Source organism: Emys orbicularis, chromosome 10 (genome assembly GCF_028017835.1).
Source record: "Emys orbicularis isolate rEmyOrb1 chromosome 10, rEmyOrb1.hap1, whole genome shotgun sequence".
NCBI lineage: Eukaryota > Metazoa > Chordata > Testudines > Emydidae > Emys > Emys orbicularis.
The window spans coordinates 87,680,444-87,752,532 of record NC_088692.1 but is presented as its reverse complement, the minus strand read 5'-3'; the positions used below and the strand labels follow the sequence as shown (position 1 = coordinate 87,752,532).

Below are 72,089 nucleotides of genomic sequence, written 5' to 3'. Positions count from 1 at the left end.
CTGAAAAGGGAAAAGTCCCCAGCATTCCTTGCCGCTTTCACATTGCCTGTAACAACCCTGTTGATCATACCCTTCTTCAGGAGACTTTCGGTTCCACCGCCGACAGATATCAAAAAGCAATAGGTGCCCCAGCTTCAGCTAACTCTCAATCTATGCAAAACCTCCTTGTACCAGCAGATCTGCACATCTGTCACACAGTCCATGCATTATCCTGCTGTAACATTGCTGAGGTCACCGTTGTGTGAGTTTGATGAAGGTGGTTGTGACAATCAGGGTCCAGATGCCCCAAGGGGAGAACAGAAAGTTTAAACCCCCCAAAAGCAAGATGTTAAACCAACTGATTGCATACTATGTTATTTTACTGTAAGAACATAGAGTAAGATCTTTTATAAAAGCTTTTAATGCACAGAACTTAAAAATCATTATGAGATCCATATACAGGTGATAGCTATGAAGGGCCGGGGGTGTATACATAGAAAATTGTAACTGTGAGACAACTTCAGCATCACCTCACAAAAGGACACTGAAGCAATCAGGCAGGGAGGGGCTACATCCCCATCCCCAGGAGACTGGCTTCAAACACCATTGTCCAGCCAGAGGAACCAAGAAAGGAGGGAGTTTTCCCCACTTTGAATATCTGTAGTGAATGAAGGGCAGGGGGAGAACAACTGCAAACCCTTTTAAATGGAAGGGGTTTGAACTGAGGACTAGTCAGAACTTGGGGGCCAGTCCTGGGGCAGGAGGCTGTCCGTGAACACTGGATCTCTCCTATCGCTAGGGGTTACCCTGGGAAGCTATTTGAAGGCAACAGGTAACTGATTAGAAAAGGGATTTTATCCAATATGGAAGCGTAAAGCCTGAGGTTGTCTCTTTATGTTCATTTTCTGTGTGACTTGTATTTTGTTTGCTCTCCCCCAGACTATTCAGTCTTTGAATCTGTGGTTTTAACATCTGTTTATTTTTATTGCCAGCAGGTCCCTGGTGTGCAAACGGTGTGGCCTGTGTGTGCCAGGGACAGCTGGTTAACTGTGGCGGGGGGGGGGGGGGGGGGGGAGGGGCTGGTTTCACACCTTCAGGAGTGCTAACCACAGGGGATTGGTCTGAGTGTCTGGTAATTAAGAACTTGGGGAGGACGGATTAGGGAAGACCCGGGCCCGGAAGGGATGTTGGTGTCAGCCTGTTTAAGCTGGTGAGAGCTGTGGTCTGGCTGCTGGTGTCGAGGATCTGAACCATAGCCGCACAGCACACAGGCCCCCTTACTCTCTGGGTGGATCTCAAAATGTCACAGTGGTAAGAACCCTGCTTGGATCCGGTCTAGACAACATGGCGGTGCAAATACCACAGGCTGCTGGCACTTTGTCCACCAGGAAGCTTCCACTGACTTCAGTGGAAGATGGATCAGGCCAATTATTGTTTCATGTAACAGAGCGCAGGGCCCCATTGAGTGAGTCACAATACCAACACGTAATACGAAACAGATCCTGCCCTGCGGGCTTTCAGTATAAATAGACAAGGCAGACAAAGGGATTATGATCATTCTCCATTTTATAGCTGGATAACAGGGCACAGTAAAATTAAGTGAGATTTAGAAGTATTTTATGTTTGTTTTAATTGAATCACCACACTCCCTAAACCCTCCGTTGCATACACTGCATGAGTACACTAGATTTCTCCTGTGCTATTAATAGTAATTCAGTGTTGCTGTGCATTTCTCTAATTAAACTAGTTTTTTTAAATATTGCAAATGGATTTTAATGCATTTGACTTGGCCTGTATCTAACTTCTGTCAATTTCTCCATATTACCACTTACTTCCCTTACCAGCTACTTAAAAAAAATTGTTTGCCAGGGAGTATCCATTCAAGTTAACCAGTTTGTTAATTTCATCCAGTAAATAACATCTGACTGGAGCTTCCAATAGAATTCAATTTGGTATAACTTCAGTGCACATCAGTTTTTGATCACTTTGTCTCAATGCAAAATCAAATTCGATTAAAGAGAAGTGAAATAAAAACACAACGACTAACTTGTTTCCTTGTTTACCAGTTGATCCCTCCTCGTTGACAAAGCCCAAGAGCCTTGTGCGACTACACCACGCATTAGCTGTTCTCACGGCTGGTGCTTTGACTCGAAGGGATTTCTGGTCGTAGACCTCCCAGCACTTTACAAGGTGAGGAGTGTTAGCTCCAGCGTCCAGAGGGGGACAGGGCAGTGCAGAGGGGAAGAACCTTGCCTGCGGTCGCGCAGTGACTCAGTGACTTAGGGAACGACTGCAGCCCAGGCTGGAGGTGTCATTTCCAGCTCAGGCACACGTCCCCAGGTTAGCCTGGCTCGAGCTAGCCTGGGGACAGCTAACATTAGCAATGCAGCCATGGCTGCACAGGCAGCAGGACAGGCTAGCTGCCCCGAGTGCAAGCCCACCCGACACTCGAGCTGTGCACTCCGGTCAGCCAGCCCATCCTGCTGCCCATGCCGCCACAGCAACTCTTCATCTTCAGCAGGCTAGCTCGAAGCTGGAAGGGACACCTCCAATGTAGACATGGCCAGAGCCAGCAATAGAACCTCTGCCTCCTGACTCCCCACCCCAGGCACGCTAACCCCCTTGAGGTCACATGGCCACGTTAAGTGGAGGCCGTCCGCCATTTGACATGCTGAGCGACAGAGAACAACTCTCCTCTGGGAAGGGCCCGATTCCACCAGTCCTCCCCCTGCCTGCTGCACGCAGGACTTCAGCAAAGCCCCTGGGAGTACAGGGCACACAGGGCTTGCAGGAGCAGCCTCAAAGTGAGGAGAAGTTATTGTCATGCCACCAGCACAGCTTCCTCCATCAGAGTTGTCTCTGATCCAGGCTTTGGATCAGAACCTCTGCCAGCTACATTGTAATCCTCACCTAAACAAACACAACGACTGTATTGTTTCCCCATCCTTCGCTCTTCCTTCCTGTCTGTAAGCACAAATTGCCGTGAGCCCTCACATGCCTGGCATGCTGGGTTCTGATCCCCCACCCCCAATTCTGGCTTAGGGTTTATGCAGAGATGGGGCAACTTTCAATGGGAGTGACCATGTCTTCTTCCCCATTTTAGTCCAGGAGATTCTGGGCATAAGGAATTAATGCAGGGAGTGGAATAAGCAACCAACATCTATGCAAACACTTGCATATGTAAGTAAATTTATGTACATCTATATTGGGTTTTTTATTTGCAAGTGTGGATGGGTATGGATCCTGCCCTCAACCAAGCACGGGCATGCACCATCATGGTCTTCTTGATGAACGTAGAAAATATAAACTCTTTGGAGCCGGGATTGTATTAATAGATTTTAGTACATCAACTAGCACAATGGGGCCCTGCCTCAGGATTGGAATCATTTGACTGCTACCATAATACAAATCCATTCATAAATACTGATAACATCATAACCTCCGTGCTTCTTTCTCCTCCCATTAATGCTGCTCCGCCCCCAGGCTGAGTTCAGCTGTTTTGGAGAGTTCACTAGCTGGATCATTCAGCTGATATAACTATCGATTATCATGTTCACAGACCAGTAATAAGTGTTGCACAGCCTTGGTCCCTGTTTGATTTCACCACAAGTGCCTGTTTTGTATCAAGTATCAGAGGGGTAGCCGTGTTAGTCTGGATCTGTAAAAAGCAACAGAGAGTCCTGTGGCACCTTTAAGACTAACAGATGTATTGGAGCATAAGCTTTCGTGGGTGAATGCCCACTTCGTCGGATGCTTAGGGTTTACGCAGAGATGGGGCAACTTTCAATGGAAGTGACCATGTTGGACTCTCTGTTGTTTTGTATCAGACGAATATCACCACAGCCTGGGCAATTTTTTGCCAACTATCCAGTTATTTAAAAACCATCCTCAACCCCACCCAGAATAAGACAAAACAAGAAGGGCAGGAAGAACATGCAATTGCATGTGGACATGGGCTACTTTAAAGGGAAACGTCATCAAGAAAATGTAGGTTTAGATTTTACTCCTCCCATTCGCTCCTCTGAGGACTCATTGTTGGTGGCAACTCAAACGTCCTACTAGCCACAAATCAGACAGCTCCTGAGTTATAAATTGTGTATGAAAATATTCTAGTGTCATAGGGGAGTCGCTAAAGGAGAAGTGAAAGGATGACTAGGTTAATATTTAATTTAGCCCTAAGCCAGTATCTTTAATAATGCACATTTAATTCTTTGCCTTATTATTCAGAGTCTAACCTGACCTATTGGGCTTCATAGAATCATAGAAATGTCAGGCTGGAAGGGACCTGGAAGAGTCATCAAGTCCAGCTGCCTGAGCTGAGGCAGGACCAAGTTAACCTAGACCATCCGTTTGTCCTGCCTGTTCTTAAAAACCTCAAATAATGGGGATTCCACAACCTCCCTTGTAAGCCTATTTCAGAGCTCAGCTATCCTTACAGTTGGAAAGTTTTTCCTAATATCTAACATAAATCTTTCTTGTTGCATATTAAGCCCATTACTTCTTGTCCTACCTTCGGTGCACATGGAAAACAATTTGTCATTGTCCTCTTTATAACAGCCCTTAACGTACATGCCGGCTGTTATTAGGTCCGCCTCAATCTTCTTTTCTCAAGACTAAACATGCCAAGGTTTTTTTTTAGCCTTTCTTCATACATCAGGTTTTCTAAACCTTTATTGTTTTGGTTGCTCTCCTCTGGACTCTCTCCAGTTTACCCACATCCTTCCCAAAGCGTGACACCCAGAACCAGAGACAGTGCTCCAGCTGAGGCCTCACCCGTGCTGAGTAGAGAAGGACACTCACCTCCCCGTCTAACGTACCGCACAGCGGTTGATACCTCCCCAGAGTAATATTAGCCTTTTTTGCAGCTGCATCAGAGTGTTGACTAATATTCAACTTGTAATTTACCATAACCCCCCAATCCTTTCCAGCAGTACCCACCGCCTCGCTAGTTATTCCCCATTCTGTAGCTGTGCAACCTAAGCACAACTTAGCGTTTGATCCAGCACCCATTAAGGTCAATGGAAAGACTCCTATTGACTTCAGTGGTGCAAGATCAATCCCTTTGGCCCCAGTCCTGAAAAGACTCATGAATGGGCTTAACTTTAATGGGAACATTTACAGGGCTTAAACTTAATGGGGGCTACTCTCAATGCATTGCAAACTCTACGGAGACTATAAGCTCTTTTGGATAGGGACTGACTTTTCGTTATGTGCATGTGCAGCACCTTGGCCCATGGAGACTTGACCCCTGAGTGAGGCTTGTAGGTGCCACCACAATACAAGTATCCAATAGGAACAATGTAGAGGATTGTGACTGTGGAATATAAAAGCAACATTTTATTCTAAGAAATTGTTCCCGCCCTATAAAAGGGAGTCAGCTACCTAACCAGTTAGTTGTCGTGACCCAGAACTGTTGTAAACAAAGGTAGTCACTTGTACCATAACCTGTTTTCATTTAGAAGAACCACACAAAACATTAGCAAGTTTTCTAGTTCACTATGAATCGAATGTGCAAAACTGGAAAATGTCACTAGGTAACAAAAGGCCGAGCGTTCCGTTGCTTTAGGTACTGAAATGCTGATCAGACCCCAATAGAGCAAAACACGTAGGCAGGTGCTTTACTTCAGTGGGACTTACACATATACTTAACCGCTTTCCGGCCCCTAGACCCATGTTCTGTTTATTCTGGACATGATGCCACTCTTGGGTTGGCATAGTCCAGGGAGCACGGAGCGCTCCCGTGAAATCAGTGGCACACACTCACCGCTGTAGAATGCTTGACGAAAGTCGCTGCGTAAGGAGGCAGAATGGGCAAGTCAACATGGCACACAACAGAGCCAGGAGATTGGAGCTCTATTATTGGCTCTTCCAATGTCCTGCTGCGTGACACTGAGCAAGTCATTTACAAACTTTCTGTGCTGCAGCTCCTCCCGAGCATAGAGGAGAATGCTACTTAGCCACCTTTGCAAAGTGCTTAGAGATCTAGGAATGAGAAGCACTAAACAGTACGCACTAATACTGACAGAGTTAGAATAGTATTATAAGATAGAGGAAGTTGCACCAGGAATAAATCTGGCTCAGTGTGTTTAAAAATGTGGACTCCAAACCTTCTAGGCATGTTTGCCACATGCAGATGCAGGCACAAAGCTGGCAGATAATTCCACTCACCTGGGTCTTGAAATGGTGTGGGATAAGGGTGTATTAGCTAAAGGCCTCACTTTCTTTCATATACATAGTATCCTAAAGGCATCAGAAGCTGCAGCATGCAGGTTCTCTGCAATGACTTACCAGTGGCTGGTAGGAGAGCACAGTCCGATAGTGACTGTCCTTTAGAGTTCACCAGACTGGTGCGGTCCATCTTCTAGTAACAAGAAAAACCAGGCAGCTAACTGAGCCAAAAAACAATTAATATAATGCACTTATGGCTGGATGTATTAAAACAACAGATCAATCATTTATGCTACAAAATACACACAGCTCCTGGAGTGTGTGGGAATCGTCGTCCGACCCTGCCCTGCCCTCTACAGGGAAATGAGAGGCCACTTGTCCTCACCGAGCTGAGTTTGACAGGACCACTTGCCTGTCGGTTTGGGCCCGAAGAGTCCTGCTCGATGTGAACGCTCTGTGTAATGTCCTCAGAGAATGGTGCACAGATGGGTAAGTGTGGCAGCTGGCTTGCTGAGCTGTTGTACATGCGAGTGCGATCACGAGGAGTATCTGTAGTAGTCTGTGGACCTAAGACAGTGGTTCTAGTCTGGGATGATGGACTTGGCTGGACAAGTGAAGAAGAATACAGACAGGTGTGATATGCTAGGATGCTTCCCTCACATTTTACAAGCAGCAGCAAAGGTTGATCGTTTCACATGCGTCTCTATGGATAGCTGCTCCCAAAGCGTAAGGTAGAACCCACCGAGTGAACTGCCTGTGCACATCTCTCTTCAACCCATCAGCTGGAGATTCAAACACCGTGGAGCTAGCACCAGACCTGGCTGGAACCTCAGAAGACTTTCTACACAAATGTACTTGAATAAAGAAACAATTTCACTTTTATCGTGTTTGTGCCCCTGCTGGGTTTCCTTTCTGAGAGTAACTAGCAAACGTTCTTACTGGCGGGAATCTTTGCAGAAACAGCAGATTTTAAGTGAATCCATGAGAATATTCACAGAAAGCTAATTGTGAATTCAAATGCAAATATTCACATATGACCCTGAGTCTGAGTTACAGTCATCCAGTCAGGGAACAGAAACAAAACCATGTGACCTGTTTATCCAATCAAAACTAACCAATGCTGCCCAAATTTTGTATTTTATATATCTAGAAACGTAACTAGAGCTGAACAATTTACACACTGAATTAACAACACAAATATAATTTAACAAATAATTTTGGTAAAAATAAATGTGAGAAAATCAAACTCCTACTGTACAATTCACAAATAGAAAGAGGCAAAATGCACGAACACGCTCTTTGCTTGAACAACTGGCTCAGCTGTAGTTAGGACATGGGTGGGGCTCTGGAGTTCTCACATACCTCATGAAATCGGTAACATGGTGCCAGTACAGTGAAGCAAGCTAAAGGCAGCCATGTTGGTGTCTGCGTTAGAAAAACATCCATTTTAAATGTTTGCCAAATGAAGACAGATGTTGGTAAGTAATCGCATTTTATTTTCAAAGTTTACGAGGCATCAAACACAGTGGAGATAGAAACTTGAAGACATTTTGACTTTTTATTCCTAAAAAAATTTCTGAAGACATGACCATTTTCATTTGATTTTGACAAAAATTGAAAATTTTCAGTTTCCCCCTTTCTTTCTCCCTTTCCACTTGTCCCCAGAAAAGGAGAGAAGAAGAAGTGGGGGAAAGGAAATATTTTTGTAGGGAATTTTTTTTTTTAAATGAAAGCTTTGCAAAATTTCCTGTTAAAAACTGGCATTTTTCAACCAGCTCTATTAATAATTGTTTTTGTAAACGAAGCATGATCTAGTGGATAAAGCCAGGATTCCTGGGTTTTGCTCTCAACCCTGCTAGGATGACTTGCTGTGTGACTTTGGGAAAGTCATTATCTGTTGGTGCCTTATTGCCCCATCTGTAAAATGGGCATTAAAAATACCTAGCTCCTGCACTGACTTGTAGTGAGGCTTAAATAACAACTGCCTGGAAAGTGATTCAAGATCCTCAGAGGAAAGGTGCTATCGAAGTGCCAAGTATTGCTATAAATCATTGTTATTAACTACCTTTAAATCAAGACTGGAGGTGTCTCTGAAAGCTCTGCTCTAGTTCAAACAGGAATTAATTCAGGGAAGTCCTATGGCCGGTGTTATACGGGAGGTCAAATGAGATGATCCCCAGTGGTCTTGGACTCTAGGAAATCAAAACGTATATTTAAATGTGTTCATTTAAACAAATTCTCCACTGCAATGAAAGGGTTCAAACACACAGAGAAGCAGCGTGGCCTAGTGCACATGACTGGAACTCGGGAGACAAAGGATCTATCTGCCACTGACCTGCTTTGGGGTCATGGTCAAGTCACACCTCTCCGCTGTCCTTCCCGCACCTCACTGTTTGCCTGTCTTGTAAGCTCTCCAGGGCAAGGGGACGGGCTCTGACTTTGTGTGTGGGGCTGCCATCTTGGTTTGGATCTCCAGGTGCTCCATAATCTGAATAATCGCTAAGAGCCGCTGTAAAGTGCTGCCCAGAGAAAGCCATTTGCAGCACACGGCAACCGTTTATTGAGTCTACAAACCCCAGGGATGCAGCTGTAGTTGGGCGCCATCTACTGGCACTTTATGAACTATTTCCTTATATATATTCCTTATATATACAGACCTAGAGCTTGGTGGTAACAGCAATAAGTGGCCCACGCTCAAGCCTGTTGACGCCAAAGAGTTTTAACCTGGATTTTAATGGGAGTAGGAACAGACCTTTTATCCACGTTGTTTTGTCTTTTCTTGGCTGTCAACGAAAGGCAGCTGAGCTCTTCTTGTTTACCAGTGTCTAAGCACCTTCTGATCCATCTGGTATGTTTCTAGCCCTGCTGTGTTGATACACGGATGCTGCTAAATCAAGTCAGGTGCAAAGTAATTACTGTGTAGATGCTAGGTGAGTAACAAAATGTTGCTGCTACTGGTATTGTCAGGAATGTAGCAATCCTGGCTCAAATTTTGTGTAATGAGCTACTGACACCCCACAAGTGTAGCTAGGCCTACGGACTAGATAAAACCAGCACAGCCAGAACGAATGAAGTGCATATGGGGCCACATTTTCCTGAGTCATCTTACACATTGCAAACTGTGCTTGCTCCCTTTGCAGAACGTACGAAAAAGGTGCTTCCCAGATAAACTGCCAGGGACTTGCAGATGGCAGCGTTTTTGCTCAGTTAAAGGGAGGGACTCAGTGGAAAAAAATTTCCCAGACAAAAAACACTTTCAGACAGTTAGTCGGACACACAGATCACAGAACGATGGGAAAGTTGGGTCAGCCAGCCCGACTCCACATCAATACAGCACTGTCCTTGCAGGACATGGGCCAATATTGGGTTCAGTCTATTTTAAAAGTCCCAAGTGATAGAGTCACAGTGCTGTCTTCCTCCCATCTGGGTCAACCACAGTCTCTAGGTTTGGTGTTGCTGGAGTCTCCTGTCGAAACACCCTCTTACACCTGTCTTTCCTGTGGTGTGCCCCCGACATGGTCTTCTTCCCAGAACTCTGGCTCAGGATTCTCCTGCTGTAGAACCTTAAGCGGGGTGTGTTGTCCATAATGTCCTTGGAGGTTTCTTTAACTTTCCTGAGCTCCTACGATTTCATCTCACTATCTGTCTATTGTTCATTTGCACTGGAGATGACCTTAATTGGTTTCCTGGTTGCACTAGTGTAGCTTTGTGCCAGAACTTACCCTGTTTGTTAATGGTTGTATCTGCCCTTTGTCACCCGGCTCCAGATCTGGCAGATCTCTCACAGATCCGTTAGAGTAAAATGCTTGTCATTTTGGTCGGTTTCTCCGTAGTTCGCCAAGTGAAGCACCTTATTACTCAGGCTCTGACAATTTTCCGCTTGTCATCAAGAGCGTCAATATTCTCTGGCTCAGCAATCTTTGGGCTGGACTAGAATTTAGGCCTTATGAGGGAATATTCCTGTGATCTAATAGTGCTAAGTATGGGTCAGCTTCTGCAGTTTTTCCTTTTTTCAACAGTTTCTTAGCAGTTTTTGCTTCTGATTCCACTTTGTCGTTTCTCTGAGGATACCCTAACAAAGATGTTCTGTGAGCAACATCCCAGTCCTTACTGAACTTCCAGAACTCTCCTGAAAATAAACGGCAGTCTGTTATCGGAACACACACTATCTGGTATCCTGTAGTGTGCAAAGTGTGCTTTATCTTCCGTACGACCGTTCTCAATGCTGTGTCTGGTCAATAGTCTATCTCCCAGAAATTGGAAAAATAGTCTACAATGATCATGTATCTTTTGTCTCCAAAGGTAAATAAATCCACTCCCACCTTTGCCCCGGGCTTTCTGGAACTTCATGTTGTCACAGGGTCTCTTTCGGTTGATGGTCTTCCCAGGATCCACATACATCACACACTTCCATAAAAGTCCATAATTGCGCATTCATTCCTGGCCAGTATATAGTCTCTCTGGCTTGCCTTAAGCAACTTTCAATTCCCAGATATGACAAATGAACTTTGTGTATATTCTCATTCCTAAGAACTGCAGGAATAACTGTTCTTTCTCTCCAAAATAGAATACCATTCTACGCACACAACTCATCTCTTATCTGAAAGAATGTTGTTCTCTTTTTAGGTCTTTTGTCACTGGCCATCCTTGTAGGATCATTAGTTTTGTCATTCTCTGTACCTTTCAGCATCTCTCTCAGCCTTTCTTTGGAGATAGAGATGTACCATATTTATTGTCTCCACCTCAGCCTCTAAGGATCCCTCCTTGCTGGATTCTGTCAGGTATGCACAGCCCAAGGTGTGCCTCAACACCAACTCTCTGCCTGGGTAATCCTTGATCCGTACGTTGTACCTCTGCAGTCCTATCTGCTGTACGCCCTTTGGTGCACTGAGCAATGGCTTCCGCCAGATGCTTTTGAGAGGTTTGTGGTCAGATGGTCTGTCCATGGTGCAACTCTAAAGTGTATTGGTGAATTTTTTCCATTCCAAAGAGTATTGCTAGCAACTCTTTTTCAATTTGAGCATAGTCCTTCTCGGTCATGGACAATGCTCTGCTTGCAAACACAACAGGTTGTCCCACTTGCAGCATAGTAGCTGTCAAGCTGTCTGGACTGGCTCACAACCATGAGTGCCAACCTCAGGGCAGACCATTAGGAAGCATGACACAAACCCCAAATTGGTTCTGAGCTCTACACTTAGATTTCACCAACCAAGTATCAAGTCTGAACTCCTCAGGCACTACAACAGCCTTAACATGGAGTCACAGACAATCTCCTTGAGTACTCCTGTCCATCTTACCACCCAGGCAAGCCTGCCTTTGTGATAGATGGTCCCTTACACCAAAAATAACAGCAATATTCAGGTTATTCCCAGTCCCAAAGCACCAGTCACTTACCCCAGGTCAGTTGTACCTCAGATCTCGCACCAAAGACAAACGCTTGTAGCCAATCCTGAAATAAACGAACTAAAGATTTATTAATTAAGGAAAAGAAATTAGAGCTCTTTACAAGGTTAAAGCAGGTAAACATACACACACAAATGAGTTACAGTCTTAAGTTCCAAAAGACGATAGAAACTGTTGTGAGACCCAAGCTCTATGTGTCCTTTAGGGCTAACCCAAGCTAAACAGCCAGGGATCCCTTGCTTATGCCTAGAAATCTTGCTTTCTCCCTGAAGTCCCAGCAGCACAGGGATAACAATTGCTCCTAGACAGGGTTATTACTCCCTTCCCCTAGAGCTCAAACTGATGGGACGCGTGTTCTTCATGGGTGTGTAGGGGAAGCGATCAACAAGGTCTTTTGTCCACTGATGTTCCACAAAGGGCTATGGGCCTTCTTTTGTTGGGCAAGAGATGACAGCTCTTGCTGTAAACTAGCATTTCACACTTGGTAAAGGTTCTCACTGGCCAGCGGGGGGGGGGGGGGGAGGGGGGAGAGGAGAGGGGGAGTGGTGGTTACAGTTTCAGAGCAAACATTTTTATGGTTATGGACCAAACACTTAAATATTACCTTATAACATGGGATACAGATATTATAAGTGTGATTGCTGCATGTAGAAACTCTCAAGTATTTCATAAAGTCTAAACACAGGTTTTATAAATCTAATGCCTATTTTAAACAATGCTAACACACAGGTGAGCCAGACTGGTTTCTATCTATGCTTTTGTCAGTGTTCAACAGAGTCCTAGAGGCCTTGGCATGAGCTAGCACCTAGTCTGCTAGAGAGCCTCCCCAATCATCTCTTTTGCTTTTTAGAAAAGGCTCGCTCGTGTTGGTCCATCCACTCCCATAAGGTGTCTTGATGTGTCAGCTGTTTCAGGATTTCACAGCTCTCAGACACATAGGTGCCAACTCCATGGGTGCTCCGGGGCTGAAGCACCCACGGGGAAAAATTAGTGGGTGCTCTGCACCCACCGGGAGCCAAACTCGCCTCACCCCCCCACTCCACCTCCTCCTCCTCCTCCCCTGAGCACCCCGCATTCCCGCTCCTCCACCTACCTCCCAGCATTTCCCACCCAGCCACCACCAAACAGCTGTTTGGCAGCGTTAGCACACTCCGGGAGAGAGGGGGAGGAGCGGGAACATGGCGTGCTCAGGGGAGGAGGTGGGGAAGAGGCAGGGCCAGGGCAGAGATTTAGGGAAGGAGTTGGGATATTGGCAGGGAGGGGGAGGAGTTGGGGCGGGGACTTTGGGGAAGGGGTTGGAATAGGGGCATGGAAGGGGTGGGAAGAGGTGGGGCAGGGGCGAGGCCTCATGGAAGGGGTGGAGTGGGGGCAGGGGTCGAACACCCACGGGAAAGAGGGGAAGTCGGCGCCTATGCTCAGACAGAAGGGTATAAAACTTTGCTAAATATTTGATAGATTCCCGGGAATCTATAGACTCCTTCAACATCATGGGGGTCTTGGCATTTTTCTAATTGCCCTCACTATCTCTGGGTCTACTTTCAGGCCTTTGGAGGTCAACAAATGTCCAAAGTATGGCACCTCTGTTACTTGTCTACGTTCAATTTAATATTCTCTCTATGCATTTCTGTAAAACCTGTAGTAATTTGTAGTCATGATCTCTCTGTGCTTGTTCTAAAGCACTGTTCTTTCCCACTAGTAGCACATTGTCCAGATTCCTGTCAAGCCCTCCAATGCTTGGGACAATCTGCTCTGGAATACCTCTGGTGTTGTACTGATTCCCATTGGCATCCTTAACCATTGGCTCCCAAATGAAGTTGCTAAGGTTGTCAAGTAACTGAATTTTTCATCCAGTTCGATGAGCCAGAATCTATTTTTTACACTGCATACTGGAAATAGTCTGGGTTTAGCCAGATCTGGTAATTTGTCCTCAACTGTAGGCAGAGGGAAATGGTTCCATTTCAAAATGTTGTTTAAAGGCTTTGGGTCTGTGCATATTCTCAGTTTTCTGGATGGCTTTCTTCCCACCGCTTATCCAGTCTGTGCTCTTCTCTACAGGCTGTATAAATCAACAATTCCATGGGCTCTGTGGTTTGTCTTGCAGGGGCTGGAATAATGCAATGGGTACTTTTCTTTTTGGGTATTTAAATGGCTTCACAGTCTCTAAAGAGTGTCAATCTCTATTTTATAAACACCGTCTAGTTGTCTGTCTCCTTGAAATATCATCTCCTGGTCCCAGGTAAACCATCCAAGGTATCTTCAGTCACCCCGCCGTTCCCTTTCATTATGTTCTGGAACTGTACTTTTCTCAGGATCATTGCTTGGACAGCCTGGCTGCTGTCTCATCTATGACCACAAAGTCCAGACTCGATTTTTTTTTGTTCCTTTGATTTCTTAATTTAATTTTATATTTCCCAATGAGCTTTAATGTGGTACGGTTGAACATTGTTAACAGCCAGTTAACCTCTTCCAGCTGTATGTCTGGGTTCACCAGACTGGTCGGCATAATGTTACAACTTGTGCCACAATCTAATTGAAATCATATCACTTTCTTCCCAAGTAACACGGCTACATACAACTGTTTCTGGTGCTTACTAGGGTCTTCTTGCACTGTGTTTACCAGCTGTTTGGTCACTCACATTATGGTCTCATACTCACTGCTGCTCTCTTCAGTTACTGTGGGTACCTTGGATTGGTTTTTCTTCTCTCTGGATAAACACTTGGCTGCAAAATGATTAAAGTTGCCACAGATATAGCACTTTCCCCCCAAAAGCTGGACACTTTTCTTTCTGACTTATACGTATATGTATGTATGTATTTGCATTTGTCTGTACTGTTGTCTATTGATTATGTATCTGGTTTCCATTTCTCTTTCTTACGTATTGCACGGACAGGTTCTAAACCTCTCTTTGGACAGCCCTGGATAATGCCAAGCTTTCCCTACAGTTAAGTCAGGTTCTCTCAGCAACCGCTCTTGGCTTTGCAAATCTCACGTCCCATACACTACCCGGTCTCTTATCAATGAATCTTTAACCGCTCCAAAATTGCAACTTTCTGCCAGCACTTTACTCAGCCATAGCCTCTCCAGCTGCTTGATCCCAAGTAAAGGAATTCTCTCTTTCCACGCTTTTCCTTCTTCCTGGAGTTACAGCGAGCATCAGAACAGCCCGTTATTGCTTCCGAGGTGCACTGAGCTTGGGAATTTCTGCACACAGAGTCTGACTTAGCTCTCTCCCCTTTTCTCCAGTCAGATACAAACCAGGCTTATTTTCATAGCATCCTCTTTATCAGCCATAGCAATGTCTACATAGAGGTTAAATTCCTCTTTCCAGCTCTTCCATACCGGAGCTAAAGTCTTACTTTGCAGGTTTAATGTCCCCAGAGACTTCAGCCCCTCCATATCCTCTTATCAGCATCAGGGCCGGCTCTAGGATTTTTGCAGCCCAAAGCAAAAAAAATTTTGGCCGCCCCCCCCCTTCTTTAATTACCCCACCCCCAGCCCCGCCTCAACTCCGCCCCTTTTCCAAATCCCCAGCCCTGCCTCCTCCCCCCAGGCTCTCAAGCCTAGGAGGGAGGGAGGGGGAGAAGCGGCGCCCGCGCCGCGGCCACTCGGAGTCTCCCCCTCCCTCCCAGGTTTGAGAACCTGGGAGGGAGGGGGAGACCCCGAGCCGCCGTGGCGCGCGAAACAGCTGATTCGCGCGCCGCTGCTCCCCCTCCCTCCCAGGCTTGAGAACCTGGGAGGGAGGGCGAGTAGCGGTGCGCGAGCGGCAGCAGCAGCGGAGGTGAGCTAGGGCGGCCGGGGCACATTTTTAGGGGCGGCATTCTGGCGCCGGTCATGCCGCCCCTAAAAATGTGCCGCCCCAAGCACCAGCTTGTTTTGCTGGTGCCTAGAGCCGGCCCTGATCAGCATGGTCTTGTCAAACAAACTGTGCACTCAGATGTATTCTGCTCTCTGCAGTGCAGCTCTGAACGGTGTCTCCTGCGGTCTAGGGCTCGATTATCACTGCCACCATGTTATAGGCTTCATTGTCTCTGGATCATCTGCCTTATAAGAGCTCACTCTGGCACACGGTTAATTAACCAACTCCAGCTTCACTGTGGCTGCTTGCAACTGTGGCTTCTTCAGCCGCATGGCTTCGCACAGACTTCCAAACAGTTCCCTCCAAGGAACTGTCTGCTGCCTGAACGCGTCTGCTAGTGCTTCCATATTGTTACATGCAGGAAGGCTCCTGCCCTCGCTCTTATCACTGGGATGGAGCAGGTTGATGAAGCTGGCTTAGGGTGTTCCCCCCACCCCCACACCAGGCGTGATTCCCCTAGACCGAGAGTGTTTTGGGAGTGGAGTGGGGGGGTTGTCCATCCATCCTGCAATGAGGCATCAGTGCTAAAGGAGCCCTGTGCCAAAACTGGACTTGTTTGAATGCACCCACCCAGCATTTGAAGCTGGAGTGTGGTGCTGGGTGTTCGTGCCTACTCATGCCAGCAGGTCACTGCTCAGAGGAGTGTGGGAGCAGCCCCCCTTTGTCCTCGCTCTTCCGTTGGGGCAAATTTTTATTCTATTGTTTGTTCTGTATTTCCCGTTTAGGGGTTAGCTTTACATTGGTTTCCTTTGGTGCCCAGCTCCAGATGGCGCTGTTGTTCAGATCATGCCATTCCACAGGCTTCACGGGGCTAACACTCAATCAAGCTGTTTTGTTCGCTGGCCATTGCACCTGTTTCGACCACACACTGCTACTCCTGCAGGCTGGAAGGATAAGCAAGAGAATATCATTTTATTGTCCCCGGGCAACCTTCCTTATGGTGACAGGCAGGGACTTGGCTTCCCCATCAAACCTTCTATTCAAAAGGGCCAGCCGAGGGGCTTTCAAACCCCTGTTCGTATGGTCTCGCTGCTCCCTCCGTGGGTGGTGGGATGAGTGGGGCTGGAGACAGAGTCAGGTTTCAGGAGGGAGCGAGTTTTGTGGGACTGGAGAGGCGCTGGAGCCAGGCTGTTGCCAAACCGAGAGACAACTCACAGAGCTAGTGTCTGCGGCGGCTCAGGAACGCGCTCTTTCCTACAACTCACCCCCTGATAGAGACACGCCTCCCGGTTGTGACCGCATAACATCCCCACGCCGACTGCCTCCCCGCAAGCTGGGTCAGGGAAGCGTTCACTCTATTGGCCATTTAATGCAGCTTAGCAGATAGAAATGAGGAGGGGCCAGCAGCACGGGACCACTCGCTCTTCCCGGGCCAGAGGCGGAGAATTCTCCAGCCTCGCCCCATCCTGGAACTTTACTTCACTTTGCTCTTTGCAGAGGAAGTGGAGCCAACTGCCGGCTCCAGCCTACAATCCTGATTTGTCTTAATTAGTATTTTTAATTACACAACTAGTGTGCTGACAAGATCTGCGTAGGGGGCCTGTCAGACTGCCGCTATTAATTCAAGGCCTGCGTGTACTACAAACAAGAACCACCTCCTAATGATGGGTGGTGGGTTACCCTCACCACGGCTTGTTCCTGGCTTTCCTTTGTAGCTATTCGCTTGGGTAGAGGAGGCTGTTGAGACAGATGGACAGTGGTTGGGAGGGCAGGGCAGGAGCAAAACCAAACAGGGGTAGGAGTGAGGAATCCGCATTGTGTGACTGTCGGATGCAGCGGTGCCGACTGATAGTAGGGTCCCCCCGTGCTCAGTGCATCAGAACAGTCCTGACCCCAGCTAGCTTAGACAAGACCAGGCAAAGCATGAAAGGGGACCCAGAGGCTCCTGCTGCGGCCCAGGGGAAAGGGGGGGGGGGAGAAAGAGGGTGACAACACTGGGACAATGTAAAGGAATGGCAATGGGGTTGGGGGCTCACTGAGCACCTGAAGGGGCAGGGGTGGGACAGGGGCTGTGGCAGAGGAAGACGAAGGGAGAAGAATAACCAGGCTGTGAGGAGCAGGAACGCAGGACCAGCCCGCTTCTGAGTCAGCGTTTAAGGATGAAGGGTCATCGCGTCTGACCTCCTGCACCTTACAGACCACTAAACTTCCCCCTGCCAAAGCCACCCCAAGCCCAGCCACAGCTCGTGGTCAGGCACAGCTTGAGAGCAGGGATTTGAAATGCAGAGCAAGCGCCCAAGTGGGTTTGCTCAGTGGCCAGCAGAAAGCTGGCGTCATTCTGGCAGCGTGGAGGGAGGAGATGAGGCCCAAATAGGCCAGAGGCTGAGTGACTCGCTGCCGCCAGAGATGGTCCCTCCAGAACTGGGTTTGGGCTGCTGCTGGGCAGTAAACGAGAGACTTCCCTCGAGGGCTTTCAGGAGCAAAGGTCTCTTCAACCAGAGCATGTCTCAGCCACGGGGAGCGGTGGGCAAATAACTGATTGCTGGTGACTGGAAATTAAAAAAAAAAAAAAAAATTAAAATAATTCGCTGTAGGTCAAACTGAAAACAAATTTCTAAATGGAAAAGAAAAAAGGTTCAGGTGGAACAAAAAATTTTCATTTCATAGATTCATAGATTCTAGGACTGGAAGGGACCTCGAGAGGTCATCGAGTCCAGTCCCCTGCCCGCATGGCAGGATCAAATACTGTCTAGACCATCCCTGATAGACATTTATCTAACCTACTCTTAAATATCTCCAGAGATGGAGATTCCACAACCTCCCTAGGCAATTTATTCCAGTGTTTAACCACCCTGAGAGTTAGGAACTTTTTCCTAATGTCCAACCTAAACCTCCCTTGCTGCAGTTTAAGCCCATTGCTTCTTGTTCTATCCTTAGAGGCTAAGGTGAACAAGTTTTCTCCCTCCTCCTTATGACACCCTTTTAGATACCTGAAAACTGCTATCACGTCCGCTCTCAGTCTTCTCTTTTCCAAACTAAACAAACCCAATTCTTTCAGCCTTCCTTCATAGGTCATGTTCTCAAGACCTTTAATCATTCTTGTTGCTCTTCTCTGGACCCTTTCCAATTTCTCCACATCTTTCTTGAAATGCGGTGCCCAGAACTGGACACAATACTCCAGCTGAGGCCTAACCAGAGCAGAGTAGAGCGGAAGAATGACTTCTCGTGTCTTGCTCACAACACACCTGTTAATACATCCCAGAATCATGTTTGCTTTTTTTGCAACAGCATCACACTGTTGACTCATATTTAGCTTGTGGTCCACTATAACCCCTAGATCCCTTTCTGCCGTACTCCTTCCTAGACAGTCTCTTCCCATTCTGTATGTGTGAAACTGATTTTTTCTTCCTAAGTGGAGCACTTTGCATTTGTCTTTGTTAAACTTCATCCTGTTTAACTCAGACCATTTCTCCAATTTGTCCAGATCATTTTGAATTATGACCCTGTCCTCCAAAGCAGTTGCAATCCCTCCCAGTTTGGTATCATCCGCAAACTTAATAAGCGTACTTTCTATGCCAATATCTAAGTCATTAATGAAGATATTGAACAGAGCCGGTCCCAAAACAGACCCCTACGGAACCCCACTCGTTATGCCTTTCCAGCAGGATTGGGAACCATTAATAACAACTCTCTGAGTACGGTTATCCAGCCAGTTATGCACCCACCTTATAGTAGCCCCATCTAAATTGTATTTGCCTAGTTTGTCGATAAGAATATCATGCGAGACCGTATCAAATGCCTTACTAAAGTCTAGGTATACCACATCCACAGCTTCTCCCTTATCCACAAGACGCGTTATCCTATCAAAGAAAGCTATCAGATTGGTTTGACATGATTTGTTCTTTACAAATCCATGCTGGCTGTTCCCTATCACCTTACCACCTTCCAAGTGTTTGCAGATGATTTCCTTAATTACTTGCTCCATTATCTTCCCTGGCACAGAAGTTAAACTAACTGGTCTGTAGTTTCCTGGGTTGTTTTTATTTCCCTTTTTATAGATGGGCACTATATTTGCCCTTTTCCAGTCTTCTGGAATCTCTCCCGTCTCCCATGATTTTCCAAAGATAATAGCTAGAGGCTCAGATACCTCCTCTATTAGCTCCTTGAGTATTCTAGGATGCATTTCATCAGGCCCTGGTGACTTGCAGGCATCTAACTTTTCTAAGTGATTTTTAACTTGTTCTTTTTTTATTTTATCTGCTAAACCTACCCCCTTCCCATTAGCATTCACTATGTTAGGCATTCCTTCAGACTTCTCGGTGAAGACCGAAACAAAGAAGTCATTAAGCATCTCTGCCATTTCCAAGTTTCCTGTTACTGTTTCTCCCTCTTCACTAAGCAGTGGGCCTACCCTGTCTTTGGTCTTCCTCTTGCTTCTAATGTATTGATAAAAAGTCTTCTTGTTTCCCTTTATTCCCGTAGCTAGTTTGAGCTCATTTTGTGCCTTTGCCTTTCTAATCTTGCCCCTGCATTCCTGTGTTGTTTGCCTATATTCATCCTTTGTAATCTGTCCTAGTTTCCATTTTTTATATGACTCCTTTTTATTTTTTAGATCATGCAAGATCTCGTGATTAAGCCAAGGTGGTCTTTTGCCACATTTTCTATCTTTCCTAACCAGCGGAATAGCTTGCTTTTGGGCCCTTAATAGTGTCCCTTTGAAAAACTGCCAACTCTCCTCAGTTGTTTTTCCCCTCAGTCTTGATTCCCATGGGACCTTACCTATCAGCTCTCTGAGCTTACCAAAATCCGCCTTCCTGAAATCCATTGTCTCTATTTTGCTGTTCTCCCTTCTACCCTTCCTTAGAATTGCAAACTCTATGATTTCATGATCACTTTCACCCAAGCTGCCTTCTACTTTCAAATTCTCAACGAGTTCCTCCCTATTTGTTAAAATCAAGTCTAGAACAGCTTCCCCCCTAGTAGCTTTTTCAACCTTCTGAAATAAAAAGTTGTCTGCAATGCAGTCCAAGAATTTGTTGGATAGTCTGTGCCCCGCTGTGTTATTTTCCCAACATATATCCGGATAGTTGAAGTCCCCCATCACCACCAAATCTTGGGCTTTGGATGATTTTGTTAGTTGTTTAAAAAAAGCCTCATCCACCTCTTCCACCTGGTTAGGTGGCCTGTAGTAGACTCCTAGCATGACATCACCCTTGTTTTTTACCCCTTTTAGCCTAACCCAGAGACTCTCAACACTTCCATCTCCTATGTCCATCTCTACCTCAGTCCAAGTGTGTACATTTTTAATATATAAGGCAACACCTCCTCCCTTTTCCCCGTCTATCCTTCCTGAGCAAGCTGTACCCATCCACACCAACATTCCAATCATGTGTATTATCCCACCAAGTTTCAGTGATGCCAACAATGTCATAGTTGTATTTATTTATTAGCACTTCCAGTTCTTCCTGCTTATTACCCATACTTCTCGCATTTGTATATAGGCATCTAAGATACTGGTTTGATCTTTCCTCCCAGTTTTGTCCTGACCCTCCTTTCTCTCTGCCAATATAGCCCACACTCCCTCTCGTTTCCGACCCATCTCCCAGGTCTCCATGTTCCCCACTTACCTTCATTTGACTCCAAATGAAACGTGTGTTTGATTTCGAGCATTGAACAATTTTTGATTTTTTTAAAATGAAAGGAAGTTGTGAAACCAAAAGTCAAAACGTTTCATGTCAGAACAAAAACTTTCAAGGTGTTTGGATTTTTTTTATTTTTAACCAAAAGAATCCAGCAAACCCAACACAAATTAGCAAAAAAAAAAACCCTTTCAGTGTCATGGGATCTGCATTTTTGCCAAACATTGGAGGAAGCCAGGCTGGAGTTTCCTAAAGTCCCATTACATCGGTTGTATTTAAACTGGCCCTACAAGTGTTACATCCTCCAACGTAGTACAGGGCAACTGACCCCTTTTGAGGTGGTATTTTTTTTTTTTTTTTTTGGAAAAGCCCTTTGTATTTGGGATTCAAAAGCCCATGCAAAGCGTTTTGCAGATGTAGAAGAGAGCTACAATTCTGCTGCAGCTCCTGCCACGGAAGAAGGCAGCTGAATTGACACTGAACGTCTCCATTTCCTTCCCTGGGATTCGCATCTTCCTTTCAGCTTCCCTTTCCCCACTGATTTTCTTCTAGTCCCTCGGTCGCTTGCTCATGGCTGCTACGCAGCTCCCTGCCCCCAGCCAGGAGGGCAGCCTGCTCCAGCCACTAAGACAGAGGTGTCCCCGAGCTGATTGAATCTCAGCCACTCAAAAATCTGAGCCCCGACTTGCACTCCCAGCCCTAGGGTCCAGGCCTTCCTCCATTTTCCGTAGGCTCCCAGGCCTGCCATACAATCAGTGCTTTCCTGTGCCAATAATCCCGTGCATAACCAGACCCTTTCATAAACCTCCCTGGTGCTTTTCGTTCGAGCTCCCGCCAGCGCCCAGGCTGGCTGCAGGCAAGTGAGGAGGAAACTCACCCTGCTGAAGCTGCATCCCAGGCCCGCTATGGACAGAGTCCAGAAGACGGCATCAGTGCCAAGGTGCTACAACAAAACTTGGCCAGCTGAGAGGCCTCGAACAAGGGACACAAACTAGCAGAGCGGAGAACCAGGCCCCAGTAGATTCCTAGGATCTTGCTGCCGGAGGGGGAGTCTGTGTCATGAGATGGTTTTCCTCCCTGCGGGGCACAGCTGTTGGGGCGGAGGCGGCAGGAGACGAGGGAGGCCCAGGCAGGACGGGGTCAGAGAGGCTGGCTCTTGCCAAGGGAAATGGCAGCCGAGTAGACGGCGTGGCTCACGGCTACGCCCAGGAAATGCTGCTGCATCAGCCATGGCCCCTGTACTATTCCACTTGTGCTTTTAGGGCTCGTCTACACTAGACACGCTACAGCCGCCCAGCGACGGCACTGCCGCCGGGCCGCAGCATCACAATTTGCTACCAGACACGAGGGGTTTCCCCGTCCGCCCCTGGAGAGGCAGCAGTGGGGTCTACAACAGGGCTTCGGGCGGCGTAACTCCGTCTCTCAGGGCTGGCAGACGTAGCTCGGGCAGCCCAGGCTTTGGGTGTAGACCTCTCAGGCAGCCAGGGATTGGCAGCAGCACATGGCCCTTGCCCCCATTCATTCCTGTATTATTGTCTGTGTCGCTTCCCCCCCGGCGCGTTCGACAGAGGGGAACCGGGCCCCCGAGGAGCTCCCCCCCCCCCGGGGCGTTCGACAGATGGGAACAGGTCCCCCCCCAGCGCTTCCCCTCCTGGGGCGTTCGACAGCCGGGAACCGGGCCCCCGGGCACTCCTCCCCTCCCCCCCCCCGGCGCGTTCGACAGAGGGGAACCGGGCCCCCGAGGAGCTCCCCCCCCGGGGCGTTCGACAGATGGGAACAGGTCCCCCCCCAGCGCTTCCCCCCCCGGGGCGTTCGACAGCCGGGAACCGGGCCCCCGGGCACTTCCCCCCCCCCGGGGCGTTCGACAGCCGGGAACCAGGCCCCCGGGCACTCCCCCCCCTCCCCCCCGGGGCGTTCGACAGACGGAAGGACTGGAAGAAAGGCAGAGCTACTGGGGCCCAAGGCACAGGGAGAAGGGAAACCAGACTGCTACGCTGTAAGGACCACCACAGGGCAGGCTGCCAAGAGCAGGATTGAGGTTTCCTATCAGGTGCCGAGGGCCAGAAGCTGGGATTGAAATGGCCACAGTCTTGGCAAAGTTAGACACCAAACCCGGGGGAGCAGATGTCATCCCGGTGTTCAGAATCACGGCAACGGGGCACTGGGTGGGAACCTGAGTGGAACAGCAGCTGGCCTGCTCAGGGTGGGGTGGGTTTCCTCTGTGGAACAGGGGCCGTTCTCTGGCAGGGAGAGGAGAGAAGTCCTAGGAAAAGGACAATTCCCCTTTGGCTCAGGAAGGCGGCTCTTTCCCTGCAGCCCATACAATGGGGTCAGTTACATAGGCAGATGGCTCAGGCCCAGGGAGGCCGACGATCGCTTCTGGCAGCTAGGCACAGGCCCAGGGCAGATCTGTGTTTTTAAACTTGCCTCCTCCCCCCTTAAACAATCCCCAAACTACGGCCCCACTGAGATTCAGTGTCGCCTTCCCCGGAGAGCCAGGAGTCACACAGAGGAGCCTGCTTCTGGGCAGTAGCTTTAGCCTGAGCCTCCAAGCAGGGGCACGTTCAGCAGCCAGGGGGCTGGCACAGTTTGAGCTGATTCCTGATCCTCTCTGGCCCTCGGTGGTTTGGAAATCCAGCTGCCCATGCAGCGAGGTAGTGCAGGCAGACATGCTGGTTTCAGAAACCGGACTCCCTGCAAGGTGGCTACGCTCGTTTGAAGAAGCTGGCTCAACGATGGCCACCGCCGGGCTGGGTCCTGGAGCCGGGAAGCACACGCCAAGCTCAAAGTCCAGACGTACCTTTGGGCGGAGCCGAGGGCTTTGAGACGTGACTTGGCTGGTCGAAGGAAGCGGTTTCCAGGGGTTAGACGGTTGAGCTGGCAAACGCTAGCACTTGAAGCGATAGTCATAAGGAAGCACTGGACACATCGTTCAGTTACTATGCGATCGTGCGGGGCCTTTGGGCTCATTGGAACAGCTCGCTAGGGTGCCAGCCAGCACCCAATGGGAGACTTTCCTCCTCGTGGGACTCTGCCTGGTACTAACGCACTTCTCTCCGAGAGCGCTGAGCAGCAAAGGAAGCCTTTGGCCCAGTGGCTGGCTGGCACTCCTGGGCTGTATGGGAACACATGCCAGTGACGAGTAGTGCCGTTGGGGTGCACTCACAGTCGTGAGTGGACGCCGGCCTGTTGCACAGGCTGGCCCAGCTGCCTGAGCGTGAATGCCATGCCCATGAATTACAACCTTTGCTCTTTTAGGGAACTTCCATTTTAAACGCTGACATCAACGCCGCCGGCAGATTCACCACGGCATGCGACAGCTGCCCGCATTAACTGGGGGCACCTTGGCTGACTCCAGCTAATCCAGCACTAAGAGGGGCAGCCACCGCCAGCAAATAGGGTGAAAACCCACCGTGCCAGGAGGCCACGTTGCTTTTCCAAGGTTGCCCAACCGCCTCCGTCCAGAGCTCTCGCCCACAAGGCCAGCAGTGCGAGGCAAGGGTCTCACACCGTACCATGCACCACGGGGGGCTCTGCAGAGACGCTCCGCAGTGCACAGAGTGAGCCACAGAGGAAGGGGGTGGAGACCGGCTGCCTAGTGGGTTTTTTCTTTTACGACGTCATCTGCAGACAGAAAAAGCTGGAGCAACAGGGCCACAGCCAATAACAGCACAGAGCATCACCTAATTCCTGCACCTCGCACATCTTCAAACCCCTGAGGATCTCGGTGGCTTTTCTCCTCCCACCCCCCGACATCACAGCCAATGCCCCGGCCCTGCCTTGAGGAACTGACATTTGGAAAGTCCTGGTTACACTGTTGCACTCTTCATAGCAAAGCCCTATGAAAGTCATCAGTTCCCCCCCCACACACACACACACAGCTCTAGCTTCAGTGTGTGCGAGGCGTCTAAAGGCTGGGAATACACGAATCCCAGAAAGGAACAGAGTCGCAGCTGGTTAGTGTTTTGAACGACACAAATAAGGTTTAGTGCATTAAAAGACCAGTACACAGTATTAATATTTAATTCACTCTAAGCAGCTCATCTCCCGATTAAGCACACAGCAGCCGAAGCTGTACTCCCTAAACACGGACGAAAAAGGCAGTTTACCACCAGCTGCTTCTGCTGACATTTGATTGTTCAAACAAGCCACAGTAAAAACAAAAGCGAAACAGTGGAATATGAGTATTTAATAAGATCCGACCTACCCAGGCTAGCACTTGGGATAAAGAAGGGATTTTAATAAGGCCTCTTTATGATCCAATTAATGGATTCATATTCCCCACCTAAGCGAGGCCATTTGAATGTTGGCAGTAATGGCTTTGCGGAAGCAAATCCTTTTAAGATGCTTCATGTGCATTGGGCACAAACTGCTGAAAATGCCTCCCTTAATGCCCCGAAGGTCCTGACTAATTTCGTACATTACAGGGCACCACGTAAATGTCATTTTGATTTCCGAGGCAGGAGGCAGCGAAAGGCATTTCAGCCGTCAGAGATGCTGCTGCTGAGCGTGAACATCTCGCTGCGCCTGACAGCACAATGGGGAACTGCAGGGGCACTGTCGGACATACCACAAACTATTCATCACGGATCCTTAGTAGGCAAGAGGGGGCACCATTGACCTATCCCCGCCGGTGGTATGTTCCTGCAGAGGGCTCCGTGCTTGGCCTTTGCACTAGCCCGAGGGACTCGGAAGCAGCGTTGGTGAAGGTTTGTACAAGCGTGGGCCGGATCCACAGCGAATGGCTATCAGCCCAGTCCTACTGACATCAATGGAGATACTCCAGGGGACAGCAGCTGAGGATCTGGTCTGCACAAGTCCAAGTTCGGGGGAGTGGATGGCTCAAGGAGCCAGTCATGGGATGAGGAGACAACCCCCTCTAGTTCCCTGGTTCCATCCCAGAGCTCTCCAGTCCCTGCCCAAGGCCTTCAGCGCCATCCTGCCTCCTTTTACAGTGGGCGATAGGATCATTTTGGCGGGGAAGTGACCAGCCTGCCACGGGTTCAGGTCGAGCTTCCAGCTCAGGCCTGGACTATGTGACGTAGAGGGGGAGCACGCACGGTCACCACCCATTCGGGGTTTAGCGCATCACCCCAGGGCAGTCCGCAACCTCTCCGACTGACTAGGTTAGAGCACGGCCCGTTCCCACAAGGCCTGCAAAGTGGTGTCTGGAGAAACAGAGTAGCAGTTCTGTTTTAATTTACTGGAAACAAAAGCACTTATTGCTCTGGCTGGTTTCCAGCCACGCTAATCCTCTACAGTTGGGTGGTTCTGTCACTTGGAAACAATGGCCCCAGGCTTCCTGTGGTGCCAACTCCTGACGTTCCGGCTGCTTCTCTAGGCCAGCCTGGCGCGCACTCTCGGGCCCCCTACGGTGCACAAAAAGTTGGTTTTTTAAATTATTTTTTTAAGTGCCTGTAATTGCCTTTGATGTTTAGAACCATGATTCAGGACTAAATGGAAGAACAAAGTAGGGAGGAGTCACCCCTGGACAGAACACGGTCCTGGGCTATCCCACACACTAGCCCTCTCCTGTCCACTCTGCTGTGCTTCCCTTTAGAGCAGAGAAATTCTTACCGCAGCATGGGAAATTCTTCCACCTCGTCATTTAATTTTGTAAGATTACAGAAGTTGCCTCAATAGGAGCAAAGCCCAGATACCAGCCAAAGGTGGGTTTTCTCCCCTCCATGTGCTGATTAGTGTACTGTGTAGGCAAGGTTAACAGAGTCAGGGGACTCCACCACGGCAGCTATCCATCTCCAGGAGGTTCCTACCACCCCCTGGTACGTGGCTGTTCTCAGAGTCTGGTGGGTAACTCCAGCACTACAGCAGGAGTTTACGAACATCAGTGACCGATATTCTCACAACTGCACATGTAAACTAGGAAAACTGAGGCCAGAGTCTCTGCTAGACCATCAATATGTCATAACATTTGGGATCAGTAGATGACTCTGAACTCTATCTACAGAGCGACAAATCTATTGCTATTAATAATCAAGTGATCCTGGTAAAGGAGCACATTGCTGAACTCTGACGTAAGCGCTCTCTAGGATTTCTGGTTTATTAGAAAGTGTGCTGGGCCACACCGTAGACAAAAGGCAGCTCAATGAAACTTGCTCCAGGTTTACAGTCTAGTGGAGAGACCGTAGAGACGTTTCTCCAGAAACAAGACAATTAGGGTCCCAAAAACGCAAAGAAAGGATGGGAATAATGAAGTTCTGCCAACACAGGCTGCCAAGATGTGCTTTATAACAGCAAGGTTGAGATGCCTAGTCCCAAAAGTGAGCATGTGTAACATTCTACTAGCCAGAGCAGGCAAACACAACGAATGTTTAGTTACCACAGTCCAAACTCGACAGTAGAATTCACAAGGCCACACAGCAGGTAGATAGCCGCCTTTTAAGTCAGGCTTCAACAGGGCCTCTCTTTTTATGCCCAAAAATACTTTCACCCACACAGAACGACAGGCACAAATAGACAGACATCAAACTGTCTATGCTCACAATTCATGTATACGTCTAACTGCTACCATTTGAGCCCAGCAGTCATTGTTGGTGCAAGACTGGAGTGACCATCTTTGTGGGTGCGCAACTGTCTCTGTAAAAACAGGGATCATTACTGGAAATCAGGCCCATTTTGAGCCCAGAAATACGAGAATCCATGGAAATGCAGGAACCAAGGCAGGAGGTTCTTCCCAGGCATGATTCGGTCATTCACTGACCTACTCACTGATCTCATGAGTGCATATAAAAATAGCCCAATGCTACTATATATTTTCCTAGCCCTGTAAGCACCAAACCTGCACAAGCCGCTACTTAGCACAGTCACACAGAGAAGCAAAGATGTTCAAATGACCAGGAAGTTACACTTCACAGACTGAATGTGGATGAAACCTTTTCTTTATTGCCTATCAATAAAATATTAATGAGTCTTTCTTCGGGGATGTACAAAACAAAGTGATGGTGGTAGACACTGGCTCATGCGCAGTTTTATAAGCAGGAAGCCACACACAAAAAACGGAGTGTGCTGCATTAGTAGCTAAGCAAAGCACATTGAGAACGAAAGCAACTGCAGTCTACAGCACGCTCGTGGCCTCTCAGTGGCTTTCCCGAGTCCTTAGTGGAGGAGATGAAAGTGATGTTAATGAGTATCTTTGGGCTGTTCTTACTGCAAAACAATACGGGCTGGTGAGCATCATGAGTACATCGCTCATTGCAATGGAATCAACTCCCATAACCTCTGACGGCTAGAAGCTGGGACTGGGAGACGACGCATCACTCAGTAAATTGCCCTGTACTGTTCACTCCCCCTGAACTGTCTGGTACTGGTCCCTATCAGAAGACAGGATACTAGGCATGGGATGGACCCTGTATGCTCATTGTTATGTTCTTGTTAACTGACCAAACACTGCTCCTGCGACCCCAGTGAGTGAAGCAAGCATGAAAACATCCTGTTGGCATTCGGTTTTGTCCAGTAATTAGTTGGCCTATAACCTATTCCAAAACACTTTTTACAGGCCTGCTTTGCCAGGAAAACCCAAGCGCCTGCTGATCCCATCGTGGTTTTATAATGTCACCTAACACGCTGCTCTCCAAATACAGCCCCTTTTTCAGGAACTGCAGGGAGAGTCATGGGAGTTTAAGGCCAGAAAGAGCCATTAGATAATGTAGTCTGACCTCCTGTATAGCCCAGGCTATTACATTTTACTCACTTACCCCTGTACTGAACCCAGTACCTTCCCTTATCAATCTGCTACACTTCTTAACTTGTAATTTATACTGATTTCTCTCTCGCGCGCGCGCGAGCTTTTTTAATTTCACTTTGCAACTGCATCAGAATGGGCTTTTAGAGGAAGTTGTTCTTTGATTGTGGAATCGTGGCTTTTTGACCATCTAATAAACTCTTCTTCGGGAACTCCCAATTTTCATTTTTTTTTTTTAAATGTTTCCTTCCAGTCAATTTCACTCTGTTTTTCCTGGCTTTGACAAATTGGCTCTTTTGAAGATAAGAATGAGTGTGAAGATAGGAACTTCAACCCTAGAGGCCCTGTCTTCTCCCAGGGATCAGGAATCCCCCACCACTCTCGATTGAGCAGGTCCTTTGTCCCATTTAGCTGGGAGTTGGCTCTGTAGCTCCTGTGTCTGGTGGGAAGCCCTGGCTGCAGACATCTGGGCTGTCTACCCTACAAAGCCTATGTCAGCATAGGTCCCTAGCATAGAGTTTTTCTGCCGGTGTAGGAACAACACCTCCCTGAACAACATTAGTTATGCCAACAAAAGCTCTCTTGTGTTGGCACAGCTGCATCTCCACAGCATAGCTGTGTCGGTCAAGAGTGGGGGTTTTCCACACCCCTGACTGACACAGCTATGCCAGTATATGTTTTAAGTGTAGATCAAGCCTGTATCTTATATGGTCTAAGTTTCCCAGCCAGCCTCTTGTCTATAACTAGTTGTTTGGTTGGGGGTGATGGTTGTTGGTTTGAGAGGCTGCCTGGTTTGCTTTGCTTTGTTTTGTCAGGCTGTGGATCTGAGCTGTCATTTTATACTTCCTTCTTTTTTATACTTACATGACTCATGAGAAGCACCTTATAACTGGGTTAGCTACAGCTCTTTCCTCCAGAATCATAGAATCATAGACTTTAAGGTCAGAAGGGACCATTATGATCATCTAGTCTGACCTCCTGCACAATGCAGGCCACAGAATCTCACCCACCCACTCCTGTATCAAACCTGTGTCTGAGCCATTGAAGTCCTCAAAGCATGGTTTAAAGACTTCAAGGTGCAGAGAACCTTCCAGCAAGTGACCCATGCCCCACGCTGCAGAGGAAGGCAAAAACCCCCCAGGGCTTCTGCCAATCTGCCCTGGAGGAAAATTCCTTCCCGACCCCAAATATGGCAATCAGCTAAACCCTGAGAAGCTGCCCAGACTTGTCCGATTTGTCGGGCATACCTAGGCCCGAGAATTTCTTGGGTTTCCGTAGAAGGGGAGAGAGAAAATCATCTTATCAAGCTCAAAGTGAGTCTTTTCTAGGATTCCTCAGATTTCTGTTTTGCCAGCTGCCCCAGGGAAGGGGCCAGATGGTATAGAACAAGATGCAGGCACTTGGGGAACAAAAGGCTTTGAGGCTGGTTTGAGCACCAGTGCCAAGTGTGAATCAATTCAGGTCCCCAGGCATTGCTTTCCAGTAGGAAATGGCGCTTGGCCACAAGCCTGATTGGACCCATCTCCACCAGGGCTTGGGGGGAGGGATAGCTCAGTGGTTTGAGCATTGGCCTGCTAAACCCAGGGTTGCGAGTTCAATCCTTGAGGGGGCCACCTAGGGATCTGGGGCAAAATCAGTACTTGGTCCTGCTAGTGAAGGCAGGGGGCTGGACTCAATGACCTTTCAGGGTCCCTTCCAGTTCTAGGAGATAGGTATATCTCCATATATTAATGTAATTTCAGGCTCCTACCTTTTTCTTCAGATTTCCTGAATTACTTGGAGGGTATAAATAAAGAAACCACTTAGAAGACAGACAGACGACTGAGCAGATACCAGCTTCCATGGTGGTCTTGCTCAGAGGAATAGAAATAGATAGTCCATGTTGATGGGAGGTTTCTCTCTAGCTTTCTGAAGAGATGTGGTTTACTCGTTAAATGTCACTTGAGGTCATTGGGTTATGTACATGTCCCTTGATAGAACAGAAACCCCAACTTCATGTCAGATTGAGCGGCACGGGCTGCCATTTATAGATACTAGAGAAGGCACATCCATGATAATTTTCGTTAAAGGATCGTTCCTATCAAAGGCCCAGTGGTGAGGAGCAGAAGACCTGGGTTCTATTGCCAACTCCAACAGTGATTTGCCGTAAGAGTGTAGGCAAGTCACAGCTATGTGCCTGGGTTTAACCATCTAATGGGAGAGTGTTTATGCACAAGCATGAAGCACTGAAAAATCCTTGGGCAAGAGGTGCTATAGACATGCAAAATACTAGTTATAAGAGAAGCAGTTTCATCACATGATTTAACAAACACAAAGCTTATTGTGACAATCAGAAAGGCAAAGCATGGAAAAGGAATTATCTCAACAGTAACAAAGCACTCTCTAGATCAGGGGTGGGCAAACTACGGCCCGCAGGCCGCATCCGGCCCATCAGATCTTTTAATCCAGCCCTCGAGCTCCAGCCGGGGAGCAGGGTCGGGAGCTTGCCTGGCTCCACACAGCTCCCGGAAGCAGCGGCGTGTCCCCCTCTCTGGCTCCTACATGTAGGGGCAGCCAGGGGGCTCCACACGCTGCCCTCGCCCCAAGCACCGGCTCTGCAGCTCCCACTGGCCGAGAACCACGGCCAATGGGAGCTGCAGGGGCAGCATGCGGAGCTGCCTGGCCGGCGCCGTGCCTCCACATAGGAGCCAGAGGGGGCACATGCTGATGCTTCCGGGAGTTGCTTGAGGTGCCTGGAGCCTGAACCCCTGCCCTCCTCCCACACCCCAACCCCCTGCCCCAGCCCTGATCCCCCTCCTGCCCGCCGAACCCTTTGGTCCCAACCAGGAGCACCCTCCTGCACCCCAAACCCCTCATCCCCAGCCCCACCCTACAGCCCCCTCCCAGACTCTGAACCCTTCACAGCCCCAGCCCGGAGCCCCTTCCCCCACACCGCAACCCCCTGCCCCAGCCAGGAGCCTCCTCCCATATTCCAAACGCCTCTGCTCCCCCCTAGCCCGCAGCCCCATCCTGCACCCCAAACCCCCCATCCCTGGCCCCACCCCAGAGCTCACACCTCCAGCTGAAACCCTCATCCCGTCCTGCATCCCAACCCCCTGGCCGGAGCCCCCCCTGCACCCTGAAATCCTCATTTCTGGCCCCACCCCAGAGCCCGCACCCCCTCCCCCAATTTCATGAGCATTCATGACCTGCCATACAATTTTCATACTCAGATGTGGCCGTGAGGCCAGTTTGCCCACCTCTGCTCTAGGTCAACCCGTATCACCACCTCCCTGTCTTCCTGCTAGTACACGTGTCTAAAGCAAGATTGTAGCGTGACAAAAGAAAGGCTGTGGTCTTCACATTGCTAAACCTCTGGTGACTATTATAATGTGAGTTACTTACTGATAACTCCTCTCTAGGGTTACAGAATCCTAGAAAACGCAGGGCTGGAAGGGACCTTAAGAAGTCATCAAGTCCAGCCCCCCGAGCTGAGGCAGGACCAAGTTAACCTAGACCAGCCCTGAAAGATGTTTGTTCAACCTGTTCTTAAACTCCAATGATGGGAATTCCACAACCTCCCTTGATAGCGTATTCCAGAGCTTAACTATCCTTATAGATAGAAAGGGTTTCTGAATATCAACCCTAAATCTCCCTGGCTGCAGATTCAATATTAAAGAATGCTATATTTAAAAAGCATTGTATTGTCCTAAAGACTCATTATTTGTAGCACCGTTCGCACTTCACCATAGCAAAAACCGACCTTGTTTAACACACTAAAATGCTGAGCAGTTGTGTCATTTAAATAGCTGCTTCCATTTTTGGAAGAGGATTAGTAAGTGATAGAAGAGAACTATTTAACATTCAGGAAATGTAATGCACACGTGCAAGTTATCAATCATTGTAGGCAGATGGTAAATGTATCTCCTTTCACCACAAATTGAGCAGCAAACATTCAAATTCATCACCAAGACAACATATTTAAATTCACTTCTATTTTCAGTTCAGACATTCTCAACAAATTGCTAGGTAATGAAAATCAATACTTTTGTCCAAATAGTTGAGGGAAGATGCTGGAAAGTCTGCATCATTCTAGCAGAGGCATGTTCTAGCTATTTGAATTGTATAACGTTGTTAAAAAGACATTAACTCATGGTTACATACGTATGTAGGTCAGAATGTTCTTTGCAGCTAAAAATCATCTGACTTTTCACCTCCAAGCTACTAGGGACTGAGGCCACAGGAGTGACTAGCAAGGTATTTCCAAATTTGCTGTCCCTGTGTGTTAAGCAGGAAGTTTCACTTCAGTCTTGGAATCATAGAATATCAGGGTTGGAAGGGACTTTAGGAGGTCATCTAGTCCAACCCGCTGCTCAAAGCAGGACCAATCCCCAGACAGATTTTTACCCCAGATCCCTAAATGGCCCCCTCAAGGATTGAACTCACAACCCTGGGTTTAGCAGGCCAATGCTCAAACCACTGAGCTATCCCTCCCCCCAACAGAAAAAGCCTTGCAGAATAAAATTCAAGGGGCCCCCAATTCCTTTTTTGTTGCAATTTCAATTGCAGTAAGTTAAACTTTAGTAGCCTTAACAAAAAGCCACGTTTAACTTTTCTACTTACAGGTAAGGCAGACGTATTTACACAAGACGTATTTAGCTAAAGCTATAGCTAAAAATGAGACTAGTAACACTCTTGTATAGATTACTGCAAATGCAGACCATCCATTTGCTTTGTTAGTTTATTGTCCAATGATTATCAGTTCAAATTTAGAATGATCATACAGTCTGAGAATTAAATATATTTAGGTTCTGGGGCCCTTTAGTGGAAATAACTGACAGTATCAAGCTTATTTGGGAGGTTGGGGATCAGAGGTCTGAGTGGAAGTCACCTCAAAGATTAAGAGAAGCCCCAACAAGCAAGCTAGGAAGAGGCAGAAAGAGCTTGCTCCACCTTCACCATAGAGGGTCACTGCTTCGAGGATACTGTATCCTGAAAGGGGACATTTATCAAACCATTAGGAAGATTGCTAACCAGATAATGGGTTTGTTTTTACTTACGTGCAATTACTTTTTCTCATGTAGGTGATTCATATGCCAATTAAAAGGTAACACCCAAAACCATGTCTTAAGATAAAAAATTTTATTTTACAATTTTATAAAGCAGCTTTACATTAAGCACAAATGTTGATCCATTTAATTTGTATATAAACATAATAGTACCTCTTTCCCGCTGCAAAAAATCATGTCTTGCTGTATATAAAACTAACATGTGCACATTGTGCTTAAACTGCAAAGTCTATACAGCTTTACAAAGGACTACCCTTTAGAAGGGCATCCTGTAAACAATTTATTGCATATTTAACACATGGTGTGTACCCCCCATGTAAAATGTAGAAAAGAATAAAGTACAATTACAAAGTGAGTGAAAATAGCAGCTTTCAGTGAATGTCTCACACAATGGCCAAGAAAAACAGCACTGTCACACTTCTATAGTTGTGCTTGTGTCACTGGTTTGCATATACCCACGTGCACTGTGTTTCTGATGAAATATATATGTACAATAATCCTAGCGAATGGGTTAAATAGACCTTAGCATCGAAGATCTTTTGTCAGTTTAAAAACAGAGGTACAAAAGGGATTATTATACAGTGAAAACAAATAAATGAAATTACCGGCACTGGTGTCAATTAATGCTCTCCCAGAGCCCACTTCTTTTTTAAAACGAAGAGGAATCCATGCTTTAGGTTCCATAAGCACTCCTGGCTGATTGCTTAATTTACATGCATATGCACTCCAACAACAAAAATGCAATGGTGATTGCTTTAAAAATAGAATGGTACAACATCAGTTTCTCAGTTGAAATGACTAACCTATGTTTCTTAACAAATCTACTTGTCTGCTGCCGGATGGGCTCCAATATGAGGTATGAAACATGGAAAGATCAATGCCACTATTTGTTTTTAACACTCTTTTCCTAATCACTAGGAAAAGGCGTTCACAGTTAAGGCACTGATATTTGTCACAGAAGCAGTACCCAAACCTTCTCATTTGATTCTCCAAATCTAAAATGGGTATAATATTGAGGAAACACACCAGAAAGCTGTCTCTGTCACTCTCAGATAGTGATCAGCTATCGGAGAAGTAGGTTTTTTTTCTTTTTTGTAGTTTGAGGAAAATCTCCTCTCTGAACACTTTGGTATTGATAAAGATTTTAGGGTTCAAAATAGTTCTGCTGTGACATCTACTTTTTGTTGGAATCAATACGATCATGTTATGTGTTTGCAAAGATCAAAAGAACTACAAACCTGTTTCGTACATTGGTGAGCAAAATAGAAAAGGCTTTTAAAGTCTTACTGTGATCTGCCACATCTCTCCTTTCACTGGTTTGAATTTATTTTGTCCCCAATACAAACATCTCTCCCCACTCAAACTCTCCTTGGTATTTTTTTTAAAACCACACATAAAAATTAGGAACGTACAACAGGACCAACAGAAAAAAAAATCTGTTAACTAGCGGGTGTACTTTACCATGCTGGAATGTGTCTACAACTTAAAGGTTTGGGATCCATCATCTGTACTGACCAAAATATTAGCAGATATTAGTGATGCAGACTACCATAAAAAACACTATTGGTCCAATGACATGAGTTGGTTCGTTTACTCTCTCCGAACTACAAGGAGACAAAACACATGTTTAGAGCCTACCAAATTCACGGATCATTTTAGTCAATTTGACGGTCATAGGATTTGAAAAATAGTCAATTTCACACTGTCATATGATTACATCTGAAATGTTACAGTGTTCTAAGTGTGGGGGTCCTGACCCAAAAGAGGGCAGCGGGATTGCCACCCTCACTTCTGCGCTGCTGCTGGCTGGATGCCAAGCTCTAAAGCCAGCATCACTGCCACCAGCAGTGCAGAAGCAAAGGTTGCAAGGTCTGGGGAGGTGGGTTAACATATGTCCGGGTTTTCCACACAGCCTCTCCACCAGGATTGGGGGCTGACAGCTGGGGCCGCAGCCTCTCTGCCTGGGTCGGGGGGCTGTCACAGCCAGCAGCTACAGCACTACCTGCAGGTGGGGGAAGTTCCTGGAGGTGGGTCTGACCCAGGATTGAGAGCGGCCCCTGCAGGGGAAGAGGAAGTCCTGTCCCTCCTCACCCTGGTCTGGGACTAACAGCTGGAGCCCGGCCCATGGTAGGAGGCCCCAGCTGGGGCGCCCCCAGCCCGGCCCTTCCCCTACAATAGCCAGATTTCATGGGGGAGATCAGATTTCACGGTCCACGATGCGTTTTTCACGGCCGTGAATCTGATAGGGCCCTACACATGTTGAAATGAAAGACTGTAATGGCTACTGAAAAGACTTTATAAATATCAAAAGGAAATGTCAGGTTAATTCTGAACAATAATGTATGTCACTGAATGCATGGGTTCGACACATTCAGTTATTGCACAAGTATTCTTCCTCACTTGTCAGAGCAACTGAGAATACAAAAAATTAAGCCAATATTGTGGGTATAACTAAGTGTAGAGACCTAGATTGTAATTTTAACATTTAAAATGCTTGATCCACTTTTTAAAAAACAAACAGTTTAAAAATTAAATCACTAGAAAAAAATCATATTGATACAGAAACCTCTCAAGTGTGGGTGAAAATACAGTACAAAACATCAGATTCCACAACAAGAGATTCCAACTACAGGGGGGGAATGTTGATTAGCAAGCCTCAAATATGATTGTAAATTCAAATTTAAATGGTATGCTTGCAGTTTTTGTGCAGTCAACTAATCCCACTTTAAGTTGTGCTTACATAACTTAAGAAGCCTGAATGCTGGCTGTGTGTGTTTTCCATTTACACATCTTTAAAGAAACCATATGTTCAACATATTTCTTGATATATAGAATTTAAAACAAATTTTGTGTATTTTTCCCCCCAAGAAAAAAAAAACTATTAGAGAAACACTTTTAAAAAGATACACTGTCGACTACCCAGGTTACAAGTAAATACACATTTACTGCATTACATCACATGATCTGTAATTCTGTTTCCAACATATATACAGATAATTCCATTTTAAAAGAGGCCACATACTAACTTTTCAGGCAAGTGCTGGACTTTAGAGACCTGTATGGCTTCTGTAAATTATCTTTTTCCTACAAAAAGGAAAAATACCCCCCCCCCCAACTCAGGAGTACAATTTTGTTCAGTGCGAATAATTTCGCTATGGAACACTATGGGCAGGTAAACAAGATAAAGTACCAGCTTTTATTCAGTCCTTTGACTGGACCCCTGCTTCAAATTCCACCTCCCAGACAGAAGTATTCTCACGCTGGAATGCAATTACTTTCTGAAGATCAGTTTTGAGGACCACTTTGAAATAGTCCACAAAAAACTTAGTATGCAACCTTTTAAAATGTACCTTTGTTTAGCTTTAAGGAGTCCAATAATTCCTGTCAACAGCAGATAGCTGAAACGGGGTTTTGGTTGTGAGCTCTAGTTGTGCTTTGCCCTGCCACCTTTAAGGTAGCTCTTCCATCTCTTGACGAATTCTTTGAAAATGGGGGACTCGTCAATCGTGCTTAATAGCTGGAGTTGGTTTATGTGGGTGGTGTGATAGTCCCACCGGGCCAGGTTGGGAGCAGAGCCTAGCATGAAATGACGGAGGTCGTAGATCGTTCCTGAGCCAGTATCATAGAGCGGAAGCATGGCTTTGAGGGACTCCATTCCTCGATCATAGAGAGACTTTGCCTCTTTCCCTAGCTTCTCACCTGCAGTTTCTTTTAAATCATACAGTCCAATCAGAGAGTACATGAAACCGTTTAAAACAAATGAGCTAGGGGAGGTTGGGTACTCTTCATACCAGTCATGTTTGTTCATAAAGACAGCTTTCACTCCATGCTGCTCTGACGGGAGCTTGTAAGGTGCTGTTGCCTGTAAAGCTGAGCTGAGGAATGTGTGGTCTTTTGTTAACAGATAAGCCCTGACTAACGTTGAAATGGCCTGCCCTTGTGCCATGGCAGAGTACCAGCCAGGCTCTAAAGATTTAAACCCTTCCCCTAACTTCCGTGTCACCATAATGGGCCAGCCACCTTTTTCATCCTGGTTCCTCACTAGCCAATCACTCGCGGCAAAAAAAGCCGCCATGTGGGCAGTTGTCGATATAGTGATGTTATCAATGAAGCCTTTTCCCTTCGTGATCAACCGAATCACTTTCTTAGGCATTATTTTGGTCTGCTTCACGGCTTTTGTGTTGGAGAGACCAACTCCTTTCCTTAAGTCAGTTACCAGATCTCTAGTGACTGTGCTCCAACTGGTCCTAGGTCCAAGGCCATAGTAAATATCTCGGTCTTTAAAAGCGATCAGCTGAGTGTTCGAGACATAGTGTATGGTGAAGAGCTGGTTCTTCTCAGTTGTTTCTAGAACCACAGATAGGCTCCCATTTGTGATGAATTTGAGGTCAAAAGAAATAATAAAATCTCTGGAGTTCCCAAGCTGCAGAGATGCCCCTTCAGTATTTTCTGGGAAAAAACACAACACACAAACAAAAGAAAGCGGTTAGGGGTAACCAGGATGTATATTAATAAAACATTTAAAAGGAAGTTACGCCATGCAATTAGGTTTGCCAGATAAAATCTGAAATAATTCAATGGCACTTAACCTAAAAATCTGTATTTCCATTGTGTGTGTCAGTTCTTTATTGCTTATTACTAAATTAAAAACACAGCATCAATTAATGGGTCAAGAATGACTCCCTGTACCATAAGGGAAAATTTCCCTCCTCTAGCCTACGTTAACGCATTACTGCATTCTGTCTAGGAGAAGTGCCATGGTATTGGCCAAATTGCTTCTTCAGGATCTATGCTAGCTGATCAACACCCCGGATGTAATGCAGATGCCAAAATGGACTCTTCAGGCGAAGGACAACTGGCATAAGAGGAGACAAAGAGAGGGAGAGTTGAAAAGAGGTAGATGGGCTGCATCACTGAGAACCTGAAATATGTTTGGTAGTATTAAGCTATCCATAGTAGACAGCAATATGAGCTAACCATGCAACACAATTCAAAAAATATAAACCTCTCTAGCTACAATAAATCTTATCCTAATCCGGTCTGGCATTCTAGTAACACAGTATGGGCAATTTGTTCCAGCTGGTTATGATTCGAAGAAAGAAAAGCAGAACAAAAAGTCACTTTACATTGCATGTCATCTTTCAATAAAAATCCGATTGTGTGTGCGCAAATTATGTGTCTGACACTAATTTGGCATTACGTATTCTGGAACTTGTCACAAAGCAGTTGACATGATTTGTGCCAACAGATTAACAACTGCCCACTTCTCTTCAATTCCCCAGTCAGAAAATTGTATACATAGGTGCTGGAACTTGCTGTGCTGCTGCACCCCTGGCTTGAAGTGGTTTCCATCGTATACAGGGTTTACAGTTTGGTTCAATGGCTCTCAGCCCCCCACTGTACAAACTGTTCCAGCGCCCCTGCCTGTGTAGCTAAAATAAAAGGCAAAACACCCCACAGCAGATTCTACTGTCATCAGCTTAGATGTTCACCAAGTTCCACCACAGGACCCACCAGCTAACTGTGCAACTCTACTGAAGGCAATGGGTGTTGTGCAAGCATAACTGAGGCCCTAATTGGGCCTGCGGGACATCTATTACTGGTGATGCACCAGAAGGAAAGAACCCAACTTGATTTAGAGAGATTCCACTGAGCTTATTAGAAAAGAACTCTTTCTAGTTGCAAACTGAAAATATTTGAAACGGAAACTGAAAGGAAAAAAGAGCCCCAGCTATGCCATTTTTAGTCACACTTCAGACTACAGCCACATTAAGCAAAACTGCTTGGAGAACTGAGAAAGCAACAGGTAGTTAGAGATCCATTGGGACTAAAATTAAAATCTATTAGCTGAGGTTTTGCCTGCTTGACAGTTGCAAGAGCAGGGAACTGATCAATTTAGTGGAAAAATGAACACAAAGAAACTTTACATTTTAATTTATTAACCTCTACAAGGGCAAAACTCAGTGCTGTCTGGTTTTATTTTATTTTTAACATATGTCAACAATTAAATAAGGTTCCAAAGCAATACACCATAAGGAAACCCTGTTTCTTCACACGTTAGCTTTTAAGTATAAGACCAAATCTCCCCAAAACTGTAGTAGATGATCATAAGAACATAAGAACATAAGAAAGGCCGTACTGGGTCAGACCAAAGGTCCATCTAGCCCAGTATCTGTCTACCGACAGTGGCCAATGCCAGGTGCCCCAGAGGGAGTGAACCTAACAGGCAATGATCAAGTGATCTCTCTCCTGCCATCCATCTCCATCCTCTGACGAACAGAGGCTAGGGACACCATTCTTACCCATCCTGGCTAATAGCCATTTATGGACTTAGCCACCATGAATTTATCCAGTCCCCTTTTAAACATTGTTATAGTCCTAGCCTTCACAACCTCCTCAGGTAAGGAGTTCCACAAGTTGACTGTGCGCTGCGTGAAGAAGAACTTCCTTTTATTTGTTTTAAACCTGCTGCCTATTAATTTCATTTGGTGACCCCTAGTTCTTGTATTATGGGAATAAGTAAATAACTTTTCCTTATCCACTTTCTCAACATCACTCATGATTTTATATACCTCTATCATGTCCCCCCTTAGTCTTCTCTTTTCCAAACTGAAGAGTCCTAGCCTCTTTAATCTTTCCTCATATGGGACCCTCTCTAAACCCTTAATCATTTTAGTTGCTCTTTTCTGAACCTTTTCTAGTGCTAGAATATCTTTTTTGAGGTGAGGAGACCACATCTGTACACAGTATTCGAGATGTGGGCGAACCATGGATTTATATAAGGGCAATAATATATTCTCAGTCTTATTCTCTATCCCCTTTTTAATGATTCCTAACATCCTGTTTGCTTTTTTGACCGCCTCTGCACACTGCGTGGACATCTTTAGAGAACTATCCACGATGACGCCAAGATCTTTTTCCTGACTCGTTGTAGCTAAATTAGCCCCCATCATGTTGTATGTATAGTTGGGGTTATTTTTTCCAATGTGCATTACTTTACATTTATCCACATTAAATTTCATTTGCCATTTTGTTGCCCAATCACTTAGTTTTGTGAGATCTTTTTGAAGTTCTTCACAATCTGCTTTGGTCTTAACTATCTTGAGTAGTTTAGTATCATCTGCAAACTTTGCCACCTCACTGTTTACCCCTTTCTCCAGATCATTTATGAATAAATTGAATAGGATAGGTCCTAGGACTGACCCTTGGGGAACACCACTAGTTACCCCTCTCCATTCTGAGAATTTACCATTAATTCCTACCCTTTGTTCCCTGTCCTTTAACCAGTTCTCAATCCATGAAAGGACCTTCCCTTTTATCCCATGACAGCTTAATTTACGTAAGAGCCTTTGGTGAGGGACCTTGTCAAAGGCTTTCTGGAAATCTAAGTACACTATGTCCACCGGATCCCCCTTGTCCACATGTTTGTTGACCCCTTCAAAGAACTCTAATAGATTAGTAAGACACGATTTCCCTTTACAGAAACCATGTTGACTATTGCTCAAGAGTTTATGTTGTTCTATGTGTCTGACAATTTTGTTCTTTACTATTGTTTCAACTAATTTGCCCGGTACCGACGTTAGACTTACCGGTCTGTAATTGCCGGGATCACCCCTAGAGCCCTTTTTAAATATTGGCGTTACATTAGCTAACTTCCAGTCATTGGGTACCGAAGCCGATTTAAAGGACAGGTTACAAACCTTAGTTAATAGTTCCGCAACTTCACATTTGAGTTCTTTCAGAACTCTTGGGTGAATGCCATCTGGTCCCGGTGACTTGTTAATGTTGAGTTTATCAATTAATTCCAAAACCTCCTCTAGTGATACTTCAATCTGTGACAGTTCCTCAGATTTGTCACCTACAAAAGCCAGCTCAGGTTTGGGAATCTCCCTAACATCCTCAGCCGTGAAGACTGAAGCAAAGAATCCATTTAGTTTCTCCGCAATGACTTTATCATCTTTAAGCGCTCCTTTTGTATTTTCATCGTCAAGGGGCCCCACTGGTTGTTTAGCAGGCTTCCTGCTTCTGATGTACTTAAAAAACATTTTGTTATTACCTTTGGAGTTTTTGGCTAGCCGTTCTTCAAACTCCTCTTTGGCTTTTCTTATTACACTCTTGCACTTAAGTTGGCAGTGTTTGTGCTCCTTTCTATTTGCCTCACTAGGATTTGACTTCCACTTTTTAAAGGAAGTCTTTTTATCTCTCACTGCTTCTTTTACATGGTTGTTAAGCCACGGTGGCTCTTTTTTAGTTCTTTTACTGTTTTTCTTAATTTGGGGTATACATTGAAGTTGAGCCTCTATTATGGTGTCTTTAAAAAGGGCCCACGCAACTTGCAGGGATTTCACTTTAGTCACTGAACCTTTTAACTTTTGTCTAACTAACCCCCTCATTTTTGTATAGTTCCCCCTTTTGAAATTAAAGGCCACAGTGTTGGGCAGTTGAGGTGTTCTTCCCACCACAGGGATGTTGAATGCTATTGTATTATGGTCACTATTTCCAAGCGGTCCCGCTATAGTTACCTCTTGGACCAGCTCCTGCGCTCCACTCAGGATTAAATCTAGAGTCGCCTCTCCCCTTGTGGGTTCCCGTACTAGCTGCTCCATGAAGCAGTCATTTAAAGTATCGAGAAATTTTATCTCTGCATTTCGTCCTGAAGTGAAATGTTCCCAGTCAATATGGGGATAATTGAAATCCCCCACTATTATTGGGTTCTTAATTTTGATAGCCTCTCTAATTTCCCTTAGCATTTCATCATCACTATTACTGTCCTGGTCAGGTGGTCGATAATAGATCCCTAATGTTATATTTTTACTAGAGCATGAAATTTCTATCCATAGAGACTCTATGGAACCTGTGGATTCGCTTAAGATTTTTACTTCATTTGAATCTACACTTTCTTTAACAAATAGTGCCACTCCTCCCCCTGCACGGCCTGTTCTGTCCTTCCGATATATTTTGTACCCCGGAATGATTGTGTCCCATTGATTGCTCTCAGTCCACCAGGTTTCTGTGATGCCTATTATATCTATATCCTCCTTTATCACAAGGCACTCTAGTTCACCCATCTTATTATTTAGACTTCTGGCATTTGTGTACAAGCACTTTAAAAACTTGTCCCTGTTTATTAGCCTGTTTATTATTATCAAACAGCTAATTAGTTTGTAAGACTGTACAGGTCTTGTAGTTTTGAAAGCACAGAGACGTTTAAAGACAGTCATTTTAAATTAATGTTTTTAATGGAATAAAATTCTCATGTGTGAAAGGTGATTGTTTCTTTGCTTGTGCTCCTTGATGTGTGAAATACCCCATCAATATTTCGAGGAGCAACAACTGAGTTATGACCCACATTCCCTCAAGAATACAAGGCTTTCCCCATCTACCAAACTAATCCATTATGCTTTGCATCAAGACTATCGTTTCACATGCTACACTGTACAATCTCAGTTCTACCGTATCTCCTTTATGACTGAATTGTATGTGGGTTTTTTTTTAAATAAAGCTTTATTTCCTTTAAGCTCTGAAATTCAGCATCTGCCTTTGGAGTAAAGAAATAGCCATGTTTTGTTACACTAGTGTTCTTCTTTCTGTGAATGACTAACTCAACCACCACCACCAAAATTCTGTAAAATAAATTAGTTCTTTAAAAAAAAAAAAATGTTAAAATGTTGACTGTCCCCATCTATCATTACTACTTATTCCTTTTGCTTTCTACAATACAAAACGCTATGGGAAGAAAGGCAAAAAGTTAAGAACCAAATAAAAAAAACCAAAAAAAAACCCCTAAAGGTTGCCCATTACTTGTACTGCATTAAGCACCTATAAATCCATTACTTAAGGCCAGCTAAGATGAGTGGATTCGTACTGTGGCCTTCAAGGTCTGGAGATTACTCTGCCATCAATAAAGGATGAGGGGAGAATACATAAAAGATCTTATAACCTTTCCTCTCCTTATATTTATCTACTACAAAGACACAAGAGTGTTCTGACAACTTTTTCCTTAGAGACCCAGGCCTAAGGTGCTGACTAAAATTACTTCATTGTCTTTTTAAGTAATGGACTCATTAATTCTAATGGGTATTGATTAGGGAGAAAAATACATTCAGTCCTTACTAATGAGGCTGTCTTAGTACAAGGGGAAAATGTTGCATAAAATAATGCATTTTGTTGTATCGATAATTTGTTTTGTTAAGTATGAAACAGAATATGACAACTCAAGAGGAAATAAAAGTATATTTTAGAACACTGAGAGGAGAAAGGAGCCGTAAACACATGGTGTCTTAGCAGCTAGATACATACTGACTGGGAAAACTCAGAGGGGCTGGGTAAGAACAAAGGCTCAGAACATTGGCTATAGCCACCAAGCAAACGGTGCAGCTGGGAAGGTAACCTTTCGCTCCCCACCTCGGCTAGTTGTAGCTGTGTGTCACTTAGAGCAGCCTGAAGGCTATTTGACATTACCTCAGACACCCATGACCCCCAAGGGACTGACATGTAGCTGGGGCTCACAGAGCCCAGGGAAGCCCTCAGTCTAGCTTTCCCCCAGCCATACTCCCTTACACTGGCAGCAGGAAGCCACTACACCACTGGAGGATCCTCCTATGCTGAGATGACCCTCCAATTATCAGCTACTTTGGACTTTCAGGGTCGGATTCTACCAGCAATGACACATAAAGCAACTGTGCTAGACCCCTTAGGATCTGGGCCAAGGTAAGAATACCGGACCACCTTCGGCCCGATTCCAGAGCCATCTGGTGCACGGAAGCTCATGCACAATGAAACAGAGGGTAGGTTACAGAATTAGACGTTCTTGATTTCCTCCATTAAACAGTAGTACATCTTTCAGTTCAGGAGGGTTTTGACCATGTTGGTTATTTTAAGGTACAAGATATGCTAAACCCACCTTATGGATTAACCCTTGCTGCATGAATCTCCAGTACTGTTACAGAGCAATAGAATATTTAAAAAAACCTGAAGCCACATGTAGTCCAACTTCCCCTCTTTCCTTAGGCTTAGGCAGGCCTGAATTGACTGACTAAATATCGTAAAAAAAACTTGTATGCCAAGTTTCAGCACAACACAAACATTTACATTCTAATGAAAAATCTTTGGATACAGGGATTGATAATGGAAACACTGATGGGATCCATGCAGTTAAGCCTGTGAAGAGGATATTGCAGGAGCCCCCTATCTGTAATTCGTTAGCACTCAGACTGCCAATTTATTTTACTCCCATTTCCTATTCTACAGACTGGTTCCAAGGTTATTTGCTTCCTCCTATTCCTGTGATAGGCCTGGCAACTAAAGGCTGCAGAATTTCATCTGGAGCTTTTCTGTTCTTTATCTGTGTAGTAAAATCTCTTCTATAATACAGCTTCTGTTCACTTTAGAGTTAGTTACAAAGTTGAGAGAGAATATAGAAGGAAAATAAAAGAGACAAAGGAGAAGACAGGTTTTCAGGTGAGATTTCAAAGATGAAAAGTCAACAAGGTTATATACATATGTATTTAATAAAGGACTCCCATGGTAACATCTGCACAAAATTAACACAAATGGCTTATCTGTGATGTAGTTACAACAACACACCTGGAGCGACGAACTGTTTAACATTAGTGAACCTGGATTTATCAGGTACTGTTGAAACAGAACAGCCTTTTGGTACAGTCCAATCAACAGGTCTGCTGCTTTTGTCCTTGTCTTCAGCTGTTTCATACACCTCTATGTGAGGTGGTTTCTCAGTCAGATTTTTACTATAATGACTTAGCCCATATTGTGCAATCTGGATTGGGTAGAAATAGCCTTGAGGTCCCCACTGTGTGGATAATGGCACACCTGTAATATAGGAAAAATATGAATAATTGTTAGAATATTTAAAATACAGTTTAGAATTCTGTCTCCCTTCTCTCCCCCCCAGTTTTACATAAATAAATGCCATTTACCAGAAGTAACTTTCACCATTAGTTCTCAGGCACAAAGAAACCCTGTTCAAAAAAGGTGAATTATTCTCCTTTTTACCAAGGTCTGCAAATACTAAACTGATATCAAAACCGACCAGATGCAGAAGGCAAAGTGAAGTTCTCACCACATTCTACCATACCTGGGCATTTACTTGCTTATTGCAATACCATACTTTAATACATAAACATTTTAATGGATTTTTCCTTCCACTCTGGAGACCATTAAATCCCTCTAATACCACATAAATCTTTGCAAATTAAATGTAAAACAACATTAGTAGAATTTTACTAGCATTGTTTCATGGTGAACCTGCAATTTTACTCAATACTTGCAAATCTAAACTGTTACAGCTCCCGAACTATAAGGCTATTACAAATACATCTTGAAATAATGTCTCTGTAATCAGAGATTTCCCCCACCCTGCTCTTTACAGAATTTACACATACTTTCTGGTCTAAACTTCTCTCCTTCAGGTTTAGCTCAACGTATAAATAAAAGACATGGCAACCTAAACCTTTGTCCCTTAAGTTAGGGTTTCTCTGCAAGGGCATCCTTACCCCAGGCCCTAGTTGCCTCTGAGGAGAAAGCCACTTCCTCCCCTTATATTCAAAGTGGAATTAAAAAGTCACATCTACCAAAATCAGTCAATAAAAATTAACTGGCACATCTGTGCAGAGCTCCTACATCTGCTAACAGTTGGGCCCCCAGAGACCTGCTACAACCTGGTAATTTGTATAACTGAAGCTCACTGCGTAATGTAATGCTCTTGAAACCTCATTCATCAATACGCATTTTCTAACATTCTCTGTCATGACCAACCTCCATGATGTGCTTAAAAAGAGCTCCCCCCCTTGTAGTCAGCTTCCTTCTGTCCAACTTACTCATTAATGTCCATTCAGTGAGGACACCCCCCATTATCATAGCCATAACTGATGACAGACAACATATCACATCACTGACTGACCAGGGGAAGCAAGTGGAGCCTTAGTATATGGAAAGAGGCTCTAATTTATGCGCCAATATCTGGATAAATGGTAATATGAAAAGAAATGCACACAGAGCATGAAGCACGGATAAAATTTTTTTCAAAACCTGCTGGAGTTTAACAAACATGATTTACTGGTCTTCCAACTTAGTCTCAAAGCTGAATCTTAAAATGGAAAGTGTCTTGAATCCCTTGCAGGAAACAAAGGATCCCAGCACTTCAAACCTTTGAATGGCACAAAGTGAAGAAAATTAAAAGTGAAAATAAATACGGTGGCATTTGCACCATTTTTGTCCCTTGGAAATGTCCAGCTTGGAAGCTAGCAATCCCTGGAACCTGGTGTAATGAAGAGTTTAAATTAAATTAAAGAAGATACATGTTACGAATAATAAGTGTTCCTGAAAGTAACTTGATGGACTACTTCTGCCTGAAGAGTAAAAGCATCAAGGGAAATATTTAAGTACTCTGTATTATCTCAACTGCTGGAAGCTAGCTCACTTATTAATACTGAGTGTTCTCAGTTAAGGGTGCATGTATTGGGATCATAAGATGAAACCTGCTATAAAAGCTTTACTTGTAGCTGTTAATTTAAGAAGATGACATGATTAAATTTTCCAGGTCACAGGACACAAGGCAACATATTACCTTGTACAAAAGAGACAAGGTAAAATATAACACGAGCTCTTCTGGTGACAATATAAGAACTACTCGATATAGACTGTCATCTCACATCATTCTATTAGTTTGCCTTTGAAACCTAAAACCTTTTCAAACGGTTTTACTTTGATATCCATCCTCTCCCCCACAAACAGTCGTTATTTCTCCTTGGAAACCTGTCTGCCAGATGCTAGCAAGTCTATTTCCCTAACCACATTAGGGATCTTGGCACCGCATTGCACGACAACAGCTCTAAATGGCATAATGCAGAAAGCCAAATGTATAGGTAAATGACACTTTGATTAAATTCATTCACAGAAATGTGTGGTTGAAATATACAGCAGCTAGACATATTCCAGATCGGCGTGGAGCCTACATGTTTTGCAAGTTGAGATGCTGCAGAACTTGTCCTGCCTGGTTTTATATTGCGGTTCACTTCACTTTTCAGCCTAAAAGTCAGCAGTACTGCAAAGTGACCAACTGCAGTGATCTTCCAGATACAGTCTACATTTAACATCCAAGACGGATAGCACATTGAGCACCACGTATGCGCAAAGAGGGGAATTTTGAATGAAACAGACTATCGATTAGAAAGTCTGATGTAGATAACCAGACTTTCTAAATGATATTCTACGTCAGACTTTCTAATCAAGTGTGTTTCATTCAAAATTCCCCTCTTTGCGCATATATGCTGCTTACTGGGTCTCTAATTTATTTGTAATTTTGGGCGAGTCACAAGACTCAGCACACGCACTCTCCCTTTCCCCTCCAATCAGAGACGAATTATAGTCAGGCATCTTAGGGCTGGTCTATGCTCAGAACTTACATCGGCAGAGCTACGTGTCTCAGGGGTGCGCTATGCCATGGAGCTATGCCACCCTAACCCCAGTGTAGACAGTGTGTGGTGGACGGAAGACTTCTTCCATTGACCTAGCCACCACCTCTTGAGGAGGTGGATTACCTATGCCAATGGGAGAACCTCTCCTGTCAGCATAGGTGGTGTCTACACTGAAGCACCACAGCAGTACAGCTCAACACTACAGCTGTGCCACAATAGTGTTTGAAATATATAGACAAGCCCCCGGGGGGGGGGGGGGGGGGAGAGTCTACATTCAGAGCTAGGCCACCTTGCAACCCAATTGAATCGGCATTAGTAGAATTAATAAAACACCTTTCTTGTAGGGCACAAGACCAGCTCCAGATGTCCCCCCTCTCTTTCCATCTCATTCCAAAGCAAGGTGGCAGTTTAAAAAACAGGAGGAGAGTACCACTGCATTGTGAGATATTAGAGCTAAGATGTCACCTGGCAAATGTCCAACATTAAGATAAGGTGAATTTTTTTAAAAGCAGCTACAGTGAATCCAAAATGGCAGTTATGGGACACAGGAAAAGAACACTAATTTAAAGAATTGAATTCAATAGTCTTGAAGTGATATTTTAACACCATGTCCACTAAAAATAATAGTTTTTAGAAATGTGTTTTGATAGGGCATCTTATATTTTTTTCAAAATATATTCCAGAGACTAAAATAATTTAATACATTGACTGAAAAGATATAATAGTATTTGCTTGGCTGATACCTAAATTAGTAGGAATGTGATAATATAACCTGGAAGGATCATAGTACATGGTATCATGATTAATTCAGACATGGTTCATTCACTCCTGTGCATCTTTTAAAACAAACCAATCTACTGATGTGCAGGAGTTTAGAAGTGACCCTACTCTGGAAGTTAGAGCTGATACTAGCATACAGTGAAACATCACAAATGACATTACAAATTACTGAATTTTTCAAACTAGTAAGTTAATTATTGTTAGGAAAAACTCAGGAATACATCACCACATTATGCACTTTGTTCATTTATTTCACAAGTGCAGTTTAGTTTTAGTTATTTATAGTATGTGACAGTATGCCAGTAAGTTTTCTATAGTACGTTTTGTAAAATTAACTAATTCTTAGTTATGAGATCTCGCTGGAGTTTTCTGCTATTAAATCTTTCCTATGAAATGGAATGAGAGCTGTTTGTGTACAAATTATCGATTGAGTGGCTCAGCAAATTAGAAAAGTTCTACTGTATTGTAATTTTATTCAGAGTCTTACGAGATAATGCTTTAATGGCTTAAATGCCTTCCCATTCAACTCACACCATTCTTCAAAATCTCTCCTGTAATTACACAGAAAAGCATGAACTCTCATAGTACACATTTGAAAAAATACTCTTCTCCTGTCTTCAGAAATCGCAGTGACTCTGTTACCTTGTTGCATACAACCTGTGCTGGGCCAACCTAGATCTGGAAGAATCTAATCCTGCACTGTTTTCTGCTTGTACACATTTATTGTTTTGCTCTAAAAATGTTCCAAAGCAGAAGCTTACATTATTGTGCTAGCTCAGACATTTATAAACCCAAACACATAAAATTCATAATCTTGTTAAATACAACATAAAAAAGACAAAATACAATAGACGGTTTAGCCATCGGGTATTGTATAGCAGAGCTCTGCCGTGTGGTTTGTCATCTCTCTCCATGGGTGCTAGTAAAGCATAAGAGTACTTTCTAGCACTGCAGGTGTCTGCTGTAAACCAAAATTAGAGATGTCAGGATGACACTGGAGGAATAGTAAGGGACAGACTAGAATAAACTTGGATGTCACTCATGACTCTCATCCCCATTCTTTCTTAGGGAGGCTGAGAAAATGAAAACAAACATCTTGAATATCAAAGTAGGAGAGCCAATTTTCAGATGCATTTCATTCAGTTGTAAAATAAATTCCCCACCTACCTTCAACACCACTTATGCACTTCACTCTATCTCGAACTTCTACATTGTAGCCCTCAAAGGACATGAAGACTCCATCGGGGTGGTAAGGTGCTCTCTGTGCATATACTTTGGAGTAGCTATGAGAGAACTCAAATCTGTCATAGCCATCATACTGAGCAATTTTCCCATAAACCTCAAAGTATTTCTCCACCCAACTGAAGGGCAGAAAGACCTCGTTGCCCTCTCTCCTCCCTTTAATTGTATGCTCATCATTGATCAGACAGTCAATTTCTTCATATTTAAGTCCCAAAATTTTGTTTCCATTGCTATTGAACCCTCCAACAACAGGGGGTGCTTTCTGTTGCTCTTGGGGGGACGCCTCCTCGCTCTGCTGCTTGGCTAGGTTGTTTACATAGTTGTTACTTTCAGATGCAGCTGTTCGTTTTTCCAATCCGTCTACTCGGAAGCCATTGTTCAGGTTTCGGGGAAACTGAGTAGTTTTATCACTGGAGCATCTATTCCACAGCAGGACTGTGACCAGAGTGAAGAGAGTGCAGATGATGATCAAAGTCTTATAGTTGACCCGAGCTGCCAAGCAACGCATATTCACACCATACCTACGAAATAAAAGGAGATGTTCTCAAGTATAAATGTGGAGCAGATTAAAACAGGGCAACAGACGGCTTTTGCTTTTACTTCAGTCGACAATGATAGAGCTGGTGGCAGGGCAGTGCACCGCCACGTGGAGGAGAGAGGGGGGGGAAGGTGTCAGTTTGGATTCAACCTCACCCTGGCTCCAGTGGGAGGGGTACAGGGAGGTGGGCAGTAACACCTTCTGTGATTCGCTAGCAAGCTCTCTGTCCGACACATGGATTCTTTAACAATAGTATCCAGAGGGAGATGCGTGAAGTGCTCAGACAGAGGGAAGCGTGACCGAGGGCTTTCATGCAGCGGGGTTGTGCGCAGACATGACTGAATTAGGAGCAGCATACAGTGGGGTATCCCCCAGGATCCCTCTAGGTCACCTCCATCCCAACAAACCGATCAGTAGCTCACATCACCAACTTTGGACTATAACATCAGAAAGGCATTTATCAACACAATTTTGTTGTGCAGCATGAGCAGGACACACCACAACTGGCAGTAAGCTTCAGAGCCACAGTATATTTTTTCAAGTAAAAAGTCATAAATCTAGCAATGAAATGGTCAGCAGCAGGCGACTAGAGCTGCAAAAGCGCACTAATCACAGTAATCCACTCCGCAGCGCACACAGACAAGTCAAACAAAGTACAGCCGCTACCCAGTGTGACACGATGAATCATTTCTGCTCCAACTCCAGAAAGAAGAGGGAGTCGGGGCGGAAAGCTCAGACAGGTAATAGAAACAGTAATTGGTTAAACTCTAATGATGCACATAAAACTATCTATAAACCATAAATTTCTGACAAATGAAAAGACTGAGCTCTAAACTTGAATGTGCTTTGCTTTCGTTGAACTGAGATGCCACCGAAAGATTTTCTTAATTGGTGTTTTTAAAAAACTCTTTGCGGTTTGGAGTTCTGTGACAGGCTGGCACACCTGCTGGCTTATGTGTATTTGGAGAAGAGTGAGTAAAATATTTATCTAAAGTCATTGCTGATCATTTTAAACTGCCTCATTTCAAAGATTAAATCTCAATCATTGCTTTCTTCAAACAGAGACGCTTTTGAGATGTTAGCAGCTAATGCTTAAAAAAAGTACTTTAAGTGTTTAGACCGATAAAAAAAGCGAGCGGATTTAAAAGAACACCTGGAAATATACAACATTTGTTCCGTGTGGACCTTGACATTCAAACCTAGATCAATTCTTTAAGTTTCAACTCTTCAAATACACTTTTTAAAGTTACAGTTTATTACTGGAGCAGGCAGGCAACTGGACTAGGTAGCGCTAACTACAGCCAGATCTCAGGCTGGGAAAGACTCCAGGGAGTTAGATAGGGTTACCATACGTCCGGTTTTTCCCCGGACATGTCCGGCTTTTCGGCAATCAAACCCCCGTCCGGGGGGAATTGCCAAAAAGCCGAACATGTCCAGGAAAAATGCCGGCCGGGCACTTCCCCTCCCGCGGCTGCTCTGCTCCTCCCCTGACTCTTCGGCTCTGTTTAAGAGCTGAGCCGCCCGAGCGCTATGGGCTTCAGGCAGCCCCCTTGCCTCCGAACCCCAGCCGCCGGCCGGGCACTTCCCCTCCCGGGCTCCGGCGGCGCAGGGTCCGGAGGCATGGGGGCTGCCCGAAGCCGGTAGCGCTCGGGCAGCTCGGCTCTTAAACAGAGCCGAAGAGTCAGGGGAGGAGCAGAGCCTCCGGCCGCGGCGGCTCTGCTCCTCCCCTGACTCTTTGGCTCTGTTTAAGAGCCGAGCGCTACGGGCTTCGGGCAGCCCCCATGCCTCCGGACCCTGCGCCGCTGGAGCCCGGGAGGGGAAGTGCCCGGCCGGGGGCGCAGGGTCCGGAGGCATGGGGGCTGCCCGAAGCCCGAGCGCTACCGGCTTCACGGTTTGCCGGGCAGCCTCCAGACCCTGCGCCCCCGGCTGGGCGCTTCCCCTCCCGGGCTCCGCTGCGCTGGGGAAGCGTCGGCCGGGGGCGCAGGGTCTGGGGGCTGCCCGGCAAACCGTGGAGCCGGTAGCGCTCGGGCACCCCTTTTCGCGTGGCTGGGAGTGGGAGGGAGGAGGGGGCGGAGTTAGGGCGGGGTTGGGGCGGGGCCAGGGCCCCGTGGAGGGTCCTCTTTTTTTATTTGTTAAATATGGTAACCCTAGAGTTAGAGGCCTCTCTAAAGTAGGAACAGAAATGGGAAAATGGGAGAACATCCCAGGGGGCTACAAACTCCCAACAGAAGCGGTTTTGGGACAGATTTCTTGCACAAAGTTTCCACAGGGTTAATAACACAAAAATGAGTTGGAAAGGCTTCTCTCATAGCAAAGGTCCCACTCCCCCTTACCAGTTTTCTTGCCAAAAATTCCCCCTGCCTCCCCTCCCCCACCCTATATTATAGTAGGTGAAAGATCATGGTGAAAGAACACATCAAAAGACCTACGACTGGGAAATATAGGAATAATGATAATAAATTTAAATTATAAAGCATACTGGCATAAAAAGCTAGTTTTACTCAAGGATGAAGCAAAAAACCTGACACCACAAGGAAAACGGAAGCATTTAAAAAAAAAAAAACCCACTGAATTACACAATGTGTTGCAGACTACTATGTTTTAAATTTTTGATACTTGGATTTCTCTTGACCAAGGAGCTTAATCAACAGCTTAATTCACATATATCCTTCAGGCCAACATCTTTTCCCTTTGAAATGTCTCCTGAGTTGATGGCAAAGAGTGCCCAAAGGTTAAACATGTAACTACCTGATCTGATTTGTGAAGCACAGAGCTGAGCTTTTATTTAGCACTGTGCTGCAGGAGCGGCCCCTGTCTTGCCAAGACGCTTGGAAGAAATGCTTTTATAAAAATCTTAGGGCTACTCTCACACACAGAATTCAGTATGGAGGTGAGACATCACTACATAACTGAGAAGCAGTCAGAAGTGATGGGGCAGAGGTGAGGACTGAGAAAGAAACAGCAGATCTGATCTGGGCCATTACACAAACCACCCACGGTAATAAATAATTATTATAATACAGGCTGAAGTACTACAGATTAAGACCAGGAAGTCAGGCCAAGAACAGTTACCACTGCAAACATCTCATTGTATGCAACCATCCGTAACAGACTTTTCCCCCTTAGCTGATTGGTGTCCTAAAGAAGTATCCACTCCCACCCAGAGATCAGCATTAAGAAGGTATCAGGATGACAACATGATAAGATTTCTTGTATCTGGTGGCACAAACAAAGTAATGGTTTAATTGCAATTGAGGAATATGAAAAATAGCTTGTGGGTTCTTAAGTTTATTTCTGAATTCAGAAAACGTTTGGCCCACAACATTTTAATAAATGCCGTAACTGTACAAAGTTGTAGCTCTATGTACTGCCTTTGGGCAACTACAGAAAGAACCTAAAGGAATACCCAGCGAAATAAGTATGTTAGCTCTTAATATTCTTTGAGGCACAATTGAATAGACAGAGCTGGTGGTTAAATTTCACATTTAAAATAATGGTCACACATATACCCCGCTAAGGACTATTCCCACAACTCTCTGAATCGACCTCAGATGACTAAATGAAATGTTGCAGCAACGGCTGTAGTTTCTGCAGACAGACAAATATGCACGAATGATACTGAACAACAAGGAAGGTTCTTTCTTCAGGTTGCCTTTTTTTTAAAATAGAAAATGAATCACCTCACTAATTTTATACTTCCATATTGTAAGCACCATCTGGCCATTTGAAACTGGACTTTAAAAGATAAGTATCCTCTTTTCCTGAAAGCCTAGTTTACTACAAGCTTTTAGAGAATATAAATTTGTATATAATTGTATTTTTATGGAAATGCTAACGTAAGAATAAATCTAATTTTCTGCATCAGCAGATAATTTTTAGTGATGACGCTTTCAGGATGACCTCAACCAGTACACTTTGCTTCTTTTATACAGAGAGATAATTCACTTTTAAATGGAGAACAGTATTTCCTATACTTCACCCCTAGCCATAAAGCACACTTTACATTTAGTTAAGCCATCTGTATTATGGGGGGGGAGGGGGGAGAACAGCTCAATACATTTTTACGTGCTTATTACTGCATATTTTAAACAGACTATTAGATGTCATTTTATGGCAGTGAATAGGCCCAGCTGTCCCCCAGTTACATAATATATTTGTTTTAATCTGTGTGTGTGTCCAGTGCATTGGGAGGCAGCATGTCTGCTGGTTAGAGCAGAGGACTTGGACTAAGCACAGCAAATTTCTGCTCAACCTTTTCCACCAACTTGAGGCGCGATCCTGGGCGCCTGGATCCTCAGATCCTCACTCTGCTTAATGGAGAGGATTCTTACTATTGTGACAGCACTGAGATCCTCCGGTGAAAAACAGAAGCGTGAAGTATTAAATTAAATCCAACATTTTTGTAAGATGACCAACAGCAAGCTGCAAGTAAACTCTGGGATGGGAGCAGACAAAAGCCAACCACCAAACTTCAAAATACCTATCATTAAGAAGGAAATCGTCTTCAGCCTGCTTTCTGGTTAGAATTCTCTGTGTATGCCAGAATTAGTGTCATGAGCAAGACCTGTCATCCTATACCACCAATACTCTGAGTTGTTGCCTATGCAATATGGCCTCCCTTGACTTGGGTCACACAGATTGATGCCTACCATTCTTCTAAAATGACAGCTCAGATTGGCAGCAATGGCATGGCTAACCATCTTCTAGGTACCACTTGGAGAGGAGACCCAAGTTGCATTTGGCTCACAAGTGGAAGAGAACGGTGTTCGCAGTCCAAGATTGTGAGCATATTTGATCACAGTGACAACTGTTCACCTCCATTCAGAAGCGGAGGATTAGGCACTGCTGCAGTTTGGGGTTAAAGAGCACATGAAGCTTTGTGGGAAAGGCTGCCTGGTGCCAGTATATTTTACTTTCACAATAAGCAATATATTTTAACTAGAACGATTCAGAAAGAAAAAAGTGAAACATTTTGGAAGAACCATCATATTTGATTTCATTGTGCAATGAAGTGGGCCTGATCCAAAGTCCATTGAAACAAACGGAAGTCTTTCCAATATCGTCAGTGGGCTTTGCATCACATTCTAAGGAGAAAAGCATTCCTGATGCACTCAAGACGGGAAAATGATGGAACATTAATGTTGGAATTAAGCATTTTTTGTTTTGCTCTAGCCTAAGTTTAATACTACAAAAATATTTGTAATTAGCCCCCCAAACACCATGTTAAATAGGACCCCCAAATGGTATTTAAAAACACATGCAATCTTTATGAACATTAGCTGAAGACACCACAAAACCAGAGGCATCCAGCACTCATGTTAAGAAACAGATCAAATATCTGCAACCAACAAGTCCCTTTCCTCCCTTGCTTTTCGCGTTTCTGAATGCGTTTCTCTATTATGAAAAATATTTAACATGTAAAGGTAACTGTTTTTGAACTACTCCTCAGCTCCTCCCCTAAAGTCACAATTCCGGTTTATGACAATTTCACAGCAACCACCTGTGAAACCAGAGATAGGATTTTGGGTACAGAACAAGCAAAAGGCGAAGAAATGTAGTTGTCAGACAAATGCCCATAGTTACCAAGAACAAGAACACAAACATTCTCTGAACTTGCATAGATATCTACACTTTGAGACATTCCTTAAATCTTTAAAGCAAGTGTACACACTAGATGTAAATGGATGCACCAATAACTGTACAAGTCTCAATAATGTAAAGCAGACCTACAAAGGATTGTTTTAAATTGAAATTGTGCCTTTTGTTCTTCATTATGCTCTATAAAGGAATATATTTTATTTCAGGATTTTTTTTAAAAAATAAGGTAGCAGATATGGGAGGGTCTGCTCTCTCTGTATATCAGGGAAATATCAGGGGTATTATGTCTGGTCTTCCTGGATTTTGCTGGAGTATACTAGGAGAATCTCTGGATGTGTACTGAGTTCTCACACCATAATTGAAGGTATAGATTAGATTGTCTTTCATAAAGATTCAGCATCTCTTTCTCCAAAGTTTCCATTAGTATTAGAGTTCTAGGTATTAGCAAAATGCAAGCATTTCTAAACAGCCTGACAAACACTCAACTGCTCAGCTTTTAAAAGCCATTACTACCTGTGACTATTGAGACCTACAACTAATCTATGCACACATCTGTTTGATGTTATTGTGACCAATTCCCCCTCTCATTTGTCTTCGGATTAACCAGTACAATGGGGACTCTGATCCCCAGCTTGAGGTCCTTAGGTGTTATCACAAGAGGAACAAAGTTACCTTTAAAGAATAAGTTTCTAAAAATATAGTGAATCCAAATTACCTCTGAAAGTTCAGTATATTCTTGTTGAAGCAAAAATTACTTCACAGAATCCTAATTAATATGCAAGGCAATATACAATATTTTATTGAGACAATAACTAGTCAATTTCAAACACGTTAATGGATACAACTTAGAACAACTTATTTTGACCACACAAATGAAGTGTCAACATTCTTTGTTTTGAATACAAAGAATAAAAAACTAGGCTAAAGAAAAACTAAAACTTCAACTATTCCTGCTACTACTGTTATATTAATTAAGTCTGCAAGCAAAGAAGTCTTGGTACTCTGTGCTATGACTTATAAATGAGGAGTCACTTTATACCTTGGGCTGAGAATGCCAGAATTTAATGCAGTGTTATTGTAAGCGTGTTGGTCCCTGGAACTAGAGAGACAAGGTGGGTGAGGTAATATCTTATTCTTTAAGAGCTCTGTGTAAGCTTGAAAGCTTGTCTTTCACCAATAGAAGTTGGTCCAATAAGAGACATTACCTCACCCACCTTGTCTCTAATATCCTGGGATGAGCATGGCTACAACACTGCAAACAACTAATATGCAAGGACACCTTGCCCTGGAATCACCTAAAGGTAAGCAGCTCATGGGTCCAGGCTGCTGTCAGGTCTCCCTGCACACTGGACACAAAAGACCTATTTATAAAGAGATCATGGCAAAGGAGGATGTAAACTGTTTCACAGCCTCTAACCATCAACTCCTCTGACTTTATCTACAGCGGTAACCCAATCCAAAGCAAGCTTGGTGGATGAGAAGGGCTCCAGCAGGAATCCTACACATATTTATAACAGCTTGTTTTGCAGATGCTCCTTTGTTCAAGCCTCTTCATCTCATTACCTACAGATTAACATACAGGAACTAACAGACAAGTTTACTGGCTAAATCTTTTCTTGACTAGGTTACCCCAGGCCAGACCTGCACACCCCAGAACAGCAAACAGGCAACAATCAGAAGCAGCTAAACATGTGAGCCTCCAGTAAGTCTAGCTATCTGCTCTTCAAATCAGTTGAGAAACTGCAGGACTAAACATATTTCTAGATCAACCTTTGCAGAGCAATTTATTGACTAGAGATCAAACGGACAGGTTAGCATCTCAACTAGGGAACAGTAGCAGAAGAAAGCAGGTAAGATCTTTTCTGAACTGGACGACACTAGTACAGATGAATTGGACTGGAGTAGCAATAACTAAACATTACCCAAAGGAAGGGAAAGCAAATAAGAGAGCAGAGTAAGCAGGAATAGATGTTTCCTGGAGAAAGGATGCACACAAAGAAAGGGAAAGCTCAAAACCAACTCCGCAAGCTATGGACAATGGTCTTCTGGGTTAGCGAGGCACCTAGGACAGGGCCCCAAAAGAGAACATTTTGCTGCAGAATGTGTGTAGGGAAGGGCAGGTGCCTGCCTTATACAGCTCCACTTGTGTGTGTGCAGCCGTGTCCCAGCCAAACAAGGGAGATTTGTATTCCAAATGTATTGATCCTAGCAAGCGAAAAAGCACAGGATGTTTTGCTGACCAGCCATGAGAATATGGAAATGTGTCCAGCAAGAAGTGGACATCTGTGAGGAAGTCCCTTTGCCTGTAGCTACAAGCACAGAATAAAAAGTTACCTATTCTCCAGGGCGTTTTAGTCCTTGGCAATTTTTTTCTGAACAATTTAAAGACCTGCCCTGGCTGGTCTCCCTGGGGAATGACATTAGGGAAGAACAAAAGCCAAGAGTGCTAGTTCCCAGTGACACTGTGTCACGGAGTCCCCGGGTGATGCTCTGGAACTGCTCCCCACAAAGCCAGTCAGGACTTTGGGGAGCCTCCTCTCCCATGGAGCAGACTGTCTTCAGGGCAAGAAGCTCACACGGCTTCACCTTCCTGGGTCTGACCTTGGAGTATTCAGCATATGCCCCTCCGTGCGCTTCCCACAGCGAGTCCGCCCAGGCGGGGTCCTGGGGAAGCCAGAGGGTCCTGCACGCACCCCCACTCCACTTCGCAGTCAGACGTGACTCTTAGCCAGCCAGTAAAACAGAGGTTTATTAGATGACAGGAACACTGTCTAAAACAGAGCTTGTAGGAATAGAGAACAGGACCACTCAGCCGGGTCCATTCTGGGGCCCAGCGAGCCAGACAACCCCATCTGCACTCACTCCCCGTCCCCAGCCAGCTCCAAACTGAAACCCCCTCCAGCCCCTCCTTTCTGGCCTGTCTCTCTTTCCCGGGCCAGGAGGTCACCTGATCTCTTTGTTCACCTTTAGCTATTCCCTTGCAGGGGGGAAGGGCCCCAACCATTTGTTGCCAGGATATAAAGCGTCAGCCATTTATGCACACTGGAGACTTAAGAAATGCATTGGGGAAACTGAGGCACCCACACAGTATTCAGAGGAAACATTAAGAACAGTCCCACTTTGTCACACAACGGCCCAAAGGAAAAGGATGTCTGTGTATGGCTATCACAAACCTTCTCACCGAGGATGGGCCGCCACAGTGGTCTGTTTGGCAGCATGGCTTCTCAGGTGACCCATGTTTGAACGCTGGAGTGAAATCCTGGCTCTGCTGAAGTCAGCATCAAAATGCCCATCAATTTCAAGAGGGCCATGATTTCACCCCCGTCGCTTGCTCTGAAGGTCAGTGGAGGCTGGGAGTGAGGGAATGTGCCAAGCTGCAAAGAAAAGGAGGGGCACCTTGTCTAGCTAAATGGTAATTAAGCAGGAGCAGCAGATAGGCTCAGAAAGGAGTCCTCAACTTGGATGGACATATACCGTATCCAAGCAAAGGCCCTGAAGATAGGTGGAAAATAATTGTGGATCTGTATGTATTTCTCAGGGCTTCAAGGGCACAGAAATCCTATGCTCTGGGAGCAGGAGAGAGATCTTTTACAAAACAGACTACTGGTGAAAGAATTAAAGACAGGATTCTGGGAGGAAACACTGGCACTCAGAAGAGAGTGACCCAAGTGAATCAATATTGGGGATTTACGATGGATCACCAAGATAGAAGTAATGAGGAAAAACAGACTTCAAGTGGTTACTGCAGCTTGTAAATTTCAGAAGTCTGGAATGACCGGAGGGTAGGTATTGTCACAGCTTTGGCAAGCCGAGTTCTGATTTGGCACACAACTCACAATCCCATGAAAGAATGAGCAGTGCACAAAACCACTGACCCAGCTTTTGAACCAAATTGTTAGCATTTAAAAATTGAGAATGTGGAGGGACTTTTTAGGGAACTATTGTTGCTCTGAATTAAAACAAAATCTTTTAAGCTCCAGTTTACAAAGGCAATTTCAACACTAATGAAGCATTAGGATGGGGAAAAAAGGTGTCAGGATAACTAATTAAGGTGTAAACTTCATCAGAATGATGGATTTAGTTGAAAACGGCAAACTAACCTCTGGTTCCATTTTCAGGCAGGCAGGCCCAAGCCAATTATTGGCAAGGATTTTTAAACACATCATGTAAACCCCTCACCTCCTATTAGATTGTCTACTCATCATTCTGTCTCCTGGACTAAAGACAGGCTCCTGACGGCATGAGTCTATGTCAAAGGGTGTCTTTGTTCCAAGGCCTGACAGGATGTAACTGGGGAAAAGCTTGATATGGAGGAATTAGGCCATGTCTACATGACAGACTTCTGATAGCACACCTACGTCGGTCAGGATGTGAACAGGAGTGAGCCCTAACCCATATGATGTGCTGGCAAAGTCCCTAATATAGACACAGTTATACCTGAAAAACTCTGCTTTTATGGGTAGAGCTTTTTTCAGTTGGGGTGGGGGAGGGGGGGAGGGAGAAGACAGAGGAGAGAGAAAAAAATAAGCTCTACCAGTAAAAGCATTACTTTGCCGGTATAAATTGGTGTCCACACTAGGGCCAGGTCTACACTACAAAATTGTACTGGCATATCCGTCAGGCATGTGAAAAAATAAAATCTCACCCTTAAAATCTCACATAGCTACTCCTGCAAAAACCCCAAGGTAGACACCGCTTATATTGGCAAGAGTTCGTTTGCTAGTATGGGCGGCTTAAGTATACAGGCCAAAGACCTCCTTCTGCCAGAATAAGCGGTGTCTCCACAAGGGGGTTTTGCCAGCAGAGCTATTCTGGCAAAGCTTTTATAGTGTAGGCTAGCCCAAGGAGCTCTTTGTGGTAGACTATACCAGTCAAGTGCCCCCTAGTGTAGACAGGGCCTTAAACTGGAGCCTTCAGATGGAGGAGAGGTGTTAGTACCAAAGAATTCCACAGAAGTGCCTAACCATGCTCACCTTATGCAAGCAAATAGCTCAGCTGATTCCAAATTAGGCTACTTGCATGAGCAGTGTCAGCAGGATGTCCCTGAAGATCAGTAAGTCAGAACAGACTAACCCATTGTGCAGAATGATGAATAAGAAAAGAACTTTCAGGTAAGAAATTAGTCTATTTATGATAAAGGTCAGGGCTATAGTTATTGCCCATTCACTCAAGACAAATCATAATGCAACCATGACAAGCTCTCTTGTAAAGTAATGTTAGATGGCAAGAAAAACGTCCCAGAAAAGGACTTTGTTACCACGTAAGATGATGAATCCAAGTCCCCTCAGCACTAAAAAAATAAATGAAAATGAAGTTGTCCATTATCAACCTTCACTATGCTACATACAAACTATGAAACAGTTTGTAGGCAGGGCAGCACACTCCTTTTTTATTTGTTCACAAAAAACTGATAATTAGTCATAGAAAAAGACAAATAGAAGAATAAAACTTACAAATTGGTTGGGTAAACAGACAGGACCAAACACAGTTCAGGTCTACAGAAAAATCTTGCAATGCTACTCAAAGACAATTTTGTTCTACCTTCCTTACAAAACTTCACTATCTGGTAAATGCAGCAAAATAAGTCCTGCAATTTGCTGGCCAAAACCCTTAGTTTGCAGTTCTGACATGCCTTCAAAATACAGAACCTGGTTATCATTTTGTAAATTCAGTGTGCCTTGATATATGCTAAGAAGGGCAAGTTGTTTCTCTCCCCACCCCCAAGCTACTGTACTAGCTAGTTTGAAGTGCTAATGTAATTCTGACAACTTCACCTTACAAACTGTTCCCAATCATATTTGCCATTAAAGATGCAGGGTTCCTCATTATTCAATCTAAAGAATTCTCACTTGTGAGGAGGATGCAGAGATGTAGAATTGAGGGGGAAGGTTTCACTGGTGGATAAAGAGCAGTGTCAATTTGCACTACTCTCCTTCACAGATTGTAGCTATAGTGAACAGTCTGCAGTTAAGAAAGTAAGGTATATTGTACAAGAAAAGGGAAATTAGAGAGACCGAGCTTATTAAACCCTACAAGAAAATGAATCAGCCAAAGGAGCTGTATCTATTTTTTATTTAGCAAATATCCTTTTCACATTCTAGATAGCGGCTTTGTAAGACTTTGTACTGGGGGATTCTCTCTTCATCCAAACATGTGCCACTCCTACACGGAGCTACTGTAGCAGGTCTGTGTATAGTTACCCTGAGGAAGCCATCACCATAATGTTTACATAGCTACATAACTGGTCATTGACCTTCTGTAGGTCACTCCTGGGCAAGCATGGTCTAAATTAGGCAGCAAGGGGGGGGGGGGGGGGGCTGGATTTCACAGCATTCCAGTGCAGCATACTGGAGATTCCGGGGCAGCTTTCAGATAAAATACCTCCATTAAAAAAACCGAATATGAAAATGAATACAGTCAGTACATAGTTCCTTGTGCTACTGAACACAATAGTTAATTGTATACTGACCGTACATTTTTAATGGGATGCAGACCTGTCGGCTGAAAACGCACAGTGGCACTATAGAAAGCAGGGGTAAGTTGGAGGTTTTGGGAGCTGGGGAGAAGACAGCTGTGGCTTTGGATGTCTGGGAAAGGGTGGGAGGCAGTGTGCGATTGTGGGGTAAAGCACATTAACTGAATGTTTCTCCTAAAACACTCAGCAATGAAATGATCAACAACGTTAATCTTTAAATCATCACTGGCGGTTTCCCAGTCACCACCCCACTGAGATGAACATGGCAGTTCACACCTCCCTTATAGCTATCATTACTACAGACAATATGCCATTCCTTGGCATGTAGTGCGCGTTTTTGAAGGTTTTCTTCACAATGATATAGGCTAGATTTTTTTTTTTTTAAATGAAAAAACTTAGGCTCTGGAGCACCCAACTCCCCAGCCACAAAAAAGTAAAGCACACAGGATCCCAGCTATAAATCGCCTATTTTCCAAGAGCCGTATGCCACAAGCATCCAAATACAGGCTCATTCTTGCTTGCTCAGTCACAGCCAGAAGGCTCAGAGTTTGTGGAAGAAGAAACTCATCATAGCAAGTTGAGTAGGAGATCTGATTTCCAGTAATCCCTTCATTTGGCTTTTTGATCCCAATTCCCCACCATCTCGTTTCAGAAATATTAATACTGTTGCCCCTTCTTCCAATACTAGTGTCCCATACTGAACCCAATGTCTCTCATCCTCTGCCTGGAAGCAACAGATGTTTGGGGCTATGGAGGTCAGCTTTCCAGTGGAGGAAAAACCAGTGACAGGGAGTCTGGGTATACTAAAGCACGCAGACTCTTACAAGTACACAATAGTCTGGTCACAACAGTGTGCAGGCAAACCCTTCTTCCAGAAATCTCTGCACCAAAGCCCGGTTTCTCGGGAAGCAACTCGGCACTAAGACTGAGGCAGAGCACAAGCTCCCCCGCTCACCGTATCTTCTCTCAAAGGATCCTTGCGTAACCAAACTAATGATTACATAAGCATTTCTACCAAGAATAAAAACTTGTTTGTATGCCAAGAAATAGCTCTTAGAAGAGGTGTAGCCTTGTTATGGCGGAGGTCACCAAGGGGCACTACTTTGTACCACTATAGTCTGAACACTTTGCCAACAGGTATGAAACCTTCTCCCAGATCTGGCGTCCATCACGTCTGTAATGACTGCAGTGCCCACTTGATCTAAAAATCACTTCCTGCCTCACCCCCAAAGGTTTTTTTGGCTGTATCCAGGCTAGGAAGTTAATGGGAAAAAATCCCACCAGGGCTGCCACAAATTCACCGGCAAGAGCAGGAGCCATAGTGTAGATAAGGTGATGGCAGCTTCCAGCATTTTACAATCACTTCATTTGCCCCTGCTTAGCATGGGCTTGTATTGCACTCCCAGGCATTCTGCTAACCACAGGCAATGGGCTATTTTAGTGCTACAGTTCTTTTTCCTAACATTGTATGGATCAGTCTTGAATGGACTAAATTCAATGATTACATAAAGCAGGGGTGGCCAACCGGTGGCTCCGGAGCCGCATTCAGCTCTTCAGAAGTTAATATGCGGCTCCTTGCATAGGCACTGATTCCGGGGCTGGAGCTACAGGTGCCAACTTTCCAATGCTCACTGTTCAACCCCTGCCTCTGCCACAGGCCCTACCCCCCCTTCCCACCTTCCCCCAAGGCCCTGCCACTTCCCGCCCCCTTCCCCGAGCCTGCCAAAGCCTTGCTCTTCTCTTCACCCCCCAGAGCCTCCTGCATCCTGCGTGAGGCACAGGGAGGGAGGGGAGGTGCTGATGGGCGGGAGGCACTGGGAGCGGGGCAGGGGAGCTGATGGGGGCTGCTGACATATTACTGTGGCTCTTTGGCAATGTACAATGGTAAATTCTGGCTCCTTCTCAGGTGCAGGTTGGCCACCCCTGGCATAAAGCTTTTTCAAATTATTAAATTCTAGCAGTCTTTCTGCGTAGAAAGCAGAGAAACATTAGCAAGCATGAAGCACAAACTACATTTTCCAAACAGGCTATATCAGTTGGTAATGCATTAGAGTATTCAGTTTAAAAAGTAATGTGTTTAAAAACAGCCAAAAATAAGTTGCCCACCGAGATTTTAAACTTCAGAATAGTTCAGTACACTGACCTTCTGTTTACTATGTATGAAGAAAGACTGTATTTTAACTTAAGACCGGGGATTTCTGCTGAGTAGTGATAAGCTACCTATTTACTTTGAAGCTTCTATACCAGGCTAAACTATTTAGTCACGGGGGGGGGGGGGGGGGGGGGAGGAAACTGAATAGTAACAGCCAATCTTAGATATGTTAAATATGATACGAAGAAAAACAAAAACCAATAACAATTTAGCAACCAAATAAATCTGACAGACTAGAATTCCAACAGATATCCTGATCACAATAATGGAAAAAATAAATATTGCTATAGGTACATAAGAGTGAAGAAAAAAGTTTGAAGCAGAACATGTATATTTAAGCTGTCATGTTCAATACTATAGAAACAGGTCAGTTTGTCTCAATTGTGGTCATTTTCCTTCATAGGAAAATAATTTAATAAAAACCCCATTGTACTTCTGTACCACTGATGTTTACTTAAGCCTTGAAAGCCGATTTTTTTCAGTATTTATGAAGCCTCGCTGACAGAAATTCTGCAATGCTCTCAAACACTAAGTCTGCCCTTCGAAAGCTAATTAAAGATAATTTGTTACTAGAATTGGCTTCATGAGTGTTTGCCAAATTCTGCTTCACAACATATTTATTCCCACAGCAGCAGATGATGCAACAAAACTAGAACTACAATTCTGAAATAGGCAGAACTGAGAAGTAGATGGGAATATGGCTGCATTTATTTTAATAAATATACACACATTGGCAGGGGCATTAAAATATCTAGTAGGAAGTCTGTTTTAGTTGAACGTTAATCTGTGAAAACTGGTTTGAGTACAAGCGCCTAATTTAATACATTAATTATAATTAATCTGCATTTAATCTATATGCAGTTAGCATTTTAATGTTTTGACTAAATAAAATCAGAAGAGAATGTGAACAATACATATGGTTTCCTTTTGTGCTGAGAAATTATAATACTGTACAAATACAAATGAATAGGCCTAACATAATTGAATCTAGATCACTACTCTACACTGGCTGACTCCAAGATAGATTTACTATTTAATTATGGCAGTTCGCAATATTCCATCTGTATACTACGTGAAAGGAAGATCTAAATTGTAAAGTAAAATGACAGTGTCCAGTAATATACCCTATAATTCTCTAATGTGACTAGAGCCTAATATAATTTCCTTTATTGTTCAACAAATTCCATCTACTGCTTAGATTTAGAACAGAAGTCTATTTACATTACATTGCTGTGACGAGGAATTGTTTTTAAAAAGCTTACTATAATTTTATATCAGTGTATTTGTAATCATTACCCTAATTAAAACAGCGGATTCCTTATTTAGTTTCAATGCCAGCCACACTCAGTATATTCATATTTTTATAAGATTTTGAGCATCATTCCTTTGGTGTAAAACTGCACAACTGATACCATTTTCATGTACACTTAGCTCCTGGCTAGACACAGATTTGGTGAGAACTGAAGGTTAGATCACCTTAGAAAAAGCATATTCACTCCTTCCCTTGTGACCCTGTCCCCCTTCCGGGCCAAGCTCCCTCGTGTTTTTTTTTCAGTTCTGACAAAAAGCACATCTGTGTGCACACAAGCACAGACAGCTAACACAGGCTATCAAAAAGGCAATATATGCAAACTACCTTCCAAGTCAAATTGCAACATTTTTGCACTAAGCATATACATATACAGTATACTAAAAATAAACAGCAGCACACAGTACAGATGTGTGTCTATCCTTAGTCTGTAAAGGTAATCAGGAATGGTTTAATCAATAATAAAGTTGATTCTGCCTTGATGCAGGGGAATGGACAAAGTAACAATTTTGTCAAATGAGGGTGGGGGTTTCATTTTGTTTGTGTTTTTTTGCATTTTTCCTTTCACATCAGAATATTCTTCAAATCACTGACGTTTCATGGTAGATAACCTGTCTTTATAATTGCAAGAAAGCATTAGTTTTACATTATAGAATTTCATAAAATCTATCCAGATTTAATATATCACAAGTAATTCTGTATATTATTTTAAACTCTTTTGTAATAGAATTTTAGACATCTAAACCATAGTCTTTGCTAGACTGTTTTTATCTTTCTACACTTGACAAATGAGAATATTACTGGGTTTCTCATGCAGCAGAAGCCAACTTATCTGTGTAGCAGTAATGTCATCAGCAAGATACACAACCTGAGGAAGGGTTTTAAACAATAAAGAGCTAACACAGCAAACATAAGACCTTTTTAAGTGTTAGTTGTAGGGGTGTTTGTCTCCCTCCCTCCTTTCTTAACCCCACTCATGCTGTACAGACTCTTGAAAGCATTTCCCACCAGATTATATTAATTTTAAAAAACTGCTCTAGGTCAAAGTTCAGTCGTGTCCTCCTAAATCTACATTACCACTGAGACATTTCAGGTTAGATGACAGAGCCTGAGACACCTACAGGAGTTACACGGCCAACAACCAGAATTCAGCTTATGTGCACAAATACCCCACTTGTGGGTGCATTTGTGCTAAATGGATGTGCAAATCAGACATCCAGTTACATGCCTATTTTTAAAAGTCAGGCCTTCAGTTATCAAAGTAAGAATGCATAAGATGTCTTTGTTGTGTGCAGTGATGTAGCTGTGATGGTCCCAGGATATTAGACAGACAAGGTGGGCGAGGGGTTATCTTTTATTGGACCAACTTCTGTTGGTGACAGACAAGCTTTTGAGCTACACAGAGCTCTTCCTCATGTCTAGGAAGCTCACCCACCTTGTTGTTAACTACTCATGCTAAAAGAACCAGTTCCAACTTGTATATAGCAGAGACACACTGTTTCCCAGACCTGAAAAAGAGCTCTGCGTAAGATCGAAAGCTTGTCTCTCTCACCAACAGTAACTGGTCCAATAAAAGATATTACCTCACCCACCTTGTCTCTACGATGCCTTAGTCATTCTACTGAATTAGAATTTAACATAAAGCTTTGTTACAACTCATTTAAATTTTCTCAATTTCCCCCCCCATATTTATATGCCATACTGGGAAACACAGAGTTAGTGGAAATTGCTGTCATGATTATGAGCTCATTTAGCGTACAGTAATAAATCTTGCTCTCCAGATGGATTAGGCTATTAAAACACTTGTTAACGGCACAAACTCTGAAATCTAGCAACTTCTTACAAAAGTATTACTATGCTTTTTAAGCTACTAAGTATTACATTGTTAACATAAGAACGGCCGTACTGGGTCAGACCAAAGGTCCATCCAGCCCAGTATCCTGTCTACTGACAGACAGTGGCCAATGCCAGGTGCCCCAGAGGGAGTGAACCTAACAGGCAATGATCAAGTGATCTCTCTCCTGCCATCCATCTCCACCCTCTGACAAACAGAGGCTAGGGACACCATTCCTTACCCATCCTGGCTAACAGCCATTAATGGACTTAACCTCCATGAATTTATCTAGTTCTCTTTTAAACCCTGTTATAGTCCTAGCCTTCACAACCTCCTCAGGCAAGGAGTTCCACAGGTTGACCGTGCACTGTGTGAAGAAGAACTTCCTTTTGTTTTAAACCTGCTGCCCATTAATTTCATTTGGTGGCCCCTAGTTCTTATATTATGGGAACAAGTAAATAACTTTTCATTATTCACTTTCTCCACACCACTCATGATTTTATATACCTCTATCATATCCCCCCTTAGTCTCCTCTTTTCCAAGCTGAAAAGTCCTAGCCTCTTTAATCTCTCCTCATATAGGACCCATTCCAAACCCCTTATGTTAGTTGCCTTTCTCTGAACTTTTTCTAATGCCATATATCTTTTTTGAGATGAGGAAACCACATCTGTACGCAGTATTCAAGATGTTGGCGTACCATGGATTTATATAAGGGCAATAAAATATTCTCCGTCTTATTCTCTATCCCCTTTTTTAATGATTCCTAACACCATGTTTGCTTTTTTGACTGCCACTGCACACTGCGTGGACGTCTTCAGAGAACTATCCACGATGACGCCAAGATCTCTTTCCTGATTAGTTGTAGCTAAATTAGCCCCCATCATATTGTATGTATAGTTGGGATTATTTTTTTCAATGTGCATTACTTTACATTTATCCACATTAAATTTCATTTGCCATTTTGTTGCCCAATCACTTAGTTTTGTGAGATCTTTTTGAAGTTCTTCACAGTCTGCTTTGGTCTGAACTATCTTGAGCAGTTTAGTATCATCTGCAAACTTTGCCACCTCACTGTTTACCCCTTTCTCCAGATCATTTCTGAATAAATTGAATAGGATTGGACCTAGGACTGACCCTTGGGGAACACCACTAGTTACCCCCCTCCATTCTGAAAATTTACCATTTATTCCAACCCTTTGTTCCCTGTCTCTTAACCAGTTCTCAATCCATGAAAGGATCTTCCCTCTCATCCTATGACAACTTAATTTACGTAAGAGCCTTTGGTGAGGGACCTTGTCAAAGGCTTTCTGGAAATCTAAGTACACTATTTCCACTGGATCCCCCTTGCCCACATGTTTGTTGACCCCTTCAAAGAACTCTAATAGATTAGTAAGACATGATTTCCCTTTACAGAAACCATGTTGACTTTTGCCACCAAGTTATGTTCTTCTATGTGTCTGACAATTTTATTCTTTACTATTGTTTCAACTAATTTGCCCGGTACTGACGTTAGACTTAATGGTCTGTAATTGCCGGGATCACCTCTAGAGCTCTGTTTAAATACTGGCGTTACATTAGCTATCTTCCAGTCAGAAGCTGATTTAAAGGACAGGTTACAAACCATAGTTAATAGTTCCACAATTTCACATTTGAGTTCTTTCAGAACTCTTGGGTGAATGCCATCTGGTCCCGGTGACTTGTTACTGTTAAGTTTATCAATTAATTCCAAAACCTCCTCTAGTGACACTTCAATCTGTGACAATTCCTCAGATTTGTCACCTACAAAGGACGGCTCAGGTTTGGGAATCTCCTTAACATCCTCAGCCGTGAAGACTGAAGAAAAGAATTCATTTAGTTTCTCCACAATGATTATCGCCTTTAAGTGCTCCTCTTTTGTACTCCATCGTCCAGGGGCGCCACTGGTTGTTTAGCAGGCTTCCTGCTTCTGATGTACTTAAAAAACATTGTTATTACTTTGAGTTTTTGGCTAGCTGTTCTTCAAACTCCTTTTTGGCTTTTCTTATTACATTTTTACACTTAATTTGGCAGTGTTCATGCTCCTTTCTATTTACCTCACTAGGATTTGACTTCCACTTTTTAAAAGATGCCTTTTTATCCCTCACTGCTTCTTTTACCTGGTTAAGCCAAGCCACGGTGGCTCTTTTTTAGTTCTTTTACTGTGTTTTTTAATTTGGGGTATACATTTAAGTTGGGCCTCAATTATCGTGTCTTTGAAAAGTGTCCATGCAGCTTGCAGGGATTTCACTCTAGTCACTGTACCTGTTACCACACAAATAGACGAAGCAGAAGCCTAAGCAAAGATGAAACAGTTTCATCACCCTCTCTTATTTTATGCTTTGAAACTGTAATACACTAAATGCCAAAAGTCTCAAAATAGCAATGTCTAATCACTGTAACTAGCCTCTCAGGGAAACAAAATTGTCCACCATATCTTGTAATATATTATTTCAGGTGTCAGGGTCCTTTCATTAGACAGGTAAAATTGCAAACAAATTCACATTTTTGTTTTGAAGACATGTTTTAATTTCTTTTGGTGTTGGTTGGCACATCATCTTTGTCACTGGACAGTAGTTACCTGCTCTGGACTGCCCTGTCTACTACAGAGCTCTACTATACTCATCTGCTTGGGCATCCAGCTCAGAAGCCACTTTGTAAATAGCTCGAGCAGATACTTCCATCTTTTTAGCAGCACCCCTCTGGACACTTATTCTAGCCCCTTGAGGAAATGCCAGTCCATGGGGACCCAGAAGCCAGTTCTCAAAACAGAGACTGAATAGATGGATAGTGCCAAAACTTCCAGATGCAAACTTGGAAAAAGCAGGTTTTACGGTACTATGTCCAGCCATCCCTACAATAGGTTAACGAAATCACATGGTACATTCAAACAATTCTCCCTCTGCTAGCAACAAAAATCTTTAGTTTTCAGGATCTAGGAAGGAATTAAAATTATTTTCTAGTTTACTACTTCATCAATTACTTGTTAATTTAAAATCTGCTTTGTAGCAGAACTGGTGCAGTGCCATTAAGCAAGAAGGCAGGGTTTGATGTGGGGGTCCATGCAGAGTATGGACCCCAGCATGGCACAGAGGGGATCCATCACACTGGATCATCCTGTCCCGTTCCAGGAGAACAAGAACAGCCCTGAGTCTACAGGAGGCATGAGAACGGAGTAGCCTCTCCAGAGCAAATTCTTCCAACATACACCATTCCCCAGCACCCAGCCCACTTACTCAAGGCAGAGGAGTGGGTTTGCTGCTTTCTGCATTCAACAGCATAGCCTATTAGCTTGTTAATGGCAAGTTCGAGATTTATATATTTTCCATTTCAACAAAAGTTAAGACAGGAGCCCCATATTTGCACCATCTCCTCTGTGCTACTGTTTCATAAGAACATATGGCTTCCTAGCTTCCCCAGGGTGAAACAAGCATGGATAGGAACGAATTTAAAAAAAAAAAGTATTTAAAAATCAGATTTATTTTAAGCTACATGTTCAATGTGTTGTTGTGACCCCAGAGATCACCCATTGAAATCAACAGGCAGCAGGTTTCAAACAAACAAAGTACTTCGTACAACACACAGCCAACCTGTGGGAACTCAATGCCACACTAGCTAAGCACCTGGAACTAAAGTTTGTTGAAGTGCTAAACCACCTTTTGACTGCAGTAACCTCTTCTGCAGGCACAGAAAGAATATTTTCTTTATTTGGACTAATTCATTCAAAGTAAAAAAATTGATTGGGAGTTGAAAAAAAGCAGGAAATAATGAATACAAATAAGAAGGGAGAGGATAAGATCTAATAGTTTTAAAAGTTTGAAGGACAGCCTTAGTAACTGAGGAGACTGTCTCATTTTCAAGAGACGTAGGCAGGTAGGAATTTAAACTCCAGTCACTTTCACTAAGGCATATTTGAAATTTTTTCCAGGCTGACCTGACATCAGTTTAAATCACTGACTACAGTTAATCCC

General features: G+C 44.4%; 1 protein-coding gene across 1 annotated transcript; it reads right to left on the bottom strand.

Moving 5' to 3' along the window:
* Positions 1–37,160: 37,160 nt before the first annotated feature.
* On the bottom strand, positions 37,161–50,713 carry GLCE (glucuronic acid epimerase). The gene is made up of 3 exons (XM_065412740.1): positions 50,122–50,713; positions 45,323–45,568; positions 37,161–38,185 (listed from the first exon to the last, which is right to left on the bottom strand). Exons 1-3 carry the CDS (start codon positions 50,702–50,704, stop codon positions 37,161–37,163), a joined length of 1,854 nt encoding a protein of 617 aa, XP_065268812.1. The 5' UTR covers positions 50,705–50,713.
* Between the last annotated feature and the right edge of the window lie 21,376 nt (positions 50,714–72,089).

Coding starts and splice junctions, on each gene's coding strand:
- GLCE (XM_065412740.1), bottom strand. CDS start 50,704: ATGCGTTGCTTGGCAGCTCGGGTCAACTATAAGACTTTGATCATCATC. Junction 45,569..50,121: donor GTGCATAAGTGGTGTTGAAG/GTAGGTGGGGAA, acceptor CCTATATTACAG/GTGTGCCATTATCCACACAG. Junction 38,186..45,322: donor TAAACAGTTCGTCGCTCCAG/GTGTGTTGTTGT, acceptor GTTTTTTCCCAG/AAAATACTGAAGGGGCATCT.